This window comes from Sphaeramia orbicularis, chromosome 3, assembly GCF_902148855.1.
Source record: "Sphaeramia orbicularis chromosome 3, fSphaOr1.1, whole genome shotgun sequence".
Taxonomy (NCBI): domain Eukaryota; kingdom Metazoa; phylum Chordata; class Actinopteri; order Kurtiformes; family Apogonidae; genus Sphaeramia; species Sphaeramia orbicularis.
The window spans coordinates 33,623,138-33,695,226 of NC_043959.1; the positions used below are offsets into that span (position 1 = coordinate 33,623,138).

Genomic DNA, 72,089 nt, shown 5'->3' on the forward strand with positions numbered 1-72,089 from the left:
AAAACAAAAAAAAAAACACGCAAGGTTGCATAATTTCATCCTAAAGAAAAGAAGACAGAAATGAGCTGATAAATACTGCACATATCCAATGTCGAGAGATGTTTCTTCTTTAGCATCAAGTCAACGTGAGTTAAACAGGAAATTACAAAGAGTCATGTTAAAAATAAAAGGATTTGTTTTGGACATGCATTGCTGGATAAGAGAATGCAGTAGTAAGTATAATCACGCAAATATTTCATGTAGTATTAAGTATTTAGTATTAAAAGTATTTAGTAGTTTCCTATTTTAGTGTTAAAAAAACTAAGCTTTAATTCTAGTTTAGTTTCTAAAATATCACAAACTAGGCTTACTACTTAAAGCAAAAGGGAAAAAAGTTTGTTTGCAGAAAGAAAAGGGGGTTAAATTACAGTGAAGTAATGTAAAAATAAAAAAAAACCCCAAAAAACAAAACAAAACAAAACAAAAAAAACTCCCTCTTTTACCTCTTATATTCTACAGATTGTCATTCAGTAGTTAAATAAGTTAACTTGGATCACATTGCAAATGGGAATTAACTACCAGCGCGCTTTTGCAATTATAATAGATGCCATGACTGAATTTAATGTGAAGAATAATCTGGAAAAATAGCCTACACGTGCATTTTTTTTGTTTAGAAATGTAAAATGAATTAAAAAAAAAAAAAAGAGATTAATTTAAGAAAATAAGACATTAAGAGCGTCTAATGTTAAAAAAAAAAGTGTCTAAAAGTAATTAATACACCTAAAACACTGGCACATAGACGTGTTAATTTTTTTTGGTTTATTATTTATTGTTGTGCGCGTGCCTACCTCTGTGCGCGTGTGGAACGTCGGGCTTTAACTCTGAAGGTCCGGATGCGCAGACTGGACTGGTTGGTGTCTGCGCAGCTTGGCGGGCTTGACGTCTGGTGCAGATATGAAGAGGAGGAAGTCTGTCCTGGCCGTAGACACCGCAGATGTTCTGACTTGTTCCCGTTGTCTTCATCGCACCTGAATCCATCAGACATGAGGTGAAAAGAGGAGCCGCTCTTCGGAGGTTCATAGCAGCGAAGAAGGTAAACATTTGGAGTTATTATCATGTTTTGTTGTCGATGGGGAGAAAGTTTAGTGTTGGATGGTGGGGCCGGTTCAGGTGAGTCATGTTTGTGGGTAAACACCATTTCCCCTGGTGGACAGGTGAGAAAGAGGTTACTGTTGATATCTCGTGGGACTACGTTTATTTTCTACACCTGCATGCAAGGAGAGTCATTACAAATTTTTACCCGTTAATTAAAAAAAAAAAAAAAAAAAAAGCGTGAAGTTTCGTAGCCTACCTGTTGAGACATAAAGCAGCGTTCACGTTCACCGTTTCTGACAGAAACCAATGAAGTGAGTTTTCCGAAGTGAAGTCAGTGTCATTTTGCAAACTAACATACTCCTAGATCACCTTCCTAGCATATAGTAAGTTTTAGAAACACGATATTGTATGATTTTTGCGATGAAATGCGGATTTAGGTATTTACATTTTTTTTTAGTTTGACTTGAACGCAACGCAATGTTTTGTGATTGCTTTCATGCTTTTTTTTTTTTAACAGGAAAAAACTTAGAAATCATACTTGAAATGTACACTTTTCCATGAGATCATGCAAGCACAAATATTTATCTTTGTCCTCAAATTTATCCTATTCATACAGATAGAATAAACTTTAAAAAGTGGAGTGTATTTGCTCTGTTGTCTAATTCTTTTGCGGTGTGTTGTTTAACTGTTGCTCTTGCCTCATATCAAAGTGCTACCGCAAACTGTGAGAGTTTCAGGAAACCACATCATGTCTTGTTCTGACACGAAAGGACTGTGTGGAGTTGCTGAACACTCCCACTGATTGAACTCAGTAAAAAAAAAAAAAACACCTTACAAGTTATTAGTTTTTAAAGTAGTGTAGTTGCCTAACACACTGATTATGAATTGTCAAGCAGGCCTATGTAGTAGAGGAGTGAGTGTTAATGCTTATCCAGAAAATGGACTGATGCTTTTATGGTCTATTTTTGTTTTCTTCTGGGCAAAGGGAGTCATTTTGTCATACCTTTCTCTAAAATTCATGAGTCTATAAAACGCTTTCACTTCTAACCACGGATTAACCCACTATCATGTTAAAATGCTGCCATCCCTTATTTGTATGAGAGCGTTTTGTTAAGACTGTAACTATGGTGACCTCATTTGGGAATGTAGGTACTAATACAGTACATGGTTTTCTTACCGTCTCAGGTACATGTGCCAGCCTGCTCCACTGCTGATGATAGAAGTGTCTTATGGGAAAAAAAGGCTGGCATTGTGCACACACTGTTATCCAGAAATACCTCATGCTTCAGAAAACATGGCACCTATTACCTTGTATTAAAACCAGTCCTGTCCCAACACATTTCTACAGCTAATATATATTTCATACTTAATGTTTATTTCATGCAGCCTCAAAACTCATGAGTGTATTTGACATTTTTATCCAAAATGTTGCATCCACATTGAACCTGCCCCCTATAGCTGTGTAATGAGTGACCCTTTTGTTACGATTTTTACCTGCAAATATCCAGTTATCTTCAATATAGGCATATCTTAATAGTAACCAGATATACCATATTATGATTCAGCAAAATGTGCTGCTGATTGTTTATTTAATCAGGTGTATTATGTTTCCCTAGGGTGTTCTGTGTGTTCATGCCGTAGTTTCTGGAGCTGAAGGCACTAACTACAAATCACACCTATTTTATCAGCGCAGAGCATTTACATACACGGTCATATTTGCATTATCCTCTGACCTTAGACCTCTGCACCTGTTGCTCATAAACCACTTTTTTTTTTTTTACTGTATCCGTACTAGATGTCTCTGTGTAAAAGAGTAAGACAGATGACTGAAATGTTGATGGTTCAGTGAGGTAGATTTCTGGACAAGGTTGTCTCCAGAGGCACAGATGGCCTCGGGGTGTTCTTGAACCGCGCTGGTTTTGTTACAGCCTTCACTTCTCCACTGATGTTTGACTACAAACAGCATAAGGGATGGCAAAAATCAATGTAACGTAGTGTAGAAGCTTAAGTGTTCAGCAGTGTGTTTGTGTTCAGGCCCAGCTAAGTCTGGTTGACCCCCTGGGCTTATATTAGAAGTTCACACGAATGTCATAACTCACTCAGCAGTAAAGCTGCCTGGTTGTTTATTTCACCTAGAAGATTTAAATGAGAGCTACAAGACGTCACTAAGATCTCTTCTCCTGATGTAGGTCATTTGATGATTTTTCTCCTTTTTGTTTAGAACCTTGTGCTATTTTTCACATAAGAGTATATATAGATAGATGGATAGATGGATACAGTACAGTAAAGTTATCTTGTTTGGTCTAAACTTCAACTATGCCATAAAAGTAGGTCCTACTATACGTCTAAGTCCTTACTATATTCCCAATCATAGTCCCTCTCCTATCTGAAATTACTTTCTTCTGTATATGGGCTGTTGACTGCTCCTCCTAATTGAAACCAATGCATAAATATGTTAAAATCTATTGTTGCTTATGGTCACTAGATTCTGGATCCAAAGAGGCCTGGATCCCATAGACTTCTGTTAAACCCCCTCCAAAAAATACCATTCATTTTTTCCACACATTTTGGATTTTCTACAAGAATCCTAGTGCATCCTGTCTTCTTCTTTACACCTGCAACAGTGCAACATTAGCTACTGTTAACCTAGAAAAGCAGTGACCACATGTCATTAACTTTGCAGCTTCTTGCACATCAAAGACCTGCACAGGTCTACCTCAGAGAACCTGAAACTGTTTCTGCAAATAGTTTTAGGTGAATAACTAGTTGCACATAACCTGAGGCACCAGTTATCTGCTGTAATGTTTCAGAACTGTGCTTTTATTGTTGCTGGGGCTATTCATAGTTAATCATTGATGTGGTGGGTCTTCATGTAGGATTCAGAGTGCAGTATAAAGAACGCACCAAAGGTCCAGCTAGACACTACAGAAATCACCTAAATCATCCTTCGTATCAGTAAAAAAATTATTGCATGATCTTTATGCAATTATTTAAACTAATCATTAGTATTTTGCATAATTGCAATAAGACAGTTGGTAAAACTAATAGAAATAACATTTCATCATTATTTCCATCTTTTGACAAATATGCTTTAATTCACACTATTTCATTGTGTCCCATTCTTCTACTTCTGTGGGTTCAATGGAGCACGAGTATAACATAACTAGTGCTAGTTAACTAGTACTATTTCATTGATGGGTTACATAAACAAGAAGCAAATAGAAATATAATTCTTTTTGGATGTTTCTGTTAATTTCTATGACAATAAATTTCACTTCATAATCAAACTATTATTAGACCCATAATAGTAGTGGTGCCATAAATATGATAAAAATAATTAGTAACACAATGGTCACAATGATTTGTATAACAACTTTCAACATGACAGCCCAGTGTAGAAGACAATGCAACACATGGCTTTACCTCAACATAATCTCCATTTAATCCACAGTATAAAGTAAAAACCTACCTTAAACTTGGATCTCATATTTTCACCTTTCTGTCTGTATTTTATCAGTTGTGGTTGCTTCTCTTCTCATCTTCCTTGAGTCATAAAATTCTGTAAAACTGTAAAGTTGTGACCTCTTGTCTGCTCTCCAGTATACATTAAGCTGTTGACCCTGTAATCGAAGTTCAGGGTTAAATGTTCACAATAACTACAAAAGACTGCATGGAGAATTGGATCCAGGAGGCTGTTGTTCTGCTTTCTTGTCCATTGTGTACCGCACAATACTCATAGTATTTAGAAGCTTTCTAGTTTCCTTTTTCAGGCTGGTTCTCTGTTCATAGCTCTTACATTTCAGTAATCTGATCACTTTCAAATAGAGCAAAATGATCATTAATGTAGGTTTGTTGGCTCTAGGTTTGATTAAAAAACAGCTAAATGCATATCTGTTTAAAAACATGCACACCCCAGGCCTGCTTTTTAGTATTGAATAGTATTATTAGTGACATTTTATATGTATGTTCTTATCAGTTTTAAATTTGTTTTTCGTACTGACTTTCTTTGTGTTTGTATATTTTTAGTGTGGATGTATGGATGCGATTTCCATTTTGTGTAACGTCTGGTGCTGCTGCTGCTGTCTTGGCCAGGACACTCTTAAAAAGAGATTTTTAATCTCAATGCGCCTTTTTTTCCGGTTAAATAAAGGTCATAAATAAATAAATTATCACAAGTTATTAGATATAACTTGCCTACTTTTTAGTATTGAATAGTATTATCACAAGTTATTGGCTATAACTTGTGATAAATGAACTAACTATGCAACTACCATCAAATTGCCACCAATTAATCTGAGGGGAGCTGGTGGCTATACCTGGGGCTTCATCTGATTGGCCAAATGGTGTGAATGCATGACCCAGTATCCAGGGCTCCATCTGTTTGGTAGTAATTGTTAGTCCTTACTATTAACCCCCCGAATATACAATGTGTGTAGATAAAAACATTTCTTCCCCCATATTCATTATGATACAGGCATCCTTCTGCAATTTGTTTATTACATATGTTCATTGTGAAAAAGTGATACAAGGGTCAATGCTGCTTTTGCATGCATTTGTTGTGTACTGTTGAGTTTGTTTATACGTTTTAATTTCTAGTTATTTTTATGCCATATTTCAGCCTTTGTATAGTACTGTGTGATTTTTCTGATAAGTTCAATACAATTTACTCACCTGTTTGATGCTAGGTTTGTTTCTTCATAGTATCTTGTGTCTTTCCGTGCTCGACTTACTGTGAAATCAGACTGATTTGTAGTGCTCTGTCTTTCAAGTGGCTGTCCTTCGTGTCCTGCCTGCAGTGTCTCTGTCTATGTCTCTCTTTCTATCCATTTCAGTGATCCACCATCTAATCCTTTTATCTAGGTCAGGCAGGAGTATTTCTAATCTAGGCTACAGATGTCCAACTCATTAATTCACTCATTTCCTTCCTGTAGAAATGAGTAAACTAACAGGTTAAGGAGTAGTAGCTTTAGTTACTCTCTTGCTACAAATAGCGATCTAAGAGAAACACAGTGCTGAATGTGCATGGATCATCTTCAAAAGAACAACATACAAACTGTTGGAGAATGTCAGCGTGAACCTGATTTACCTGCTACTGCTGTAGTAATGTGCATGTTTGTCTGAGAGGAGCTGTCTCTTTTTTTTAGTTTTAAGTGTTTATACTTGCATTTTCATCTTGGATTTGACCTGAATATCTGTCCTGATCATCTCAGATGATTTTACACTGATATTCTTACAATGCTTTTAGGTCCTCCCACCCCTCCTCCACTTCCCCTTACCAGCTGATAACATGGCAGGTCATCGGTTGCAGTTAATGACAATATAAAGTATGAAGCCAGTAAGAGGCTTATGGCTCTGGTTGCTTTTCAAAATCAGGTTTTGTCAGAATGCTGCTGTTTGTATTGCAAGGATCATTTAGTGACATGACAGCTTAAAGCTTAAAGGACATACTACAATATGCACTTGCTGCTTTGTTTCCCTGCATGTTTGTTCATTTCTTTGAAATGCAGATGTCGTTACACAGAATCAGGGCGACTTTGTAAAGGATAAACTCTGAATGAATAAGACATGACTCAGCTGTGAAATCACACAGTCATGTAATGCAATGCAGTGACACTTCCAAAAAAAGATTTGTCCTTAAGTCACACCATATTTTCACTGATGACCACACCTACAGACCATCCACGAGAGGTGAACAGTAAACCTGTACAGTATGATAGAAAACAGCTGATGAATTAGGCTACATCCTCTGTTAAGTTTCAGATAAATACAGCTTGTTGTGTCATATTTATTGTTTCATTAATTTTGATCTAATCTGTCAATGGGCAACTAACAGGGTTGAATGTGATGCAGCTGGAAAATATTGTCAGAAGGCCACCACAAGCACCAGTGAAAAATGACTTTTAAATAGAAAGAAAATGTGCACACTTTATATAAATCCATCAGTTTAGCTTATACTGCTGACATTCTGTGCATAAGGTTCAATCAACCAAATTTCATTCATATAGTATCAATTCATAACAAACGTTATCTCATGACACTTTACATTTAGAGCTGGTGTAGACCAATAGATTATAGTTAAGTCGATGCATTTTTCCTGTAGGGAAATTTGGTCTGCATTTTACCCAACTTAATACACACACAGTATCTAGCATTAGCACATAGTACAGATTAAAGGGAGTGAGCTGCCGTTGAAGGCACTCAGGGACCAACTCCAGATATTCATCAGCACCAACAAGAGAATTAACCTGTATGTACTGCTATTAATGTATTTAACTGAACTGTTTTTAATAATAATGTATAAGAACAATCTATTTAATTCAAGTGATTTCCATTTCCTAGTCACACTTCAGTAAAACACAGACAACAGCCACATAAATATATACATTAGTACAAGTAAATAACTACATACTAGCACTGTTATTAGCTACTGCATTCATGGTGCTCTTACAGATTTTAGCACAATTAATAGCACCAGATTTTATGAGTCTGAACTCTGCCTCACTAATGTTGTACTGCATGAAATGATCTTTGTGTGTCTTTGTGTTTCTTATTATAAAGAGATTAGATTCCACTTTTATGTGGCTTTAAACAAAAACTATTATGCTAGGTGTAATGGTTCAGTAGCAATAAATGCAAGAGTTCAGTTCTACCCCACAAGCCTCAGTCTTTGCTGAACTTTAGTTGAACTTGAATTGTTAAAATTAAGTATGAGGAAGAAATAAACCCCATCTCTGATCAAGAAATGACTCATTCATTTCAGTTAGTCTTGGTTGATATAAGTTCATTATTAACCCCAAGAGATTGTTTACATTGATGATTCCTTTTCTCTCACTTCTCCCTTGTTTTTTTTTTTTTTTTTTTTTTTCTAAATTTTTTTTCTATTCCATGAAGAAATCCATTGTGTTTGATCAGTCAGCACAGGTACACTGCTTTTATTAAAGTGAGAAGACTCAATTCTGAGGGAAAATTTCTTAATTATGAGAATACATCACATAATTATATGAAACATTAGTATTAACATTACTTTACAATCATTGTTGTATAACATAGGATCCATTTACATATATTTTTTTGTAATATACAGGGTGGGGAAGCAAAATTTACAATATTTTGAGGCAGGGATTGAAAGACAGTGTATGACCAATTAGTTTATTGAAAGTCATGAGAATTTATTTGCCACAAGAAAATTGACATAATAGAAAATGTTTTTATTCTATGTGTCCTCCTTCTTTCTCAATAACTGCCTTCACATGCTTCCTGAAACTTGCGCAAGTGTTCCTCAAATATTTGGGTGACAGCTTCTCCCATTCTTCTTTAGTAGTATCTTCCAGACTTTCTTGTAATAGTTTTGCTCATAGTCATTCTCTTCTTTATATTATAAACAGTCTTTATGGACACTCCAACTATTTTTGAAATCTCCTTTGGTGTGACAAGTGCATTCAGCAAATCACACACTCTTTGACGTTTGCTTTCCTGATTACTCATATGGGCAAAAGTTTCTGCAAAGGTATGGATAGTAGTGTTAGGTATGATCATGACATCAATATATGTTTGGTTTCAAAACAATTGACATAGTGCCTGCTGAGAAAAAACATTGTAAATTTTGCTTCCCCACCCTGTATATATAAAAAAATATTTATATACGACAGGAAGGAGTAACTAAAAGAGATGCAACTTCATTGTCCAGTGTAGTAAGAATACCTGCTTATAATTACACATTAGAAATACTGATTTTTTTTGGTCTAATATATAATTCATACCTTTCATTTATATAAGAACGAAGTTTGTTCAAATAATTTTCATGTTGTTTGACACTGAATCTGATTTTACTTCACTGGACAGGAGACATGTATGTTGTTGCTCTATTTTATATTGTTGAGAGAAAAAAAACATTTGCATCCAGTAGATTCCAAATTATGTGATGATTGATCATTTTTGCTAATATAATAAAATCAGATTAAATCTTATAATTCATGATAAGCTATCTAATATTTTGTCTTTACCAAATGCATGATAGGCATATTGTTCCAACTCTTTCCATATAAACATCTGCTTCTGAATGAACAATATCTTCTGTGAATGCACATCACGTACCCATTGTTGACATTAGGGGAAAGCTTATCATTGGATATTAGTGAAGGTGAATGTGGTAATGAGTATTAAAAGCACAGCGCAAATAATAAAACAATAAGGCAATTAAAAAAAAAAAAAACAGTCTGCCAGTCGGAAGTGGAGGTCTCCACGCTTCACAGTTCTGTCCAAATAGTGGCACCGTAATATTTCTGTTTTTATTACTAATACATAGTACAACTGCTTTGATGGCCTCATTGTTCAGCGTTCATCTGACCTGCCTGTCTGTTATTATAGCTGCCTGTGATGTCCAGACCTTAGACGTAAACTGAACTCTCTCCCATCATGGACTCCAAAAAGCCAGGCATGCTGAAGCACCTCCGCATGAAGGTGCAACCTCTGATACCTGGCCTCCGGCGGGGGAAGGCAAGCTCCACCAAACCCGTGGTGAGGCTAGAACATCCACTGGACCATCGGATCAGCTCCTCCGTTCCCGACATGAGGGACATGAGGCAGGAGTATGTTCGCGTGTCCTCCAACGCGCAGCTCCAACAGTGTGACATTTTGAGCTATAGCAGCCCTTCCACACCACTAAACAAACCAGGTGGAGCACAAGGAGGAGGTGGGAGTGGCCTGAAGATGGGAGCAGTCGCCACAGCAGCTGGGAGGAGTGAACACAGACTAAGTGTGCCTGCAGACAACACAGACTGGGCTTCCTCTCAGGAGTCACTCACCAGTTTCTGTGAAGACGAAAGGAGCTCAGTGGAGTTAACATACAGATCTACCAGAGGTATGGAGCCGGAGGAGCTGGCTCTGCCTGAGATGATGACCGTCTACAGTCCTGACACCTCTGCAGAGATGTCCAAGGACAACCCACAGGTACGGAAGTCACATAGGAAATGTTTCAGCTGTATAGAACAACATAATCCAATAATATGCTAAGGGTTTAGTAATCGCATGCATCAAGTATGTTTTTGTTTTTTGTATGTCTAGCTCATTCTGTATATTTTGATCCATGCACTTTATTTTAAGCTTCAGACCTCAAATCCTCAATTCTAATGTTTTTGATATATTCAAGCTTTGCCACAGTTGAGTATTTATGTTTTAATTTATCTGTGTCCATGCGAATGAGTTTTTTCTGTATGACAATCCATATTTCTGGTGTTACAAAATTTACATACTTACTTAATAAACAAAGCTCACTGTAGAAACTTTTTTTTTTTTTTTTTTTCATAAAATCAACTTGAGTGCATACTGTATAAACAACTTTTATATTTACCTGCAGTGCTTGAAAAAGAAATTATTGATCATCCAACTCAGTGGCAAACTCGGTTCAAAAGGATCTTGATAGAGTCCTAAAAATCTTTAAATTCAAGTGTGTGGCACCTGTTTTCAGGTGTCTGGTATCAGGTATTTGCACAGTATGTTCAAAGCTTAACTGTTCTTTACACTCAATGGAGCAGATTAAAATTGTAATTCAAAGTCCATCCAAAATAATTAGTTTCCAGTTTCCAGTGGGTAAACCCGGGCAGTGTTTTTGTGCTGCCCAAACATGATATTTAATGGAACATCAGTGCCACCTCTGTGTGTGACACCTTTAAGTGTGACAACAAGGATGTGGACTTAAGCATATGTCAGCATGGCACAGTCGAATGTTGCACTAGGATGTTATGCATCATTTGCAAAATACACAATTTAACAGAATATAAAATATAATATGAAATATTTTTATTAATTTGCCCAGAAATGCCCTGAGTAGCTGTTCTGCTCTGTGTTTGACATATTTTTGCTGTTTGTGAAACATTCTATTTCTAAAGCTACTACATTTTAAAACGGTGATTGTTTACTGTGTCATTTGTAGTGTCATCATGTTAGAAAGTCTTGTTTTGAAACAACATACCATGCATGTTTGAAACGTTTCATACATGAGATAATATATCTGAGTTCTCTAGGCACTGCTTTTCCACCTCTTGTACATTAGTTTGTCTGCTTTTGATTAATTATGAGTAGATGAATCCTAGACTAACTGTTTGCAGACATGCAGGCCACTTCAGACCACAAGTAAAACTATTGTGTCCTTGTTAGGAAAGCAACATCTTAAATGTGTTTTCATTTCTAAGAATAATCAAAGGTTGGTCTGACAGTCCTTCTGCAGCACCTGGAAGCCTGATATCCTGCATGTTATAGTTAACAAACCACACCCGGTGTCAAGTGTCAACACAGTAAATCTGCCGATCATCGTACTGTATTCCAGTTAAGTTCGATGTTATTCCACATGTGATGAATTCTATCTCAGAACATTGCCCACAACGGTATCATGATTCTGTGATACTTGATAGGTTTTGAGATGGTCATCTATGATGCGTCTTGATGTCTGTGTAACTGGAGTAAGGGGGGAAAAAAATCCATAAAAGGCAAAAAGCAGCAATTATGGATTTACTTAGACAATTTTGCACAATTTGGATGAACCGATGTACAAAACTGTGCAGGAACTCACATAGTGCCTCTTTTACACAAAGATTTTACTGTGACTTCCACATCCGAATGTACCATGGCTTCAGTAAGTGTCATTACTGCACTACTGATCTGTTTCAAGAGGAAGCAATAAATACTGTCCAACATCTAGTTTGTATGCATGTTATGTTACATAACCTGTAAACTTTATGCATTACAAAGACTACATATCACATATTGATGTAAACTCAGATGTTTGTCCCCTTTATGAATTTTTGTAACTAAAACTACATTATAATATAACACTCACACACTGTAGGTGGCAACTAAATTGCTCTGCACATGAAGTTTTTTATTTTACTAATTTTCAAGCTCTCTGTCCATCTGGGCCTTTTACATAGGAGGCTCTATATACTCATGACCAAAATGTAGAGATTTCTTGAATCATATCAAAATCCATTAGAATTGAGGAGTCAAGGCTTTGTTTTGCATAGCCTGAAGTCCTTTTTTTTCATTAGCTGTAGTTATGCTGTGGGTGGAGGTGGATTGACATGTTGTATTAGTTCTGCCCAGGTGAATTAGCAAACAGGACAAGAGTTGTTATTCCTGTCTTTTGTGACCAGCCCATACAGTGTGATGCGTGAGCTTTCAAAAACAGTTTTGTGTGTCCATTTTATAGTAGAGCATATTGACGAAAACAATAACACATAACTTTTCAAAACCAAGGTTAGCATTTCACTCCACAGCAATGATTTCCAGAGCAGTAGTTTACTGTAATCGATGATGTTTACATTAGATCGGGGAAGTAAAGTCTCAGTTTGTGAATTTACTGAGGCCAAATAACAGCAGAAAGAGAACAAATGCAATGCAAATTTCCCTTTTTGTCATTACTGTGTTCTCTGGGTCAATGCAAGTCAGTCCCCGGGATACAGGAATGTTTAATAAATGCTCAGAGGATTTGTCCTGGTCCTAGAAATACCAAACAGCTCAGTTCCTCAACCTCAAGCCAATCAGAAGACTGAATCAGTATCGTTCCTCATCTGGGACTTTTTAAATGTATTTATTTTTCTTTCTGCAGTATGATAGACAGGGATTCAACAGTCAGCTGATAAAAGACGGAGACAACCAAAATGTAAGTTGGATAATGAATGAACAAATGTGAATTTTTACATGACTGTTTTTGCACATATTTTATTTTTGTCACATTATTCAGTAGTCCCTTTTTATCATCTGAAAAAGTAGCCACTGTGCAGTTTGCTTCTGTGTACTGTACAATAAAAAAATATAACTTTTTTTTTTTTTCTTTTTTTTTTTGGTTGGCATTGTGCACTTTGGCAGACAAACTCTGATGTCAAAGTTTAATTCCAGATTATTATTATTATGCAGTGTTCAGGGCATGATGTTACAGTAGGCAGTTTGTGATTCCCTGTGACCTATTGTGGCTTTTTTGGCCAGTCAGGCTCAGGGCAGAGTGGGGTGAATCCAGGCAGCTGCGGTTTATTCACTGAAAGATGCTTATATTGTTTGGTGGAGAGGCTTAATAGTGATTCGATAATCCACTGTATGAGCAGGAAGTGAAGGGACTACTGCATAAAACCTTCCATACTGTCATATTAAAAACCAGATAGTAGAACTGAAATGTGCAAAACTGAAGAGTACCTGGAAAATTTTGAATACAGCAAAATAGAATAAAAAATAAGGGCAGTGTATGTGCAAGCAACTCTTATTCTTTCTTTTTAATCTTTTTTTGATAAATGTTGCATATTCTGCCTTTAAAATGGGTAGAATAAAGGGGTAGAATTAATTGCCAACTATTCAGAGTTTGGTGTTTTAAAATCAAAAAAAGGGGGGCGGGGGAGTATTTGTGCAAAATGAAGAGTTCCTGCAGCATTGATGTGCAAAGAGGTTCAAAATGTCAAAGTAGAACACAAGAACATCTTCCATAGACATCATTCTGTTGTACCTACAGGGAATGTATGCACCATCATTTAGACATTATTATAAGATAATATTAAGCTAAGATTTAACAATTAACAGTGATGGCAGGAGAATGTATTGGAAAGAAATGAAAAATATTTTTAAAATCTTCTACCACATCTACTATAGAATGTGAATTCGAAGAAACTAAGTGTTATTGTGATATTTTTCATTCTCGATAATATGTAAAATAACTAAGAATCTTTTATATGATTAATTAACCGCTTTAAATGTGTATTCTCTGGTTTTAGACCGCTTAAGTAAAAGTATTGTTGGCTATTTGTTCTCGAACAACAGGTTTGTGACAGGTGACAGGCTGATTGGTCTGTTTGACTTTTGCCCAGAGTATCGTCTTTCAGGCAGAAATGAATCACACTAAGAGTAGTGCATGAAGTGAGAAGAGTAGAAAGAAGCAGAGTTAGTTTAATTTTTTTGTTGTTTCGCCTGCTCCTGCTTTATGACGTTGTTAATGGCTGGAGGCACAAACTTGCAGCCTATGGTTGATGCTTGGAAAAATCCTGAACACATCATAATAATAATAATAATAATAATAATAATAATAATAATAATAAAAACAAAAACTGCAAATAGAGGTACAGGGGAGTTTCTCCCTGGTAAATACACCATTGTAATATTTTTAGAAATTGATAAGTGCTGCATATTCTGCCTAGAAATGGATGGAATGAATAATCCACTGTTTAAAGTATGGTGTTTGTATGTATTTCACTGAAAAAGTTAGATTTCTCATTGGTATTACAATATCTGTGTATGCATTAAGTTTTAGGAGGTAAATGGTACTCCTTTAAGTGAATGTCAGCTGTGTGTGGGCTGAAGGAAAACATGTGTATAACCTGTTGGTTTGTTGTTCTAAAACTTACAAAAATGAGTAGAGATGTATTTTTGTTCCTTGAATCCATCAGTGCAATATGTGACAATATGTGTAATGTCAGTGTTTGTGTTTTCAGAGTGATATGGGCAGTGAGACTCTAAATGTGTCAGAGAACATCAGGGACCCTCCGAGATCCTTCCTACTCACTATCAACCTGAAGGAAGGCCGCAGCCTCGTCATCAGGGACCGGTGTGGTAAGAGCCTTATCTAACTGTTACCACTAAACATAAACTGCCCTCCAAATGTGAACACAGTGGCCGATGGTACTGCTATCAGTTACACTACCTGTGTTCCCTTTAGATGAAGGGGTGGTCTCTTGTTTCTCACTGCTGTGACATCTTTTTCTGTGCAGCAGGGAAGTGCAAAGGGATCCAGATCATTTTACATGTGAACAATAGAATATATTCAGCATTTATGCTTTATGTAGGTGTATACAGAAGCTTATGGCTACACTAGGAGTGAAACAATGATAAGTATCAACAGAGTGAAGGCTAGCATTGAGATTCAGCTCAATCATTTCATTTGATATTTCATGATATGATTTCTAGAATGTTATGCCAACATATTTGTCAATTAATTGTCTCAGAATATCAGAAGAATAATGAAGGACTGGTTTTGAGCATTGTGCCTTGAGCCAGTATGTTGTCTTCTAAAACTTTAAAGGGCAAGAGCCATGGGAAAGGCTTCTTATCTGACAGTTGTCCAAAAACCAGTTATTGACATACTCAACACATGTGAAAGTTGGCAAAATCAAAAGTGCCATGTCAAAGTGTCTCTATGGAACATAGACTGGAAGAACAAGGTTTGCAAGAAATAGATGCCAGTCAGTCCAAGGGAAGACTATAGAATACATGATTCCTGCTGTGTTTTTTGGCAGAGTTAGTTTATTTGTATAGCACAACTCATACACAGGGTGAAATTCAAAGTTAAAAACAGTAAAAGAAGTTTAAATAGGATATTAAAATAGTTAAAGTAAACAAAGAAGAGTGCAAAAAACCCAAAACATTTTAGTTTGCATGAGCAGAACTAAAATGAAATGTTTTCAGCTTAAATTGTCAGAGTTGGGGCTTGTCTAATATCATCAGAGACTATTCCAAATTTTAGCTGATAAAACTGAAATCGTGCTTCTTTACTGTTTAGTCCTGTTTCTGGGCACAAACACTAGGCCTTTCCCTGAGTTGACAATGCCATTATTCCTCACCAAACGTCCACTAATATGTGTGCTTTTTTTCCCCTCATGCGTCTTCATGACGGTTCATTCTAATTACTTTAAGACAATTCATAGAACTTGGGTTGTCAATTTGTCACCTGTGTCATAATATGTCACATTACCACTGGTCATATCTTCCTCAGTGAGTAAGTGCTACCTGCCACCTCATATATCTGTCTTTTCTCATGAGACTAATGCTTGAATTAGTCATTTCTTTTATATGAACATGTTTTTTTCTCATTGTGTCCTTTTTTCACTTTTTAAAATAGAATTTATGTTTTTTATTTTAAAAGAACATCAAGAAAATGCAAAACCCAAGAGGTACAACACATCTCATGTACCACTACCATAAATAAAAGGGAGATGAGATAGGAAATCTCCCTTTAGTAAGCATAGCACATGTTAGTAGAGGGTTACTGCATGCCGAGTCCTACAGGCTTCACACCTGATTAGATATGGTGATAGTAATATGTACCTATTAAAACATTTAACAGACCTTAAAGGAAAACTCATACAAACATTAACATAACATTAATTTAATAATATAAATTGATTGTATTGATTGATTTTAATTTAGATTTAAGAGATTATTCATAGCTTGTGCACACTGACTTGCTCCATCTGAGATGCTGTCACTATGGTAACGTCTCACAAAAGTATATTTCCTGTCTCGTTTTGCATCTTTGCTACCTCTAGCCTTGTAGTTAAATTATTTTTAAAGAATAGTTTGTTTTAAAAGTAGAAAAGTATGTATAAATAGTGAAAAGAAAAGGAACAATGTACACAATAAGGTGCTTTTTCTTAGACACATCAGATTGGTCATGCATTGTATTGCCCAACACTGTGTAACTGAACAGTTATGTGTACATTTCACTGTTACACTTGTTTTCACCATCAACACAAAGATCAGTGCTGTTTCATCTTGCCCTATCTTAGTGTGGGTTGTCTATCTTAAAAAAAACATTTTTGTAACTCTAAGATTAATCAGACTTTTACCACAGAAAATATCTGTTATCTGTTTTATCTGTTTTCCTGTGCACAGCGGCCTCGGTTTGTGTGTCTAGCCTTGGCATGTTAATGACTGTCTCTTTGGATGTCTGTTTGATTACATTCTAGTTTGTTATTGACTCCAGGGACACCGTCAGCCTACTGAGTGTCAGGTTCGCTGTTCAGCTCCATTAGCAGCCAGAGCTGGATTCCACACAGCGAATGTCAAGCTGTCTGAGCCACGCCTAGCATTCATTACACTGACCCATTCACTCTGGGCATGTATTTGGATCACATTGTCTCTCTCTTGCATTACTTTGTATTTACACAACTGCTCTCTGTGTAATCATAATGCTGGAAATGAAAGAGAGGTCAGAAAAGCTGGGGGATTTAGTTTCACTCTGTGGCTGTTAAAACCATGCGTTCTCTTAAAAGCATTGCATAAACAATCCTTTATTTTTCTTTTTGGGCAGATTATTTATACTGCATATGCTGACATCTGTTTGCTGATAGAAATCACTAATGATGCATAACACATGGATGCTGAGAGGTGTAATAGGATGGCCCAGAATCAGAGTTTAGTAGCCTGCTGCCCTCAGCTGGTTGACTGGCAGAGTTACTAAATGAGGGTTGACTTCATTTGTGCCAGAGTGGAAATAATCTGTCAGAGCTACCACATAAAGAACAGATTTGCCCTGGACTTAAGGTTATTTATGTGATGCAGTCGTTGAAATATATAAAAAACACTACACGTAAAACTCACAAATACAGTCGTGACTTTTTACTGTGGAAGTCAAAATCTGATTGGCTATTGCTTCAGGAAGTTGTGGTCTACCAGTTGGGGAGGGAAACCACATCCTGACACCGAGCAGCCCAGTCCTGCCTCTGACTAGAAACTACAAGCATATTGTAAATGTCCCTAGAAGTTAAGTGTCTGTACAGAGACCTATATTATATTTTCTGCAGTGATATCGTCTGTTATAATAAATAATATACAAACCTGTACCCTATGTCTAAAAATATTTGATCAAATTATCCAAATATATTGTTTACATGTTTTTTATGTGTATTTTTTCAGGTACAAGCGACCCTTATGTCAAATTCAAATTGGATGGAAAAACTTTCTACAAAAGCAAAGTAGTCTATAAAAATCTCAATCCTACATGGAATGAGACCTTCTCTCTGCCTGTGAAGGACCTGAACCAGAAAATGTACATTAAGGTAACCTTATTATTTTGCAGAGGTTTGTTTATATTTTGTCAGTCACTCTGCTGACTGTTGTTTTTGAGGTATAACTGAAACTGCATTTGTGCCGCCAGTATCACACATAAGAGAAGTGTAATTTACAGACATAAAACAAGCATGAACCAGCATAAATTTATTTAAATAAAAAACCACCCACTCTAGGACTTTGTGTTTGTAGTCTGCACATAAATTAAATGTTTTGTTCAGGTTTCTTTGAAAGAAAGTGTTTGTTTCACAAACAGTTGTATCATTTCTCTGAAAGTTTCCTTGTTTTTGAGGTTAGAAGCAACTGATTCAACTGAAAGATAAATAGAAACTGTTTTTACTTGTTAATTTTGGTTTCCAGCTAATACTGAAGGCTTCTCCGTCATATGCATTTTTTTACTTTCAGGTGAATTTGCGTGCTATTAAACTTGCCGATAAAAAATATATTATTTCTAGAAACACAGTCATAGTCAGTCATGTCACGCAGTTTACAGTAACAATCCCTTACTCTTATTTCTGTTGACATGACTCAGGTATATGACCGTGACCTAACCACAGATGACTTCATGGGCTCCGCCAGCGTCCTCCTCAGTGATCTGGAAATGGACAAGTGAGTGACATCTACATAAAGCTCAGTGATATACTTTTTATGAGTTAGTGTTGTTAATTCTCCTGAGTAGCCACCTCTTGTCTTTTTGTTGGTTTGTCTATTGGCAGCAGTACATGGAAGCTAGAAGGTTTTAATTTTCCCTTTTTTTTACATTGTGTGAGAGAGGGTTATTGATGTGTAATATGTGAATGGTGAAAGACTTTACTTTAGAATTGCATTTTGGAAAGGATTGTCACTAATGATGTTTTCATTTTTTATTTTCATACTCATATGTCGTGATTCCCTCAGGATTAACCTGGGTTAAGATTGGAAACTGTGCCAACTAAACTGGATCTGAAATAAAACACATAAAACAGTGTTTATCACAAAGGTTAGACTGTTTATGAACCAGACGCATTTCCAACTCAGCCAGAAACCCACATCCACATTATTGCATAGACACCAGTGTGTCTATGTAAACCCACAAAGGGTTTTGTTTGGCATGAATCTATAAAGCAATGACCACCTCTAATTTAGATCTGCTCAATATTGAGGTGATGGCCTCATTTTCAATATACCCAAAAAACACAAAAATAATAAATAGACAGTAGAATCAAAAGACAGTGATTCTGTAAAATGGCAAAACCTTAAGAATGATTACAGACACTGAAATACAAAACAAACAAGTGGTGCCAGGCAAACCCTGCTCCTCGCCCATATTTTGCCAATTATAAGTAAATGGGAAGATTATAAAAAATCATTAAAAAAGGTTAACTTTTCCTACCTTTTCCAAAATGTAATTACATCTATTCTGGGTCACTGGCAGTCTATAAACCCAATTTGGTATGAATTGAACCAGTATTTTTGTTGCTAAAGTGTTAACAAACAAAGAAACAAATAAACTGACCCAAAAACAATACCCCTCGCATCCCCTTCGGGGAGGTGGGGTAATAATCAGCTTAAACCAAAACATTTAGAAGAAAGATACAATGCAAGTTAAATAATAAATAGATAAAAAGGCAGTAAGGCAAAAAATGAAGAGTCTGCAGTGACTAAATGTTGATTTTCAGCTTTTGATAAATAAAACACTACATATGTATATTAATGGCCCACATTAAAACAATAATAAGAAAGTGATACAACAGTACAAAAAACAGTAAAGACTTTATTAATAAATAAAACCCAATTTCTATCACATCTAATGGGTAACACATCCATGGCATATTTCTCACTATATCCGTAACTATCACCAGAGATAAATCATGTATTTAACCTCAGTAGAAGGTGAAATTCTTATTTTTCCCCAGGGTCAATGAGCTATCTTTGCAGTTGGATGACCCCAACAGCCTGGAGGACGACATGGGCGTGGTTCTGGTGGATATGACTGTGTCACGGAGAAATGGAGACAGCAAAAAAGGCCCTGTATGGCAAGCTCCCATATACTGCATGGTTTTTAGCAGTAGAGACATTTGTTGTGCATCATTTTTATTAATGCATGTGTTTTTTTTTCTCCTATTGTTTGCATGTACAGCCTACTAACCACTGTCATTTTGTTTTGTACCTAACACGCATGCTCCGGTTGGCAGCGGTGGCCCCGAAAACGCAGTGTTAGGGTAAGGCATGATGGTTTGGAGACGTTAAATATGATTTACCTAAAATACCTGATGAATACGGAATACAAACATTTACTGTGAGAATTAGCAAAAAGAGAAGTTCAGGGGTGGTCACTGAAATACCGAATGCAATGTCCTGTCATGCTCAGTTTGTGGCCTCTTTCTGACTTAGTTCACAGATTTTATAAACTGATACCAAATCGTGAAACCTATCTGATGCCAGCATATTTGCCAACATTTTAGGAAGACATTTTGTGTAGTGCTTTCTTTGAGTTTGGTAGTTTCCAGTATTTGGTCTTGGCACCAGAGGGCAGCATTTCACCACAACAATGCACTATTGGCTATTTAGAGATTCTCACAGTGCATCTGTCACAGCAAACAGATTAAAAGATTCAACAGTGAATTATTTTCACTACTTGTTACTTTCATAATGATTTAAATTCTGTGTAGAGTTGTAGATTTTAAAACATTTACTCAGTGGTGACATAAAACATGGCATGTTCTGTGTCCAGAGATAACCTGCTGCAGCTACTGAAATGTTTTCTTAACCACATATTCTTGTCGTCTGTCCTTCTACTGATGAAATGACCACAGAGCAGAGTTGAATGCATGCTTTTGCTTATGCTGAATAATTTAACCACCAAAGTGCATGAAAAATCTGATGAGACCTTAATTTTCAAAGTGACTAAGTCAATGTAATACTAATAGTAGTGCGTAGGTTGCACGTTACTAATCTTGCAGTTAAAAATACAATAACCAATGTAGTAATTTTAATTACTTCACCAGCATATTTTATTTCTATCTATTATGTCTGTTTCTCTATCTGTATTTTTTAAATAATCTACAATTTTCCAACAAGAGCTTAAAGTGCTCAGTTAAAATGTGATATCTTATAAACATCTGTTTACATCAGGAAGTGTAACCCTGCTCCTGTCAAACTATTATTAACAGTTCTTCAATATAACTTAAGATTATAATTATTTGTTCTCAAGGCACAACCACCACAGCAAATGTACAGTAAAGGAAATTTAGATTCTACAAATGTACCCCGTTGTTAATGGCATTTTAATTAATTGTATATTTTTCCTTAGTAACTAATTGGTTACAGTTACTTCTATCTTGTTATTTGGTCTTGTCATCTGTAACTATTTACTTGGCCCCCATAAGTATCTACATTTGTCTCAGTTATTGTTTCCAGTCACCTGTATGGGAAAAACAAATTGTCATATTTCATCACTATTTCCACATTATTTTCTATTTCTTGAGTCACTGTGATCTCAACTCATGTCCCCTCATTCATCTCAAGGTGTTAACTTCCATTGGTGCCTGTCATTATCAGTCATTTCTTTACACATAAGCAATATTATACTTATGCTATACTATGCTATTGGCATGAAATTCAGAAAAATACTACTTAATGAGTCAGTATTAATTATTAATATGAGAATCAATCATCAACTCAACTTCCTACCACTTCTCTTCTATGCTCATTCTAAGAATTAGACAAAGTCAGTCTAATCTTATATCCATGTGTGCATATTCCATACATCCTCTTTACACCAACAGTGTTCTATGTTTGTATTTTTCTCTGCCATTCTGAACAGGTTTACATAATAAAATGGCCTCTCGGTAGCTGTTCCCCTGCTGCTTCAGATGCTGATTGTCCTCTGTCATATGCATTCATCGCCAAATGTTAATTGAAACATAATTTTCTGCCGACGCATAGGGGCAGAACAGAGTCAAAGTACAGCAGTGTCAGCTTGATCTGCTTTAATTGAATCAGGGTGAAGTTTTTCTCCCTACAGCAGTGTGTCTGCATATAAGCTCTTCTAATTATTTCAGTATATGGATCCTATTATATATAGAGGAAAGATGCTTTCTCTGCACTATAGCTACTGGAGGCTTTACTTAATCTCTCAGTGAAATGAAGGATCAGTTTCATTCTTTTTTAACTGGAAGAGAGAGATAATGCTGTTTCATTCAGCTGTCAGTTTGAGTGCCTGGGACTGATAAGTGGCCTCTTCCCAGGGTGCTGATTATAACGTCCAAAGCACTGATTTGGACCACGTAACCGACTCATTTAAGCTTCATATAATGTATAGATCACTGAATCCTTTTTGCCTTGTTGATGTTTGATTACTTTATTTCCTGTCTCTGCTTAATGCATGTGTGTAGCTTTATAAAAAAAAAAGAGATTATTAGGAAATACATTTACAAAAATTAATATTCTGGGTTTTTTTTCTAATGTAACATTGCACACAAGAGGTTAAAACCCAAATATGGCTTGTGAAGATGCCTCCTCTATGTACGTGCCTACATATACTGTATATAGCTATATATGGAAAGGGAGTTTCAAGACAAGATAGTATTGCAAAATTGGTAGAAATGTGTAATTTTTGTAGAAGACGTGTCACAGTGAAATCCACATCTTATATATTTTAGCATGAGTTAGATGTACATATTTATACATGAATACACAAGTATATATTCACATTAAAAGTTAATAGAGACCTTTTTTTCTCAAGATCATTAGATGAATTGTACCTATTAGCAAATACACTGCCTGGCCAAAAAAATAACACACATACACAATATTTTATTTTACCACCTATAGCTTTTCTCCAGGACACATTCACTGTGACACAACCATTCCTTAAGCATTCCTTAAGCAGGGTTACTGTAAATGTTCTGTTTCCATCCAGAATTGTTTTAATTTTTCAACAAGGTCTTGTGTTGATGGTGGGAGAGTCTGAATCTTTTGCACATCACAAAGATTCTCAATGGGGTTCAGGTCTGGACACGTGTGAAAATGTCTCAAACTCCTTGAACCACTCTTTCACTGTTTGAGACTGATGAATCCCGTCATTGTCCAATCTTTATGCTCTAGCAAACTGATGGTTATTTAAATGAGAAGCTACTTACTGCATCAGTTAGTGCCAAATAACTTTTTGCAGCTAAAACATATTAATTTTAGCAGTAATAATCCAGCAGAAGGCTCTTACCCCTTTGCTTAGATAAATCCTGGGGCTGTTTTTGGTCAGGCTGTGTATATGCTTTGTATTAAGTCTTTTTTAATTTTAAAAAAAAAAAAAAAAAAATCTGTTTCTTTGACCTTTTTTCTCTGCAGTTGGGAAATTCACCTCCGAGCTTTCGTCTGTCTGATACATTGAGGAAGAGTCAGTTGTGGACTTCTGTTGTGTCAGTGACTTTGGTTGAAGGTCGAGAGCTGGCACTAGACACTCAAGGAGGTCAGCTCTTTGTTCGCTTCAGATTTGGAGAGCAGAGTTACAAAAGCAAGGTACGAAGGCTCTTCAACTCCCACGCTCACCACTCTTTGGCTTTCTGTTTTCCCCCTTATTAGTCTTTGATGTAACATGCATGCACCAGTTTCTTTTAAGCATTCACTGTTATGTATTCATCGCATCTTATTTCATTTTTTATATAAATATATTTTAACATTTAACCCATAAAGACCCAGTGTTACTTTTGTGGCACTTCTAAAATATTTATTCCTGTATATTCTTAAGTGATTTATCACAATTCATGACATGATCCTGTGTATTTTGTGTTTTTTTTTTTTCAGTGAACATCATGTATTTTCCTATATTTAATTTACTGATCACAGATGTTCGTAAAATCTGAGATTAAAGATGAGGGTTATTATATCAAAAACAGAGAAAACTGGTGATATATTTTGCAGAAAAAGTCACTTTTTCTGCAAAATGTATCATTAACTGAACATTAACCATGTATTTCCATCCTCTGTCATTTATCAAACTCCATGGGTTTTACTGGTGAATCAGTGTTGCAGAAGATGACGGTGTTTCCACATTCACTACGGAGCCTCTGAACATCCAAATGGGTCATATCTGATGATCATGAAAATATGACAAACTGCATTTCACACCAATTATTTACATGTATTGATAGGATTAGTGGATCAGAAGTTGTTAAACATTTTAAATCAGTAAATGGTTTTGGTCGTCGGTGGCTGTTTGGTTCTTTATGGGTTAAAGCAGGTTTTATACAGCTTTTATTCATCTTTTAATGCATCTTGACAACTGCCTCACATCCCCTTACTTTCACTTGTCCCTTTAAAGAAAAGCATGACATTAATGTGAGATAATTTTATTCATTTTTCTCTTTTTCCAAATCAGAATCACTGCAAAGTGGCCAATCCTCAGTGGAGGGAGAGGTTCACCTTTAACCAGTTCATGGACAGTCCAGATATAATGGAGGTGGAGCTCTGGTCCAAAGAAGGACGAAGAAATGAGGAGTGTTTGGGAATGTGAGTCTCCATCCAGCCCTTTAAACCTTTTAATGCATGTGTCTATACTTGGAAAATCACACTGTATTTCTTAAGCTTAATTTACAGTGAATCACACGTTGATAATTTATTCAGTCGAGCAGTTACTGTAAGTGTTGCCTCAAGGTAAAGACGAATGAATCAAGTATGTGTGGCATGCTGTAGGTGTACGTTCATGACTGCAGCTGTGGTGTGTGTTTGTGTGACCAGGTGTGAAGTGGACCTGTCCAGGATCCCTGTCAATCAAAGGCAGCTGTTCACACACACTCTGGACCAGTGCCGAGGATGCCTGATCTTCCTGGTCGCGTTGAATCCCTGCAGTAGCGTCTCTATCGCTGACCTTTGTGCTGCCCCGCTTGACGAACCTCGCGAACGACAGAACCAGCTGGACAACTACGTCAGTATCTGTATCTATAACATGTCACTAAACCTACAATCAAATTAAAAGATCAAAGTGCTTCTCAAAACATTAGAGTAATGTGAAATTTACTGCAGCTTATGTGTTCTAGATTACTTTTTTGCATATTTTCTAGCCGCAAATATGTAAGTGACCTTGTATCTAAATATTATACAAGGAGTATTAATTTTTGATTCATTAAGTTGTGCAACTGTTGGTGCTACAATAGTTGAATTACACATTCACATACCTTCATAAAAATCCCCTTGTGTAGTAAGACATTTTTCATTTTTTCTATCACATTTGTTAGTAACTAATGCGGTCCTTTGCTGAAATGCCAACAGGTGGCACTATGTATCTGGAAATGTTCTGATACCTGTAAAAAGAATTTCTGCTTTATCATTTGTGAGCTTAGGATTGTTTTTACATTCAATGGTTTTCCATATTAGTGCCCATTCATCAAACACAATTCATACTTCACTCTTTTCTAAAGCATAATATGTGTTTCAATGTTATATCCTGTTAGATTTTTTGTGCAGTTCTTAGTCTGAGTACAGGTCAGACCTGTATGTAGATAAAGAAACTTGAAACCTCCTTGACATGAGCAATGAGCATTTCCACACAACTAAATCCAATAAAGGCTCATTAACCTCCCTTGGAGAGTCAACTTTAACTCCTTAGAAAGTTTTTCTTTTTCTGAGGCGAGAAGAATTTGAGGAATGTGAACATGGGCTTATTGTCTGAATTGATCTTTAACAGTTTGTGAACATTTATTTGTGTGATATTTTGAGAAGTTATTATTGAACATTTTTCAAGTTTCTGCACTTAAATTTGAAAGTCACGAATGTCAAAAGAAACTTCAGATGAGTGTAAAGTAACAATTATTAAAGAGTTTGTAGACGTGATGGATGTATTTTCCCTAACCCTGTTCTCGTCTTCTTCCTTTTGCTATAGAGTTTAAAAAGGTCCATGAAAAACCTCCGTGATGTTGGTTTCCTTCAAGTCAAAGTTATCAAGGCTGCAGATCTGATTGCAGCTGATTTAAATGGTAATATATGCATTAGAATTCATTTTTCTTTTGTTAGAATGAGAAGGAATTCAAGAGCAAAACTGGAAGTGCTTCTTTTTGTCATGTCTCGTAGGAAAGAGTGATCCCTTCTGTGTGTTGGAACTGGAAAATGACAGACTTCAGACCCATACAGTATACAAGACCCTTCATCCTGAGTGGAATAAAGTCTTCACCTTGTCAGTTTGAGTCACACTCTTGTCTTTAGATGCAAACATAATCATTAGCATTACTTCATGTATGTATTCTGTAAGGTAAAGCTCTTTTACCCTAAATACACGGTTCCCTCGGGGTCTTAAAAAGTCTTGAATTTACAAATCTGCATTTAATACCTTAAAAAAGTCTTTAAAAGTCTTTATATTGCTATAATCTTGTTTGCTGTTTTGCGTTTAAATGTATCTGGGAAATATCTGAGCAGCAAAGAAAGTAATGTTGGTCTACTCAGTTCCACCTGTTCCAATCTGATAATTTATATTGAAAGTAGGAACCAATTATCACCAACTTTACAGAAATGATCACAGAACATTCAGTTCAACACACGTGCGGCTATATTTTGCATGTCACCTGAGAAAGCTGAGATTGGGAACTTTAAGGGATGGCTCACAAATGAAAACTAAACATGAGGAAGTGCACATTTAATATTAATAATGCCTGTTCGGTGAAAAGATCGTTCTCCACCTGGTTGACACGAGTGGAGGGAAACGTGTTGCTTGCTGCACCTTGTACAAAAATTAAATTCAACTTGGAACAATGGGAATCAAGGTGTTGGGGTCAACCAATGCATTTTCCTAAATTCTGGGAGTCATGAATTTTTGGCCATGAAATAGGCTGTGAAATGGGCATTAAATTCTGTTGTAAGTAGTTTTAAACAGTCTTAAATTTTACTTGGAGAAACCTGTAGGAACCCTGTAAATCGTGGGACATAATGCTGTTGTGTGCGTTGTTTCAGTGTGGACTCCGTCTTCCTTGTGTGTCTCCACAGTCCTGTCAAAGACATTCATGACGTGCTGACGGTGACCATCTTTGATGAGGATGGAGACAAGGCGCCAGACTTTCTGGGAAAAGTTGCCATTCCCCTTCTTTCGGTACACTCTACCTCACTAGCTCATCTTTCGGACAATAGACTAATCTAGTTACACTTTCTGTCTAAATTAAAGCGAAGAGGGTGATGACATTCCAGCAGGTTGAGGACTCGCTAAGATGTAATCCAGCATGACTGATGGTCAGGTTCATGGCTCAGTTCAGCACCTGATGCCCTTTCTGTCCTGCAGATCCGCGGGGGACAACAGATCACCTTCCCCCTGAAAAAAGAGGATCTGGGTGGCCTGTCGAAGGGGAGCATCACTCTAGAGCTGGAGGTTATTTTTAACCCTGTAAGGAAAGGTTCAGGCCACGATGACAACACGAGAACATGATGGATATGAAAGATGGGCCTAATTCTGACCGTTTCACTCCCTTCATTTATTTTTTTTAGGTCAGAGCAAGTATAAGAACCTTTCAGCCCAAACAAAGACGTTTCATGGAGGATAACCCTAAATTTTCCAAAAAGGTTTGCAGCTTTGTTTTTCATCTAGTCAAAGAAATCAATTAAACTGATCTTCAAACACGCTGAAGCTTTAATTTGAGCTGTTTTGTTGGTTCATTCTCATCTAGGGCAGCAAACACATGTCAGTTATGGAATACCTTCAAACTGCACATTATTACATGTAACAAGCAGTGACCACTCAAGGGTGAGAGGTCACTGCACGCCAACAAACTTTACGTGATGCTGGAAATTTCCAAGAAAACCAGGAAAGTACCAAAAGATAGAGGAGGGGCAACTAGTACAAATGTTACTGTTTGTATTATCAAATAGTTTTACTTTCAGCTTTACTTTTTGTCCAAGAGCAACAACTATCAAAGCAAAGACTCTCTTTTGCCTGAATTAGTTGATTTGAGCTTTAATTGACCCCAACTGTGACAGAGTTCCTGCCCACTGTTCTGCTACATTAGTTTGATATACAGTGTGCAAGACAGGGTGCGAGACAGGGTGCCTGACTGTCTGTCCTGGCCACAAAGACTCATTGTTTTCAGACAATACGTTGCTTGCTAGCGCCAAAATTGGCTTACGCACCGAGGACCAAGGCAGGTTTTCCCTCTGATTTAATTGTGAAAGTCTTGGTTGACAAAATCAGGTCAGATTACTGATTCTTTTTTTTTTTGCCCCCTGACCACAATAGCTTATGCATGCCAAAATATTCCAGCTGCTCTTGCTATGTCTGCTGGACATTCAGAGCAGAACAGCAGTACAAGACATGGTTGATTACCTGCTGGCTGCTAATTTGTTATATCTTGACTGACTTTCCTGTTTTGCAGGAGTAGAAATTCATTTAATTAAAACATCAAAAATCATAATTTTATCAGCACTTTCAAGCAAAATTTCTGGTTATTTAATTGTTTGCATGTTAATCTGTATCTTTCAGGCTTTAGCCAGGAACGTGCTGCGTGTTCAGGCGCTGTACAGAGCTATCATGTCGACTCTGCAGTACATCAAAAGCTGCTTCCAGTGGGAGAGCATTCAGAGGAGCCTGCTAGCCTTCCTGGTAAAGTGGTCTAAATGCTTATCAACACACTATCTGCATTTCCCTCTGTTTTCCCTCCAAGCTGCGGAAGACAACTGCAGTCTGGCCAACCCCCACTTGAACTCACCCTGCGAGAATCTTAATCAATGCGGCGTTGGGCTCAGCACAAATGCAGGTTTGGCCTCGGATACATGTGTTGGAATGGAAGGTTTCAGCGCTGCGTGCCTTGTGGATGCAGAGTTAAGCCTCAGCTGGAGAGACTAGTGTCCCGGTGGAGTCGAGATAGAGTCTATTTTTGTTCTACTTCCCTGACAACTCATTAACCCTCTGTCCAGTCTGTGCCTGGTTTTGATTTAGACCCCATTATACCGACAGAAGTCCAATTAAAAGGCTCTTCGGAGATAAGGCTGATTTTCCATACTGCCATTGTTGGAATACAAGTGTTAAGCAACTGTGAAGACAGACACACAATAGTAGCCTTTTGACCCATGTCTTTAAACTGCAAAGTGAAGTGGGCACTGGTCTTCGTGACATTACTCTTCTCCACATCCAGCTTTGATAAAGATGGTACACACAGCAAGTTGAGCATTAACTATGCAGGCAATCAAGGTCATAGAAAGTTCCTTTTGCTTTTACAGCTGAAATCCTCTAGATGGCACTAAAGTTTTTTTCTCAGCATCATAGCAACTTCTAATGATACTGGTAAGGAGATACTGTACTTCAGCCAATAGTACAGTTTGTTCAGCGTACTGTGTAAAATGGGAGCTGTAACACTAAGATGTCATCTGAAAGATAGTCACTTTCTACATTGTAGCTTTTAAAATACATTTATTGTAAGGAAAGAATACAGATTACTTGGAAGCCGAGAATCTGTGCATTGAGGATGGGGTCAGGGGTCATCGCACTGACCTCACACACTAAGCCAACAGACTGAAAAATGGATCTTCTTATCTTTGCGTCACATTAATGAAAAAGAGTGGTTGCTGTATATATTGTGATAATATTGTTTTGCCTGACAGCTCACACAGACACTCATATACAAACCGTGCAAGTATGAACAAGCACACAGAGCATGCACACACACACACTGACACACACACACACATATATATATATCCTCCCACTGCATCTCAGCATTTGAAAGACAGTACCATCTGTACTACTGTTTTCACACTACTGCCTCCTGCCTTTTCAAGCCTCACTGAGAAGAAATAAATGCCCACTTCATACAGCTATAGTGGTGAATAATGAGTTATGAACAAGACAAAACATGGTGATGGACCAACTCCAATGTGCTGATTGTCACCTTGGTGCACCTTAGTGTTCATCGGTACAGTAGGCTTCACATGCTGTTGCCTTTCCATTTTTTTGTCATTACAATGTGTCAAGATTTGTTTTTAACTCTCTGAAACCCTCGAGAAACAGGGAGATCTCTATTTGCACATCAAATTATTAACTTTTTATAAACAGACTCCTTATCCAGCAGGTTTTAATACAGCACCTGTGTGTTTTTGTGCAGCACATAATTAGCAGAAAAAAACCCAACAAAGAGCTGAAAGAGATTCCTCTACGTCTGGAGAAAAATTAGCCAGAACAGACAGTGTTTTATGGAAATAAACTTTATAAAATGAATATTAAATCTATTATTACTGAAACTGCGATTGCATAGTGACTCCATCAATGAGCAGATTTGTTTTTTTCTTTGCTGTGTTCTAAATATTGTAATTATATTGGTCCAACAAAAATGGAAATAGCAAAAATTGAGGGTCTTAGCTCTCCTTAATCCTAGACACTTTAACTCTGGCCAGTATTTTCATTAGAGAAATACCTTGTCCAGTGTTAAAATAATCAATGGTGTAAATGACCCGAGTTGTTTCAGTGCGGTTGGGTTACCATTGTACGATGCAACCCTTTCCCTCAGCTTGGAAATCCTGCTGCTATCTGAAAATGTGGTGCCCTTTGGTACGGTAGCTCTCCCGACATTAGGTAGCCTTTCATTTTCCTTAAATTTTCTCTGATCTTGATTGTATTTCCAGAGCCTTTTCTCTGTCCAACACTGTGTAACGCCTCTCAAGCTCAAATGAGCTGCAATTATCACAATCTTTATAGGCTGAGTATACATTTCCACCAAAGCGTGACTTGGCTTTCCCTTCTTTCCAGCGCTCCCAGTCATTACAAAGTCCTCACTAATAAAACATAACCCTTTCAGTGAGGAACTGGTTTCATCTCCTCTCCCAGGCCCTGTTTTGGCTTGCGATAACACAGACAAGAGCGTGCTTGGCTTTTTGCACATTAAAGCTGATGGTGGTAGTGTTGGTGGAGGGTTGGTGGGGGATTGCCATCTTTTATGTCAGTTGGTGCCTCAAAGGAGAGTGATGTCTTTACCAGATGTTCACTTCTATTTTTATTAGCATATAAAAACATGCAAACTCACCCCACGCTTTTTGGCTTCGTGCCATTTTGGCCAGTGCTGCCTCTGTGACAGGATTATTTTATAGTTCCATTTAGTCGCGCAATTCAGACATCACAGGCCATGTTTCTTTATCCTCTTATCTATTTTACCTGATCCGCACAGGTGGGATGTGCATCATAAGTGCCATTATGGATGTTAATGGCATTCGCACACAGACTCCCTATGGCCGCACTGAATGGCACGGTCAGCTTTAATGTACACAAGATGAGAGACACGGAGCAATTAGGCTAACGATGTTAATGTCAATGCATATGCAGGGGGTGGAGGGACAGTCAGTCCAACTGAGCAGACCGCCCTGCACAAGAATTACTATATGTAAGAAACGAGGCTTTGATAGTGGTGGGGTAGCCTTCGTTAGCTTGACCATTGCTTTTGTAATCGATACCAAATCGGATCAACCTTTTGCTAGCAGGGAATCAGAAGTATTGAATGTGACTTAATGATGAACAGTTTGTTTTATCCTTTACTCACCCCTGTTGTGTTTGACCTCATTGATATCTGACCTCTGTGGCCTTCTACCCACAGGTGTTTGTCGTGACAGTGTGGAATTTGGAGTTTTACATGCTGCCCCTCTTCCTGGTCCTGCTCATCTCATGGAAATACATCCAGATCCACAATAGTCCCAACACTCAAGACCTGGTGAGTATTTTTTTTTGTCCAAAAAGGCTATCACGTCTATGGATTTCTTCTCATAATTAAAAGTTGCTTTGTTTCCATAGCAACCAGCCACAACCAGCCACATAATACACAATAAAATACCACATAATGCAAGAATACTCACTGAATAGACAGAAGCAACGTATCATTATAGTCTAAGCTAATTCGTGGTGCTTTGGCCGTGCTAACACCACTTTATTTTTTTCATCCCTCTTCTGGTTATTGTCCTGAACCATCGACTTCACTGTAATTGGTCTGTAGTTGTTACTACATTAATCTGAAATAGACCAAGCCTTTTTTTTCCCAGTTTAACCACTCTCTTTGAAAAAATAAATGAATAAATAAATCAAAGACGGTGTGTTAAACCTTAAACTAGCATGAGAAAGCACAAGAGTGGCCAGCTGGTTGAAACAATAGACTTTGTTATAATGTACAACTGTATTCTGAAATGAAACAAATAAAAAAGAGCATTTGGAATAACAATATGATCAAATCAAATTCAATGTTATATTTCATTTATTATGTTATACATAAGGACTTCAACTAACTGCTATTGTATTTATTACTGCTTAATCTGCATCTTATTTTCATAGTTAGTCAACTAATCATTTATCGAAAAGGCAGAAAAACCCAAATACGGTAAATAAGTTTATGAGTTTGATCTATATTACATGTTAAAGGCTCACATAATAACAATGAACTGAACTTGTAGTGAAAATACACAAATAAATAAATAATTAATCTGGATCACTCATTAAATTCAAAATATTTACAGTTCTTGATAGTTTTTTGGGCATCACTGAGCAAAAACCCCATAATTACTGTTCAGCATGTTATAATGAAAATACTCTGAGAGTAAACAAGAATTCTGCCCACTCCTGTTGAAAATGGCTGTAGTAATTTTACCCAGTGATGCAGACTTTGTCTTGGGTGTTTTCATACAGGTGAGGGGATAAATATGTGATTGATAGCTGTTCACTGTTTAGATTTGCTCAAGCTTGACTCTGTAGAGCTGCTCATTCTCTGCTCATGTATATTTATGTTTAATCTTTTAATTTGGACAGAGAGCAGAGAGCTTCAAGAGGAAGGTGTGTATTTTCAGATTTTGCATTTTTTTCCCCCTTATTTCTGCTCCTGCAGCTTTAATCAATAAATCTGGGACTGAAAATTAAGCCAGCTAGGTGGGATGGATTCAAATATTTTGATTTCTTATTTCCCTCATTGTTACGTCATTCATGCAGATTATGGGTCAATGTCTGAAATGCACTGTCCACTATGACCAAAAACTCATTGCATAATTGTTTTGTTCTTGAGCTTGAAAAATCAATAAGATCACTTAATTGATTTTCTTCTGGTCAACAAACTTACTTGATGTTTCCTGCAAACATGCTGCAGTAAAGCTTCATACAGCGATCTCAGTTTTCTTCACCTCTAGTTGCCTTTGTGTGTTGTGGGAAGACTCAACGTGGCCTGTCACTCATCTGACGGTGCAGAGTGTGACAGTTTCTTGCGGCCGACCTCAGGGTCACCACTGAACCCTGCATGTTTGACTTAATACAGAGTCCTGAGCTCAAAAGGACACTGTTTTTTTTCCATTGCTGGAAATATAGCAGCCACCCTTACCTCTGCGTCACTGTGTGTTTTTTAGGACAATATTGACGTTGCAGATGAAGATGAGGATGATGAGAAGGTATGTACATGTGCTGACTACTTATTTTCACAGTTCTTTGTTGACCTGTGTAAATCTTTAAACATAAGTCTCCAAATGCTGAAGGAAAGATGAAACAGGAGGTTTACTGTGTAATGCTGACAAACATGTTTGTAACTCAATGATGTTAAACTCTTTATTCACAACTAAATCTTCTGATTATGGCTCCTGACAACCACTAGCTGTATTTTTTTTGTAGACTTGTTGGTTGCCAGAGACATTTGAGCTTAATGAAGACCTCATCAACCTGTTTCCACATGTCACAACGCATTCATATGCTAATACAGGGGTGGGGAAAAAGGTTCTGCTGCATTTGGGAAAGTCCCTGAGCTTAACACACCATATAATACCATCAATATGGAACTAATGACAGCACTTAGACATGCTTCTTTAAAGCTCGTTTTGAAAGTTGGTGTTGAAAGTGTTACCATGCTTTTAGGCAATGAAATATTTCTTCAGAATGATGGCAGTTGATTGTAAATGTTCTGAATAATCAGTGCGGTCTGGTTCAAAGTGGTTCTCATACTGGTCCCAGTGGGAAGATGACCCCGAGGTCGTTCACCGCAGTAGGTTATTTTGATTTATACTTGATTAAGATAAAACTAAGTTTCTATACATCTGAGGTTTACAGACTGAATAGGATTTCACAACGGTGCAGCTGGAATATCACAGGTTTGTTCCCACTGCAGCCCTGTATGTTGTCTCACAGTCCAGTCTGTCCTTTGCTGCCTTTTCCAGGCTTTTCCTCTAAGTTTTGGAGGATAAGAGGTAGAGATAAGTCTGTGCTTTTGAACAGATTCAAACATCGTATATCACTGAGATCACACAGTGACAAAGACCATGGTTTTGGCCAATAAACAATCCCCCAGAACCCACTGTGGCTTCCCCTCCATCCCCGCAGACCCCGGCTCCTCTCTTCAGTCCTATAACCCTCCTCCAGTCTGTCTGTGTTTGATGTGGACGCAGGGCCGAAGCCCAGCCTGATTCTGGCTCTCAGTCCAGGGATCTTCAGAGTGTCTGGTCTCTGTTGTTTATTTTAAAGCCCTCTTTTCCTCCTGGGATCTGGACTAGCCTGAGAACGGCACTTCATCTCTTTCATAATGTGAAGTCCAGTCCCATTCTGAAGAGCCTTCACTTCAAAAAGGCTTTTTCAAAGTTGCTCTTAAGATATCTGCCTTCACATTCACATTTTTCTACCATCTTCTCCAGAGCCACTATGAATCGGTCTGTTTCAGCGTTTGGTTTCTTATTCAGAGACACTTGTATATGCATTACTATTACAACAAAAAGATTATGAACACTCATTTTTCCTGAAATTCAACATGTTCTTAGATTCACCTTTTTTTAAGGCTTTAGAGCACTCTAAAAATAAAAACTAAATAAAATCAAGAAAAACTGGACTTTATCTCAGTAGTAAATAATACTTTTTATTCACAAAGGATTTCTGTTTGTTTATATTTAACCACATCTAGAAATACCTTCTACTCTTCTAATAGTGATAAATAATGGCAAATCTAATTCAAAAGAGAACACAAAAAATATGTTACATTTATAATTAATATGCACTCATACAAAAGTATGAATCCAATGGTTTGTGTGTGACTTATTAGATGTGTTAATGATGCATGTAATCTGTATTATTTCATAGAGACAGATTGGACATTTGTCATTTTGTGAGACAAGAAAACATCATAATTTCCTCCGTAAAATTAAAACAAAAGAGGAAAAAAAATAGCAAAAATATGGCTTTGAATTTGGTTCATTCAACAGATGTGACAGTACACATCATGTCAAACTTGCACCTGCAGTTTTTTGGTAAATTGAGTTTTGCAGGCAGCTGTTTTTGTTTGTGTTGTTGCTGGTGTAGGAGTCGGAGAGAAAAGGGCTGATAGAGAAAATCCACATGGTCCAAGACACCATTGTTACCCTACAAAACCTCCTGGATGATATCGCCAGCTTTGGAGAGAGGATTAAAAAGTAAGAATTGAAAATGCTTTCACAGTTACAGTTCATTATATTTTAAATATGTTTTTAGAATTTACTGACGGTTTCTTGTTATAATTATAGTATAGAATTTAATGTTTGTACAGCATGCTAAATACTTTAAATTGTTATTTAAATTAGTCTTATAATTGTTTAGTGTAAATGAGAAAAGCCTGAATTATTTGATATATTCATTAATAGCACAATATTTTATTTGCATGCGGTCACTCAGTAAAGTTAGAAGTTACTTTAAAGTGGAGCAGATATCCTGGTTTTGACACTTATGGTTTTAAATTGTCAGTACATTCAACTGGTCCGTGCCGTTCCTGTCCTGCTTGGCTTTCTTCATCTTCATCATCGCAACAATCCTCACATACTACATCCCGCTACGCTACATAGTTTTAATATGGGGTGAGTCTCAAACACTGCCATCTGCTTGTCTTCAATCGTTCATCTCATAAAATATCTTACTCTCCTCTTCTTTCCTCCACATCATACACTCTCCTTAATTTTTTATTTTTTTTTCTATCTTCAGTCCTTTTATAATTCATGAGGTGTCTACAGAATATTTTCTTCTTTTTCCTCTTTGTTTCTGTGCCATTAATCCCTGTTCCAATGTGTAAATTGAAGTATATTCCATTGTTAAAAGTCTTTCAGGATAGTGGGTTTTAGTGAAGTGTAAAGTAAGTTTGTAATTGTGACTCTTTCAACATGGAAAAAGTGAAAGTAAAAAAGCCAAACAGCACTTGAAGCAATTTTTTTTTTTTTCAACAGCATGCAGATATTTGTTTGTGTGGAAACAAAGAGCGCAGCCACGAGGGACTACGGTTAATGATATGTTGGTGTGAATTTCTGTTTTAGGTATCAATAAATTCACCAAGAAATTACGGAACCCATACTGCATTGACAACAATGAAGTGCTTGATTTCCTGACGAGGGTGCCTTCAGATGTGCAGAAGGTAAGCCCCGCCGGATCAGCCGGCCAGGAAGCCCAAAATCCCAGAGCCCTCTAGCTTTGCATCTTACTACAACAACTCCCAGGCATTCTTCGCTGTTTTCTGTATAATTAGCTTCGTCTGTATAATTATGTAGCCCTGTATAATTTCTGTTGTGTTTTGGTCATGATACATCCCTGGTGGAGGTCTGCTGCTTAGCAGCTTTGCAGCGCTGGCTGTTCCCAGGCTGCAACAGGACACGCTGCTGTTGGTGCTAGTGTCTCCTGAGTCAACTCATCAACCTGATGAAGAGCAAAATATCTGTCACTTTACCGCAACCTGTATCCAAACAGAAAGAGAACGAGCATTTTAAGCTTTTGTTTAATTATAAAATTTGCCACAATATTAATCTTGTCGCACACATGCTCCGTTCTTTTTCTTTTTCCTTCTCTGTTCTGGTCTTCTTCGCCTGTGTCACTCCCTCCTTTATGTTCATTCTCTTTTCTTACCCTCTGTCTCCTCTCATCTTTTCCCCTTCTGTGTCCGTCCTCTCTCTCTAAGCTATTTGACCCCGTTTGTCTCCCTCCTTGTCTTCTTCGAGACCCTTGGGCCACAGTTTTTAGTGAGCGTGACTCTGTAGTTTCTCTGCCGGCTGTTGTTATTCTGTCTACAACAACTATAATCATCCTCAGAAGGAGCAGGAATTCATCTCTCACGACTCTAGAGATGACATTATTTGTTTTGTAATGCCTGTCGACCAAAGGCACTGTGAGGTGAACTAAAAGAAATGTCATAAAGATTTACATTATATTTTTGGTACTGTGCGAGTAAAAATTTTTTGTCTTTTTCTGCAGGTCCAGTACAGTGAGATGAGAGGCAACAGGAAGAAGAAGATCTCGTAGAGCGAGGTGTTTTGTAAACACACCCGATGCTGCTTCTTCCAGAGGATGTGAAAACTGCTGGAGGTCTGCCGAGTCTCACTTTTTGCTGGTTTCTGGGTTGTGTGGCAGGTTTAAATCTTAACTGTGGTAACGCTTCACTCCACGCTGCACATATCAACCAGCACTTTTACAATATTTCAACCAAAGAGAAAGACCCTGACATCCCTGATAGACAGAGGTTACTTTATCATCTTTTATAACAGATTTTTTCAATGTATCTATCTGTGCATTATTTGCAAAGACTGTAGATTTGTCTTCTGTGTACAGTTTATTCTTTCAGAATTTAAATCAAAAGCTGCTTTATTTAATACCCATAAGCCCTCGTTCTCTCCAAAGTATTTTTCTGAATGTATATGAGAAGAATGTAAGATTTCTATGTATATTTTCATAATTTTACAATAGCAGATATGAAGATTTATATACCAAAATGTATTACTCACCATTTAAAACAGTAATACGATTGTTGGGTTAACAGTAAATGTTCATCTTTTTACATATGTTTTCAAGTAGAAAGGCTTTTTGGTTTTAAACATAACTGATGACATTCAGACTCTAGTTACTTTTCCAGAATACACATTGCCATATGTAGATGTGCATATAATGTTGACAGACTAATTTTACTTGGCTGTTACAATATGGGCTTCATACAAAACTGCTTTTAGTTTGTTTTTGGTTGCTCCCACATATGCACACATTGAACTCTACATGGTGTTTTACCCTTTGCTTGTGAGCGGGAATGGGTCAGACCTATACACACTTTATTTATTAATGATAATCTCTGAAAACTTTTTTTGTCTCTAATATCTTACAGCAATAAATGAACACAATCACACAGTGCAAAGTCTTTAATGTGTGTTTGTGTCTCTGTCTCAGCTCTGCGTCTTTTCCTTTTAATTCCCCTGTACAGTTGTATTCATCCCCTCTGTGCTGCCGTGCTGCAGGATTGTGGGCGTCTAACAGCACAGTTTCTGAGCTCCTCTCTTCATTAGGCTTTCATGAAGTGAGGCGAGGTTGTGCGAGACCTCACCGGCACCCGGGCTCCCCGCTGTGTTGATGGCCCTTGGGCGTCGCCACAAGCAGGAGGACCTCCGCGACCTCCTCTCAGTTGCTGTGACGAGATGCCTGCAGCCAGCATCCTATCAAGCACAACAGCCAGACAAACCTCCGGTACTGGGCTGCAGAGTGCAGGAGGAAGATTTTAAAACCAGCCACAAGCAACAACACCCGCACCAATTTAGGGATTGCAGAGCTGGAATAGTTAAGATGTTGGCGTTCAGAGTAATACCCTGGGATTTATGGCTTTTTAGGCAGAGCGCGTGGGCTCTCAGTTAGCAGCTTCTTAAAGAGAAATGAGTTAAATTATAGTAAATCTGCTCTCAAATACACTAAGAATCTCCTAATTTTTGTATTAAAAGCTAAACAATAGTATGCCTTATATCACAAGTGACTTGATTAAATAGTCAAGATGTCACTATTAGCCTTTAACTCATGTCTGTTAACTCTTTTAACATTCAATGTTTGGCAAATACATTTTAAGACACTTCATGCAAGGAATTAACTGTAAATCCTAGAACTGCTTTACGTTACATTTACACAGTGGTGTACTTTATAAAATAATTTGATTTGTCCAATTGTCTTGAGGACAAAGGGGGTGGAGAATGTGGCAGACGATGACCTGTATATCTCTTCATCTAGTTATAATGTTGACTTAGGTATTCAATATTAATAACCCGCTGTCAAGGACACTGGAAGGACATCTCAATTTGACACTTATAGGCTCAGCATGAATATGTATAAGCGGTGAGACCTTCAAAATTACAAAGTAAAATCACGGTTCACACGTGGGGACTAATGTGATGTGGCACATGCATTCTGATGAGCCACAAATACAGCGACTGATCGGTCTCAAAAGACTTGTTAAAACTCAATATTGGACCTGAGAACATTCAGCTGTGTTTGAGTGTGTGTGTGCAGAGAGAGAGGTGCTGACTATGAAGCTCTGTAGAGGAGGTGAATGTCCATTATTATCCATTAACAGTCTTTATTGAGTCATTAATAACTATTTCAAGCCCTTTTCTGGGTATGTGTACAGAATGATGGGAACTAATGGGCATCATAGTGTTTAACTGGATCCCAGTATAACTGTACCAGTGAGCAGCATTAAGCTTCTTTTTTGCATACTGGCTGATGACAGCTAATTTTTTTTTTTTTTTACATTTATGGCTGTAATTAAAAATATCAGTATGCATGTATACTCATTTTACTGGTAGATTTGTTAAAGAACCTCATCCTGATTGATTCCCAACATAACTTTCAGGTCAAGCTGAGGTGATTTTCCAAAATAAAATGGTCATGGCTGAAAAGATGCATCTCTGTATGTCAACATTATAGAATTGAAATAAGTATTTTCTCTAGAATTAGTTACTATTTCACTACAAACAAAGCAGAAACTCAGAATAGTCAAATGCATTTGTCATTTTAAGATCCTTTTGTCAGTCCTCTGGTTTCGCCAAACCACAGTCACAAACAGTGAAAGATGTGGGAAACAGACAACCCACCCCTCCAAAACTAACCAACTTAACATGTCAGAGGTTTTATAAGGGACTGTTTTAGAAATCAAGTTTAGAAAGCAGACTTGTCTCTCACTGCTTCCAGTGTTTATGCTAAGCTACCTCTCTGCTGGCCAGGGCTTCATATTTTTCAGACAAGTGTGGCATCTACAAAGGATTGTACTGGGAAGTTAAAAAATGTTCTTAAAAACAGCAGTGTAGTTAAGATAAGATAGACTTGATTGATCCCTCAAGGGGGCAATTCAAATGTACAGCAGCACAAGACACCAAACATTTAATACAAAAGAAAAATAAAGAGAAGATAAAGTTCTCAACTTTGTCACTCCAGTAATGTACAAAATATTACGTGCAACAAAATGGCATGTGTGGTATGAGACAACTCGCATCAGCAAATGGTTTGGTCCAAAAAAGTGTAAGTATGTAGCAGTGTGCAACTAAGCAGGACCATATGCAGTAATTGAACTGTATAACAGATTAAAATAGTAAACTAGTTGTACTAAAAGTATGCTTAGCTGTGTGTAATATAACTCAATGGTAACATTTACCTGAGCAGAAACATGAAGTGCATGTGTGTGTTCTTATTAAGTCACGTCAGGATGGTGTCATCCAAGGAATAACATGGTGATCTGCATCGACTGTTGACATACTTCATCATGATTTTTGAAAAACGATTGATCACAGTTGTTTCATTCATATTCAAAAGTCATTAGTTGTTTGTAGTCTCAGTAATGAGCTTGATTTTGGCCATGTGGAGACCCTGTGTGACCCCCCCACCCCCTACAGTGTTAACAACCCCTCAGGGAGTCTGTGTCCAGGTAAATCACAGACACAGTCTGTACTGGCTTTGCTGAAGCCCAGAGGCTGTGGGGCGACTCTGCCGTCCCGAAGCAGAGCGACATCAAAGCTGCTGATCTACAAGAGCCTGAGGCTGCGAACAGCTGACAGCTCTGATTGACAGATCAGATCAAAAGTGGGTTTGTGAGAGAGACCAAGATTCTGACATTAAGTTGGCCCTCTGTGGGTGTTTTGCTTACCAATGTGTTCTCAGGAAACAGGAAATTCTGACTTTACTCATTTTATAAAACCTAAATATCAGAAAGTTAATCAAAATTTCACACTGAGGACTAAATATTTAAGAAGTTGTGATTCACATGAGATGTTCATCTTGTGAAGATCCATGCAGAATAACATCTCACAAAGAAACTAGATGATTTATAGTAATATTTTGTCTGTTATACTTATTTTATGCTTCTAGCTTTTCCATGAGGCAAGGTCCATTGATCCTCATAGGTAATCAAAAGACAATTGTATTTCTTACAGAAACTCATTACCATTTAATGGAAGATTATTTTACTATGTCTCTAAGAAGATATAGCAATAAGATGTATATCTTTTCTTTAATAATCCATGTAAAAATACCAAAAAACTCTTGCTAATGACCTCTGTAACAGTTGTCCTAGTGAAGTCTATTCCTTTAAAAAGAGGTAAATAAATATGTTACATTTGTTACTAAAATTGCTCTACGGCATAATGTTGTGAAACACTAAATTATCTATGGTGCATGTTTTCTTAGTAATAAGTCCATGTAACATGGTACAACAGTATGGACCACTGGTATTTTTGGAACAAAACAAAGGTACACATTTGAATTTGTGCTGTTATTTTACAGTATTCGGCAAACAATAGTTTTAGCATAGCATCCCCTCAATGAAAACCAGACAAGATCATTTCATGCATTTGATTATTTTGTTACAATTCATGAATGGAAACAAAAGAGTAACAAATAAAGATTGATCTGTGCTGCTTTAATTTTTTTTTTTTTTTTTTTTTTGTGGCTAATAGTAAAATAGTCCTGGACAGATTAATTCTTATAATTTAACATTCTGTTGTCTGCTTAGGAAATTGCATTAGTCATTAAGCTACCTTGTTTTCTTAAATTCTAATTTAAGTCAGGAGGTTTCAGATGTATTGAATTTGGCAGCTGTAGAGTAGTTTGATCCTTGTGATGTTCCACAGGGATAAACCCTTTCTCTGGCCGATCTGGACGTTGGGTCGAGGATGGGAGTAATGGAGACCTTGCCGTGCCCGATTCATAGTGCATGACAGAGTTGAAGAGTGTGTCCAGGTTATTGGCTTCCTGTTTGTGGAAGTTGAAGGCCATCCCTGAGTAGATGTTTCCCAGTTGATCTTGTTGTATTTGATGCAGTCACTCCTGATTGAGGTTGATCTCATGTTGGACGATGCCGGGGTAGAGGCAGCCCAGCCTGTTGAGAGAGGACATGTCCACTTCCTGTTTTACCCAGAATAGAGGCATCCAGGTTTGCTCTCGATGCTGATGTAGACCTAATCATTCTGATAGGGGCCAAAGTGCTGCAGGTTTGGCTCTTGAAGGCCTGCATGACATATCTAATCTTCTGCTCTTCATAGTCGCTGAAGTCACTACTTAATACTGTGAGGGATCCTTATCTTGCTGTTAGTTCTGGTTGTTTGACCCAGCAGGCCTTCTTCCAGCAGGATCTGTCTGGAGGCGTTGCTGGAGGTCAGAATCCTGGTAGGGATATCAACAGTATCATCCTCATCTGGGACCAGCAGGAGCAGACTGGCAGAGGAAGTCATCCTCAGGCTCCGTTGGTCTAGTGGTAGTGGAGACTCCTGGAAGCCGAATGTCGGACTCACCTCAGACCAGGGTCTTTATACTCTCCACTACAGGTGTGTCTGCAGGGGTTTTATGGGCAGGGGTCCACACTATCAGGACTAAATAAACCTTTGAATGACGGACTTGCGGACAAACCTACTTCTAAAACAAAGGATCAAACCCCACCAAGTTTTTCTTCCATTTATTGTCTTCATGTGTCACATTGCTCCTTAGCTACACTCAACTCAACTGGTTTTCAGTTGGATTTTCTATGACCTTTATCAAAGTATCTATGTTAAAATTAAATTTGTGTGACCTAAATACTGTTTCTTCACTCTCTGATGACCTGCGTAATTGAAATCCCCTGTGCGCCTTTTATGACAAGCTGTTAAAATTGAAGCAAAAGCTGTGTGTCCCTTTGTGAGGATGATAGACGGCCCATTGAAACTCTTGCATATGTAGAGGATGGTAATAGGTTCCTATGGGACATGTTGCTGTGGCCATGCCCAAGACAGCTCTCTAGTCAAAAAATGAATACTAAATTGTCTGAAACAGAACAAGCCATTGTGCAAACGACTCATGGCAGGGACTCGGAGCCTAATAGCATGAGTCCACTGACTCATGTTTGCTAGTTCTTTATGTATTTTCGTTAAATTCTGTTTCTGTTAGTTATACCATATTACAGTTTTTAATTTCACTGTGTGCATTTTGTCTGTTTAAAATTATTTACCTTGGAAGCAAAAAGGTTTTCATCTCAGATGAGCCTTGTAAGCCCTCGAAAGCACCCTCATATTTTTTTAATAATATGTTTTTAAAACACAATAAGATGTACTTGTTCATTGCCATTTAACTAGGTACCTAGGACGTAATATGCCATCTTGTCTGGAGAAATATGGACTCTTATTTGTTCAATTTAATTATCACATGTAAACCTACTACACCTCCCTTGAATCCTGGCCTCATATAAAGTGTAAAGATGAATTGTGAAAAGAATGTGTGTTTTCTCTCAAACACCCCCCCTCTCAATCTCATCAGCCACCGTGATTAAGGTTTGGCATTGGGGATTGTGCTGTCTTTTTGGAGAGATATTTCAGCTGCATTTCTGACACTCTGAAAGGAGAGGAAGATAAAGGAGGCGTCGGGGAAAAAACTCCTTCCCGTTGTGTGAGCCCTAGAGAGGGCCTTGAACCCTGCCATTCACGCCTTTCTCTCCATCAGCTGAGTCTAATTGCCAGAGAGGACAGGAGACCCCAGGCCCGATCGTTCCTTATCCTCTTTAGTGCTTTCAGGCGAGTGAAAGGCGAGCTTCTGCTTTTGATCTTTTCTCTGATTCGCTTTTTCTTCTCTGTCATCCCTACCATCCTCTCCTCAGGAGTGACACCAGCTCCTTTCACTGCCTGCCCCCGTCTCCATCTGCCCAAAATAATGACCAAGGCCCAGGCATTATTAAACAGAGGTGGAGAAGGGAGGTCAGCATTGGGAGAGTTAGAGGGAGAGGGAGGTCTGGATGGGGACTCCAAACTTGTCTAAGAAGGGGTGCCCCTTTTCCAAATCTACTCCGTAGCCTCTCTGTGTTCCCCTAGATTTATCCCTTACAGTTTTCGTGGCCTTAGCTTGGAGAAAGCCCATTCTTCAACAGACCACGGACGTGCAGGCTCGTCCTTTCCCAGAGGCGCTGCTACAATAAGACCCCAGGCTGGTTGAGACAATGGGGCCTGTGTGATCTCTCAGCCAGACTCGGGATGAGACGATGCCTTGCTTGCCAGTCCCATGGGAGGGTAGGCCCAGTGGTCATTGTTGACAGCTAATGGACAGCATCTTTCCACTGGCAGGCCCCCCTGCAGACTGTGTCATTTTAGCTTGCTTAATAACAACACTCAGGCTGGTCCGATGAAGGAATTCTATCAAGAACAGCAGTTTGTTTGCAGATGAAAATCATTCCCCTCACAAATCTTAAAAGCTAACACTGGGGGGTGATTGGATGAATGCAGCCAGCAACCAAAGGCATCATTCAGCCAGGGAAATTCAATATAACTTATGAAAAGAGAAACCAGTCATATGCCTGAAAAGACTAGACTTAAAATCACTTCATTGAGTAAGAACAATAACATTACTTTTACTAATTTCTTAAGCCACAGAGGGACTGAGGGACTGACCACCAATAGTCGTTCTATCCACGCAGACAAACAAGCAGCAGGACAATGCAAGATGGGAAGAGGACAAGACATTCAGTTAATATATCCATGCATGAGTCAGATATTGACGTAGATAGTGGTCTGTCATTACTGTGGTGGCTTTAAATGAAAAAACCTTCAACTCTTGCATCTGTGATATAACAACTTAAACAGATAAAGATTATATCTATATTCTTTAGCTTAAATGTTTGAACATTTTGTATCGCCCTCATACTTTCACGGTACAAGCTCTGTTTTGATGATGTTAAAGTAACTGTGAGAGACGCAGGCGCACACTGATGTACACTGAATTGTTGTCCTTGGTGTTCTTTTTAGACGGCTCGTCATAAACACTGTGCAGTAAAAGACACATAACAAGTCTGAAGGAAAAATACAGGGTTTCATTCATCTCTCCATCCAAAACATCTCCATGCTTGGATGTTGCCATTAATAGTATTAAACATCAGCTCTAATGTTAAAAGACCAATAAAATCCAATAATTACCATGATTATAGAGATCAACAAAGCCACGTAAAGGATTCCATCCCTGCTTGAAATCACATCACACTTCCTTTCATTTTCTATCTACCACTTTGAGCAGAAAATTTGACCCGTTATTAACTTTACTTCAATAAGAAATCTCTTTTCTCAGTCCCATTTATCTTTGTCACAAACACTTTTTTATCTTTCCTTCAATACTGATAGAGACATTAAGTATTCTATAAGACAGAAAAGGAATATCATGGCAGCATATTGCAGTAAGTAATACCTTAGCCAACTAAACTACAGGGATGCCCTGGAAATACCTCCTGGAAATGTCTCAGTGAAAGACTTAGAGACTTAGAACAGTCTTATCTAAATTACTGTCTAAGACTGGCGGCAGTAATGTGTTTATTTCATCTGCTGGAGAGGCAAAATTTAGTTGTATTTTTTTTTTCTCTGTTTTTGTTTTCCCCTTTTATTTTTTCATGAGTTGTAGTGAGCTCCTCAAAGCAGAGTGTGATGGATCCTGGAGTGCAGGAGGAGGAGAGGAGAGGAGGGAGGAAAAGGGCAGAGTGTTAGGTCAGCCTGATAGAGATGTCAGCACTGCTTCAGTAATCTTGTGACGCCTAAGAGAGCGGCAAGAAAAAGGGAGGGAGGGAAGGAGCAGGACGACTGAAAGACCAGCGGCTTGGTGACAGCAGAAGCAGAGACCACCCCAACAACAGCAGCAGGGGAAGCAGGGGATGCTGGGAGGGGTGGGAGGAGGGTGTGGGAGCGGGGGAGTGTGAGGAGTGGAGCCGGAGGAGAGGGGGAGGGTGGTGGGCTGATATTCACTTACACATTATAGCTGATAGTTAACCCTCCTCCTCTCAGCAGTGTGTTAGAAAGAGAGAGTGAGTTGAGAGCCGGTTATCAACGCAGTGGAGGATTTAAGCCTTGTCTACCTCATTTAACATCTAAAACATGCTGGAGCCAGTTCATTTAGAACTGAATGCAATGCACCTAATGAACAGCACTGGCATAAACTGGCATCCACAGCAGGCTCTTGACCGGTTCTAATAGATATCATATTGAACATAGCATATCTATCATTTTAATTTTCTTAAAGGGACAATTTGTAAGATTAACATCCAAAAATTAACTGCAGCTATGAACAGAGGGGGGCAGTATTTTACCAGAGAGTTTTGGTTTTGGCGTTTATACTGTTCAAATTATAAAACATATCAACGCTATTTGGAATGTTTTTCTTTTGTAAATTTTGTGTTGTCAACTCTAAAAAGATCTGCTTTGGTTAGTCCAAAAAAATTCAATGTCTGGTTTATTTGCGACATAAAATTGCCTACGTTAAACTATTAGCTGCCGTTATAAGCCATCTCTAAATTGCCAATTTACTAGTCTAGAAGAAATATTACAAATTCAACATTTTACTTAATTCTTTCATTCATCAACAGATTTAAACATTATGAAATTTTCCATAATTTTCCTTTTAAGTTATTCTTTCAGTTTATTTTTGGTTATAGTTAGTTTTACAGTTACAAGCTAGTAGATATTTTATTTTTATTCTGACAATTTGACTATTTTTAATGTAATTTTTATGGCGTTGTGGTGTTTATTTTATTATTTAAAATATAATGAGCCTTGTTTTATAGACGCTGTATACCATGAGAGAAAGAACGTATGATTTTAAGTATGATTTACAAAACTATTGTTGATTAAATAACCCATATTGTTAACCTCATAGCATAATTGCCTAAGTCATATTTTTGGCCAAACTGTGACATCAGTGTAACTTTACTACTAACACTGCTGCTTTGTTTTACACAGATATTACAATTCAGCCCAAAATATGAGTCAGGCAATTATGCTATGAGGCTAACGATATCAAGTCATTTTTTTCTAGATTACTAACATTGCTGGAAATAAAAACAAAACAGATTTTTCATTATATCTCTGTTTTTGTGTGCTACATTTCTTATTGTAGTTTTAATAACTTAATTTTAATGTTTTATGTTGTGTTTCCTTACTGTAACACTGCTTGCCAAGAGCTGTTTACTAACACTAATGCTATCTCTTCTTTTATCTCTATTTCTGTTACTTCTTTTCTTTGCCGCAGAGCGTGGTTTCTTGCCGGGAGCAGCTGGGGGTGATAATGGCCGCTTGCCAAGAGCTTCAGCCCTCATTTTTACTGTTGACTGTTATGTTTACTGTTCCACTCCGAGACTACCTGTCCTTCCACATGACTGAGAAGAGGTATGAATATTCCCCCTGGGCAGCGCTACCATGTTGGACTAGACTTGTGGTATTTCAGGACCGGACAGGCTAGAGCTCACTGGTTAGCATGATAACATCATTAGACACCCAAGGAGGATGATACAATGACTTGTTAGATATCCAACCTGTTATACCTTCACAGCCTGTTGAATTTTAGAAAATGTTATTATTTTTTATGCTAAAAATATTACAACTTGCCCTTTTAAACCATAAAGACCCAGTACTATGTTTGTGGCAGTTCCAAAATGTTTTTTTTTTCTCTATATATTTAGCCTTTTTTAAAAATTAATTTATCGGCATTTATTATGACATTATCCTCTGTATTTTACATTTTTTCAGTGAACATCAGGTAGTTTCCTATATTTGCTTTACTGATCATGTGGATGTTCCTTACAGCTTAGATTAAAGTTGATGGTTATTGTATCAAAAACAGAGAAAACTGAAGAAAAAGTGACTTTTTCAGCAAAATACATCATTAACTAAACAGAAAACAAGTGTCCCCATCCACTGTTATTGATCCAACTCCATGGGTTTTACTGGTGAATCAATGTTGTAGAATGTGACAATGTTTCCACGGCAACTACGAAGCCTCTGAACATCCAAATGGGTCATATCTGATCACCATGAAAAGATCACAAACTGCATTTTACACTAATTATTTTTACATGTATTGATAGTATTAATTGATCAGCGGGTATTAACCCTTTCATGCATAATGGTCACTACAGTGGTCAGCTATTCTACAGCTGTTCTCTTGTATATTCATGGGTTTTGTTGTTGTAGTTCCGTATCAGCCGACACAGTGGACACTTATGCACCATCTCATACACTGCAATTCATGCAATTACTGTAACTTTGCTGTCGTTGATAAACCTGATCTGCACTAACATGTTTGTGTAAATCAATTGTTAGTTGTTATTAGACTGTAATTAACACTTTTCATATGCATTTTTTTTTTGCATATTATCTACATGAAGTGAGTGATAACTAATATTCAAGTATGCTAAAATGTGAGAAAACATCAGATTAGCTGCATTAAAAATGTTTTTATTTCATAGTTTTTATACAGTATATCACTTTCATGCATACATGTTTCTCTGCCTCAATAATTAAATGCATGCTTGTCCAGCTGAGCGGATATTTTTGTAACTCCATAAAAAATAGGTTCATTTTAAAAAATTCAATCACATTGTTTTTTTCATGCCTAAAGAGGAATAAAAACACTGAGGAAAAAAAAAAATATTGACAAAGGTTCTCATAATTCATGCATGAAAGGGTTAAACATTTTAGATTTTAAACATTTTAGATCAGTAGATCTTTTATTTACCTATAAAACTGTTTGAGTTTTTATAGGTTAAAGTATTTTATTCATTTTAGAATTTTATGTTTATATTATATGTTATATTTATCCCTACACACTTATACAAGACAAATGTATTACATTGTGTTGCCTAAATCCTGTGCACTTTCAAAAACATTAAATCTGAAACAATGTCATGTTGTGTGACTGGTTGTTAAACTGGAGTCTTCCGTAGGCTGTTTAATGAGCGGCTCAGTAATGAAATGTGATTCAGGTGGTAGATGGATATCTGCAGTGAAATCTCTCTCCCCACTCACTGGCTGCAGCCCAGACGTCGCCTTCTGCTCACTCCTGCTGTAAAGTGTGATTTGCGGTGTTTGGCCTTTTGTCTGAGATAATTATGTTCACCATTAACAAGCTTTCTTCTGTTATTGTTCATATCAATTAGAGGTGGATGGTAATATGAGCTGATGGTGGAGACGGTGTGGGGAGGTGCAGCGGTGGGGTTGTGGGTGTAGGGAGGGGGATTAATGTCATGAAGAAGTTCAGCTTTTGTCCAGGCTTATTTCTTTTCTTTTTTGTTGTGGCATATGTGAAGGGAAGGAGCTTTAGTTTGTATATTCATGTTCAGGCTGACAGCGTTACGTCAAAAAAAACAGCCACAAAGTCATGCAATATAATCAATACTGATGATAAATTCCTTCATGGAAATTCTTTTATTTGCAGCTTTTAACACACAATACATCTGTCATAAAATGTAATAATATAGTACAAGTAATTAATGTGTACAGCTAAGTAGTTAGTAATCTTTTTTATTACTTTTAATTACTTTTCTACTGACAATATAAATGAGAGGTCTTAAAAACAGATTAAATCAATGTTATACACTCAGTCACCTTGGTGTTGTCAGCTGTTAAATAAATATAAGTGTCTTATTGGAAAAAATGTAAATGTAGCCCTCTTTTAATTACAGATTTTTAAAAATATTTTTCAACACTGAGGATGACACTGCTTCAAATGCCATAGTTCTTCTACATAACCTGTTCTTGTTTATTTAACCTTGCAGTTGCAGAATTACAGGATAAAAAGTTGATGTTTGATATCGCTGAGTGTCATGTTTGTCATATTTTGGATGAACTTGTGCTTCTTAAAACAAACATTAGAAAAATGTGAGTGGGATGCGGCGCCCCATCCCTCTTGTTCTGGATTGCATTTTATCTTCAGATTGAAGCGGGCAGGAAATCACCCACACCAGCACAGGTCATTTTTTTTAACCCCGTTCATCGGTATGTCATAAATGGTGTTCCTGCGTCTGTGTGGCATGAATAACTACTCATACATTGGCAACATTCCATTCACCGCATCCTTTTTGTCTGAGCTGCAGGGCTGCAGGATGCCCATCAGTGCCACGGTTCACATAATGACTCACTGATGGTGAAGGATGCTAGGTGCACCGTGAATATTAGCACGATGCCAGATGGTCGCAGTCGGACGATATCAACATTGAGATGTATTTATAATGTGATTAATTGTGGATGACTTGCATACAGAAGTCACATTGCTGTCACCTCATCTTTGTGTCTTAATTTTAACAATAATGTTTTATCTGTTTGGGTAAGAAATAATGAAACCTGTAATATTTGTCTGCAAAATATTGTTAAAGCTACAATATGTAAAATTTTGACATTATAATATCTAAAAATTGCAAGGTCTGTTTTATGTATTTTGTAGACCTGTACATTAGCATTACGTCCAATGTTTCCAAAAGTGTTCAAATTTAGAAAAATCTGTAATTTTGGGATAAAAGATTTTTTTAGAAAGTGTTTCACTAGGTTGGGGGGAAAAGGATAAAAATGGAATACATGAAAAACAAAAAATAGGCAAAAACAGCTGTTGCAAAAAGTCACTTGTCAATGTTCAGGAAGTAAGTAGTGCAACAATACAATAGCAGGAAACAAGTCCAGCACATTGATTTAATCTGATATAAGTCTTTTATTACCTTGAGGGACGCCATCTCCAATGTGTTTGGACTTCACAGAGCCTTCACCAGGGCCTAATACAAAACACATGTACTCAGTTGTAAAACCTCAGTGCATCATGGGATCTTAATCATCCAGAAGAACATCTCGTTGTATGTTTGTACGACTTACTTTGTGAACATTGATGACTAATTTTTTTTTTTTTTTTTTTACAAGACCCATTTTTGCCCTTTTATTTATTTATTTATTTATTTATTTATTTTTTTATAAATGGGTACTTCTCTGAAACTGGGTACATTATGGTACCTGGCACTTTACCAGCTTTTTTAGACTCAATTATAAAAGAGAAATTTAGACATATTTCCCTCAAGGATGTACCTAATGATGACCTCAGATAAATGCAAAAAACATTGTACTCTTACTCTGAGCCATCTCAAAATTAATGAGTTTGTAATTAAATATTGAGGCCAAAAATAGGACCAAAATTGGGACATGAAAATTTACCTAGGTGTCAGTGCATTTTATCTGGAACACATGTCTTGAAATGGTCTTATATTCCACTATAAATAAAGACACTGAGTTAAATTTGATGATCCTAGTGTTTTTCTAATCCAGACGTGGGTTTTTCATGAATCTCAGTCTCATTCCAGGTTTTGTATGTAACCCATCGTGTCCACTTATATTACATGCAGAACCTGCCCAATTAAACGCATATAAATTGTGAATGATTTCGCAACAGTGGTCATTTTTGTGAAACATCCTGCCTTGCATGTTTACTTAGATTTCCAAAATGTACCTGTGAGAGAATAAAGAGATATTAAAAAATATATAGTAGCGCGTAATTTTCGTGTCCGTTTGACCGTGTTACATGCGGATTTTGTATTAAAAATAATGTTAAAATAATATAAAAATATGTTCTTTCTGAAAAATAGTTTCTCTTTTATCTTAGTAAATATTTATTTTTACAATAGACCTAAGGTGCTTCCAAACTTGCTTCATAACGTTAGTCTACATCTGGTTTGAATTTTTAGCTCCCCAGGTTCATAGAAGCACCCACATCTGGAATTTTATTAATCTTGTTTTATTTGTTCATTTACAAATTTTAACTAATGTTTAATGTTTCTTACAGTGATTTAATTAGAATGAAACAACATTATATGAATATACTTTAATGTATCAGCTCGCATGAAGATATAATTTATGGCTGTCAGATAGATTTTCATCAGCAGTGGTGGTGAAAACACAAACTGACAATGTGATAAACACTTTAATTTTCCATTTCTGTTCATTTTATACCACTAGCTTAGGGAGTAGTTTAAACCGACCAATACATTTAAGTATACAAATAATAAGTCTAGTGATGAAGGCCAGCCATGCATCAATACTGAATATGTGAATACTGAAAAATCTTCCTTTTTCATGAATGAATATTATACAGGACAGATGTATAATAATTAAATAATTAATTAAATAATTAATTAAATAAAAATAATTTAAGTAAATACACGAAGCCTATTATTGAATTATACAAACAATAGAAGTTTAAATGGCTAAAGGTGGAGGGATAAGAAAGGATAATATGTTTTAGAGAGTTCCAAATTAAATTATGGAGAATTATGTTAATTTCATCAATCCGTGCTGATACAGGTCAGTGGAGACTATTTATAAAAATGATTTCAGTTGGTTTAAATTGTGACAAGGCGATTATGTAATGTAATTTTAAGGGGCCTAATATATCACAAATTGACTTGTATAGAGGTATTTTTTTGGCAAATAAAAGTCTTTGAAACACATAGAATGGTTCCAATTGCATTACAAAAAAAAATTAAAAAAAATAGAAACATAAAATTGTATAATTGGCAAAACTTTCGCCTACGACTATACTTAATGAAAGAAACATTAAAAAACTAATCAAAAGCATCACATTAAAGCTCATATTAGACAGTTTTTGTTCAAATTTGATAGCCAACCAAACCTCCTTCTGAACAAACAGAAAATACTACGACATGTTCCGAACTGCAGCAGAAGTATCAGCTCAGATGGGACACGACAGATCCGCTTCATATTCAGGATTTTTTTATTTGGAGGGAATTACATTTCTTTGCTGTTCATTCTTCCTGAGTGATGAAAGCAACAAAGCGAACATGGACTCACTAGCATAGAAATGGAGAGTTCCCACATGTTACCCAGTTGACATCCTTTTACAATGAGATGAGGAACGTTTCAAAGTGGGTCAATGAAATAATTCTGGTGTGCCAAGGGAGCTTGGGTGTGAGGACAGTGGGGGGTGACTGCTAGATTCCCAGCATGTCCACATATGACAGTCCTTCGCCCAGGGCTGGCCAATGCAGAGACATTGTGCGGCTGTCATAGCTGCCCTTCAACAGCAGATGAAGCTGTCAGCAGGACGATGACTTTATTCTGACAGCCGCTCCACCCTCTCTCTTCAGAGCGTTGCAAATAAATATGTTGGGTTTCAAAGCTGCCAAGGCAGACGTTGGACAGTGGGTCAGGGGGCCAAATGCAGAGCAAAAGCATTCCCTTCCCCTCGTAACCTGCTCTCAATGAGCCTGGTCACCTCGCCAGGGCACCCATTCAGTGTGAGCCATCCAAAGGGCCCCCGGGCCCCAGATCTCACACACTGCCTGCCGGGGGAGTTCTGTGAGCCTCTCTCTCCCACTGACAGCCATCAGTCTCTCTCTCTCTCTCTCTCTCTCTCTCTCTCTCTCTCTCTCTCTGTCTGTCTCACTCTCTCACTCTCTTTCTCTGTCTTGGCTCACATCATTTTGGAGCCAAAAATATCCTCAGCAGAAAGACACTAAATGGTTCAAGCCATTTCTGACAGAATGTGACTCAATCTAATGAAGATGAAATAACTTCTCCCAAGTGACAGTGTGAAAACGATTATTTATTCATACAATTCTCTTTGTAGATGAAGTCAGATTTTCATCCCCAGCAGGTACCAGGGAAGCAGTGGTTTGATTTAGCTGTTTGAATAAAGCTGACAGACCATCTGCAGTGTGATTTCCGGGATTGTAGGTCTCTCCTTTTTCTCCTCTCACTTTTTTTTTTCTTCCTTGCACAAAATCACAACTATTTTCTCACTTCACTTGGTTAAAAACAAAATTTCCATGTGGATTTACAGTAGAATCATATCTAAAATTTAACTTATATCCTCAGCTTTTACATGAAGCTTTTAACTGCTTCTGTGTGGCACCAGACTAATTACACACCAGGAGAATACTTCAGCAAAAATACACAGATCTTACAGATGTTAACAGAACGTAAATGATCCTGGCTATTAGATATTAACATAAATCTTGTTGTCCACCAATTTAGGAGCAGTGTATTTCACTCACAGCATCATTACATAACAGATTACTGCCTCCTATTACATAACCTACCCAAAGAGACAGACCCCCTTTTCATGCAACCAAATGCAAAATTAATGCTCATTTCTGGATTTACACCCTATCCTTCTTGGCATTATGCAGTTAATTATGGGATTATTTGAAATATATATAATTGCATTGACACTGTTAACCCTCAAAAACAGCCACAGTGACCAAAAGCATCCAGTGATCCTATCAATACAACAACATAATCCTGATAAAATGCATTTTCTCAGCTTTTCATCACCATCAAATGCATCTTTTTTGGACATTCAGAGGCTCCGTTAATAACGTGGAAACACTGTCATCAGCAACATTGATTCCCAAAAAAAAATGATGCAGTGGTTGTAGATGCTTATTTTTATGTTCAGTTAGTGATATATGTTACTGAAAAGTCATTTTCCCCCTTTGTTTTCTGTTTTGATATTACCATTTTGTTTACTCTGAGCTTTGATGAACATCTATAGTCGTGGAAAAAATTATTAGACCATCAAAAATCGTCAAAAACAATGGTTATGCAATCAAGTACTAACTCCTGTGTGTATCATGTGACTAAAACAGACAGAAAAGAAAACATGGAATGCCTAAAAGCACTGTTTTTGGCAGTACAACGCCATAGCTATTGATGTAAGAACTTGAGTGATTTTGGTTATTATCAAGAAAACATGGAAAATGGTTAGATATCAGCTTTGAAATTAAACTCTTATGAGCTATTTTTGTGGTTATCATTATATTTGTCCAAAAAAATGTACCTTTAGTTGTACCAGGCATTAAAATGAACAAGAAATTGTTCAAGGGGTGGTCTAATATTTTTTTCCGCAACTGTATATAGTCAGTAATGTACAGAAAAATACCTACTTTTCACTACAGAATGCAAAAGGCAATAATAAATGGTGATAAATTACTTAGTAAAGGTTACATGAGGAGAAAACTTCCTTTGCAAGTCACTGCAAAAATAGTTCTAGGTCTTTAAGGGTTAAATTGTCTTTTAAAACATTGCATTGCTACTTTAATATAGTCACAACAACGCAACAGTTTGTCAGTTTTGAACTCTGCTTCCTGTTTTGACATCAAACATAAAGCCCCTTATTGAGTATGTGTTTTGCTACATTTCTCACACACTTTTTAATGTTGTGTTTGCAAAGGATTTCTAAATTATATCCATATATCTAATGGAATGTATATAAATGAATATCAGTGCTATGTGAGTAAGTGGCTCAGGTTGGTTCACAGATGCAGTCTCAAGCTTCATATTCCTGGTTCCAACGAAAACATAATTTTGCCCTCAAGGCAACCCTGAACCAGAAATTAATGTAAAAAAAAAAATTTGTACCATTTACCCAAATGCCTAAATAAATGTAAGCTATAGAAATAAATAATTCAGACTGCAAAGCTGCCTACATCACAAATATATATATTATCTAGTGAAATGAATGGCAGTTTTTGATGCATTATAATGTTGATAAAATAGGAATTATGACTAAATCAACTAAAAGCTTCATGCTCTCTGTGATGGATTATAATGACCAAGATTCAGACTCTACAATAATGAAAAGCTGCAAATGGATTCCTATGAGTAAATGCATACGTCAAGACAACAAAGGTCCAAATAAAAACTCTAAAGCACTTCAATATTCATTTTTTATTTGTTTATTTGATATTTTATAGAACATATACAATCCTTTAATCCATGGAAATATATCTATGAGTCTTAATCACACAATCAAATCTCACTCAATTCATAATTTCAATCAAAACAACTCAAAACTTAACAAAAGTCTGAAGGTGTTGTTGTTTTTTTTGCTGTATATTTCTTTTACAATTGTGCTGTTTTAGTTAAATAAAAACTCAAGCTTTCACTAGCACAAAGTACCCAGATCCCCAACCCCCACTCTGACCCCTCCACCATGTGTCTACGCAAAAGTGTCCACAAATTCTCAGACAAAGAATGAAAAAAGCACAACTTCATTTCGAAGGATTTCAGCGATACACTTAACCACTGTTTTCCAGTTTCCAAGATCAGCAAGATTATGAACAACTACAAGTCCTGAGATCAACAGGTCAAAGTTCACAGAGCTCAGACAATATTCCAGTGACCCATGAATGATCATTGGTGATTAAGAAGCACTGAGAAGAAAATCAGAGTCATTCCCTTTTTATCAGGAACAATGCTTCTCTATGGGCTACAACAAACATGGGACACAAATGTATGTTACAATTTTACCATGATTCAGTGCACAAAACACAGCATTTTCAGATAAGATAAGATGGAGATAAAAAACACATAGCAAAAACATAATAAAACCATAATAATAAGTTGGAAAAATGTGTAATAATGATATGTTTTTACAATAGTTACATGTAATGTTCAAAGTTAAATTAAGACCTTAGGTTTTAAGACAAATCTTTCAATCAAATAAAACAAAACATTCAGATTAAAAGAAAACAGAATTCATGCCTTTTTTTGTGCAATGCTTGCACATTAAACTGATCTGGTATCACTTTAACCTTATATTCAATCTACAGTTGCAGAAAAAATAATTAGACCATCAAAAGTCATCAAAAACAATGGTTATGCAATCAAGTACTAACTCCTGTGTGTATCATGTGACTAAAACAGACAGAAAAGAAAACATGGAATGCCTAAAAGCACTGTTTTTGTCAGTACAATGCCATAGCTATTGATGTAAGAACTTGAGTGATTTTGGTTATTATCAAGAAAACCATGAAAAATAGCAAGATATCAGCTCTGAAATTAAACTCTTATGAACTATTTTTGTCGTTATCATTATATTTGTCCAAACAAATGTACCTTTAGTTGTACCAGGCATTAAAATGAACAACAAATTGAAGAAAACAAGGGGTGGTCTAATAATTCTTTCCAAAACTGTTTGATTGCCCCAAGTCTTACATGATCTGCACATTTTTGTATATGTCTGTCTTTACATCAAAAATTTATATATAAAACAAAAAGACAGGAAGCGTTTTAAGGTGCGTTTATTAAATAGTTCTAATATATGTGTATAAAGCAATTACCAGTGAAAGTCTTGGTATCTTTGCAATGGATGATGGGTAAAAAATTCCTAGCTATGTCTCAGAAAACCACCACAGCTTATACTGAAGAAGGGATTTATTTATTTATTTATTTATTGATGATTTACATTTAATGCCTTTATTCAGTGTCATTACATAGAAAGACAGTTGATTATGGAGCTGATATGAAGAAATACAGAAGGAGAGAGAAAGCAAAGTGACAGATGTTAAGTAAGTGACTGTACCTGGAAACAAAATATACCCATAAACATGCAACTACACCAGACCTGGGCCACATGCAGCCCAATGGCAGACAATGACTGGCCCGCATGAGGTCATTGGCAAAATAAAAGTCAATGCAAATACATATCATCATAATACAGTTGCAGAAAAAATTATTAGATCATCAAAAGTCATCAAAAACAATGGTCATGCAATCAAATACTAACTCCTGTGTGTATCATGTGACTAAAACAGACAGAAAAGAAAACATGGAATTCCTAAAAGCACTGTTTTGTCAGTACTATGCCATAGCTATTGATGTAAGAACTGAAGTGTTTTTGTTTATTATCAAGAAAACATGGAAAATGGCTAGATATCAGCTCTGAAATTAAACTGTTACGAGCTATTTTTGTTGTTATCATTATATTTGTCCAAACAAATGTACCTTCAGTTGTACCAGGCATTAAAATGAACAAGAAATTAAAGAAAACAAGGGGTGGTCTAATAATTTTTCCTGTAGATGCAACCAATACAACAGCACAGCCTTTATTTTGAAGGATCAACTAAATTAAAGTTTTTTTGCATATATTTTCCGTACTTAGCATAAGGCTAATGCACTGATTGGTTTGTTGGTCAGTTTTAGCCCATGAAGATGTCAGCTAACGCCAAAAAAAGAAAGACTGATTCAGAATACAGAGTTTTTAACAAGACATGGACTTCTAAGTATTTCTTCACAGTAGCCAGAGGTAAAGAAAAAGAAAAGGAACTGAGATGCAAACAAACAAAGCTGGATGCATTTATTGTTTTTCATGTAAAGTTAAAAGTGGAGCTGGTTTTGCACATTTTTGAACATGTTTTTGGAAATATTCATTAAATAGTTGTATTACATTGCGCCACATTTTCCTTGTATCATTGTACTGTTTCATTTATTGTTTTTATAGAGATATATATTGAACAGAGTCGCAAGTGTATTGATCAGGTCAGTGTTTTTCAACCTTGGGGTCGGGACCCCACGTGGGGTCACCTGGAATTCAAATGGGGTCACCTGAAATTTCTAGTAATTGATAAAAAAAACAAAACAAAATTTACCAATAAAAAAATATATGGTAAATTGACAGAGACAATCCCAATCCATAAAAGACATGACAAACTGTGATGCTGAAACTGAAGCACTGTGGTACTGTTTATCTGTCAAATGTTCATTGTGGTCGGTTTCAGATGCTGCAGCTCTTTCATAATTCATACTTTGAGTTCTTGTTTGTTCAGTATTAATTGTCAGCCTTGTAAATCCAAGCTGGACTGACTGTACATATCCTGACCAAGAAAAAATAAAATTCTCTCTTTGTGCTGTAATCTACACCTGGTTTTTCTGCCTCCGTCCGTAATAATATACATTATATAGACTAAATGTCATCTAAAATTAATGTTTAATTGCAACATAGTATAACAAACTATTGCATGATCAGAAACAAATTAATTTTACCCCCAAAAAAAACAAAAAAAAAAAACATCTCTGTTTTGAATGTCTGGGGTCGCCAGAAATTTGCAATGTTAAAATGGGGTCACAAGCCAGATAAAGTTGGAAACCACTGGATCAGGCCCTTAACAACTGTTTTCTCATGTGGCCCCATAAGAAAATTAATTGCTCACCCCTGAACTACAAACCTGACAGTTTCTATACGCAACAGCAGTTACATTTTCTTGTTCCACCTCTATTGCCAGAACTCTACCTCGGATATCCACAAAGTTGGACCGTTTATCTACAGTTTATGTCTTTGCTAGATCTGCAGACTCTACTGAGGCCAACGTTTGTGTCTGAACTTGGCTACAATGTATGATTTGTATACATTGCTTTGGCATGTTTTTCTTCATCCCAGTATGATTTTTCCTTTTTGCCCACAGTTGTCTTTTCAGTAGCAAAAAAAAAACAACTTTCTAAAAAGGCAGATTTGCATCTTAATGGATCTTAGCAACAGCAGAGGCCCTGTGAACACTGTGCTTTTCAGAGATACAACAGTGCATGATAAAAAAAAAAAACAACAACAACAAAAACAAACAAAAAAATACAATTTCACGTGGGCCCGAAAAATATATTGTGCCCTCCGTCAGATTAATACCCATTCCAGGAGGCTTGTTTGGATTGTGTTGTAAAAACAGATCACTGATAGCAATGTATTAGTGGGGGATTAACATGACTTTCGCCCTGCTTTCTGTGCACAATAAAGCTTTAATCTAGGCTCTGAGCAGGAGGCCGGGCTGCAGGGCCAGGCCAATGAGGTGCCTCTGTGTCTGTAAAATATCGGTTTAGCGCCGCCCATGGGTGTCTCCCATGGTGGTGCCGTGGCCGGGCCTGGCAGCAGACGCGGTGACAGACGCGCCCATGGGATTCCACCTGTCAGCCACAAACGCACTAATCGACAGGCCTCGCATAAGCTGAACTCTCTGTCACCTTTCTGTCAAATCTTCATCTTCTCATTCGTCTGACAGATTCCCTCTGCCCACCCCCACCACCACCACCAACACCACCACCCCCAACACGCTGCCGCCACCTCCCTCCTCATCCATCCCACGGAGCGTCACAAACTCCACCCATCCATCCAACAGCCTTCCTAAAACAACATCAACCCTTCATGCATGCAACACCCAAACCAGATTTATTCTCTCAAACCAAAAAAAAAAAAAAGAAAAAGAAAAAATGGTTTGCTTTCAGGAATAATCCAAAATCTTTTGTGGATCTTCATGCCACTCCCCCGTTACCCCTCCACATTCTGCCTTTCAGCTTTAATGTGACAGAGGTGGGCTTTAATGTTCCCTCGTAATTGGGTAGGAGAGGGAGAGACTGTTTGGGAGGAGGAGGAGGAGGAGGAGGAGGAGGAGGAAGGGTCATGGTCAGGTTTCTCATGGAGGTTATTCTACATCTGTCTCTTAGCAACGATAGGCCGGTCTTTGTACAGTCCTTGAGTTGATTGGTGCATTTTTTTTCCCTCCTTGGTGGCTGAAATGTTTTGCGAGGGGGCTCCATAGCAGACAGGCTTTCTCCCATATTCGGTAGCTTTTAAGAATTTGTTTCCTTGAGCATCACTTGGGCGTGCTGAGGTGTGGCACTCGCTGATTCTTAGCGTTTTTCAAGTGAGCAAAGATCAGGAACCAAAAACTGACAGAACAAATGTATTTGGAAGTTGAATTTACAGCAAAAAATAAATCCTGTCAGGGAACATTTGAGGATCCTTTTAAGATGTTTCCTCTGTGATTAATAATTTATCACACTGACCTTTTCAGTCATCACAGTTCTGAAGAGAACAGCTTCATGGCATTAGAAGAAATGACTGTACTAGACTCAACTTGGGTGATACAGTTCAGCAACTCACACCAAACTCACCACAATTGTGTCACTTATTCTCTTTATCCAGCGTCAGGGAAATGGCAGCCTGGGGTCAAAGGTCATTGGAAGGAGCCAGGGGAACCTCTTGATTCACACCGTCAGCTTGGAGACATCAGAGCAGGGAGCCAGAGTGGCGTGGTGTCAGTCAGACACATAAAACAGGATTAGGAGGGCAATCTGGGGACAAGGAACAGAAATAAAGGAAGAGGGAAAGAAGTCCCCTCCTCACACCATTAGATAGATAGATAGATAGATAGATAGATAGATAGATAGATAGATAGATAGATAGATAGATAGATAGATAGATAGATAGATAGATAGATAGATAGATAGATAGATAGATAGGAGAATATCTGATTTCCATGTTTTTGCTTTATAACAGGTTTCTATCATAATATGAAACTGTTCTCAAATGTTTGTCTGTAGGTTAACAGAAAAAAGGATTTTTTTTTTTTTTTTAATTGAGCAATGAAACTACTTTTATTCTACTGGACAAAATAACAATAATAAATAAATACATGCCTAAAGTTGTTTAGGAATCCAAACAAGTGTCTATTTCAGCTTTTCTCTAATGTAAGGCTTAATGCACACAACATAACATCAGATTCTAAGCAGAAAAAAACAACAACAACTTTGTAGAATGTTTTTTTTTTTTTTTTTTTTAAGAAAAGAGGATTCAGGATTCTGTTTTAGCTTCAGTCTGATTAAAAGTATTAAGTTAAGCCTTCCTACAGTATATTTCCATTGTGGAACAATTTCCTGAATGGGTCAAAGTTCAGAACTGCTGCGCTTCACATTTCACCTTATTCAACATGTAATAATAAAACGTAAACACAAGCAGATCACATATAAACACATAAAGAACAATCTAATATTATTCAATCAGTTATTTAGGAAAGGAACTCTAATAAGTAGTCCTATTTTTTGTCATGCTTTTTCATGTTTTTTCCTCCAACTCGTTTTCTTTTCTTTTCTTTTCTTTTTTTTTTTTGGTCTTTTGACGTTTCAGATTTACTCTAAAAAACAAGAAATGTGTTTTTTTCACAAATGCAATTCACAGGGGGACTAATATGTTTGTACATTTAATTTATAAACGGATTAAAATTCGTAAAATAGCTAAATAAAAAGCTGCCACTGGAATAGACTTACGCACTAGGCTGCTCATCTGTGATGCACTTTGTCGCAACTTCTTTCTCTCTCTCTCTCTCTCTTTTTTTTTTTTTTTTTTAATTTTTCTGTCTCATCCTTCTTTTATTCCTGACTTCTTCTTTTTTTTTTTTTTTTTTAATTTGTATTTGTATTTTTTATTTATTTACTTTTGTTTGCTTTCTAAGTTGATGGTGCTTTTAAAAGCTGGTGAAAATGTAGGGATTGTCGCTCAGAAAAAAGAAAAGAAAAAAAGGAGGAAAAATAGGCTACATGTGTTTTTTTCCCCCAGCATTTGTTGAAAACTTTAACTGGACACAAGGAGTTTTATTCCATTATCAGATATTGACAGATATGAGTCCCACAATAAGCCATTTTCCATTTAAGAATTAAAAAAATTAGTGACGGGCTACTTTTACGCAAGAACTGACGATTGCGTTTCACAGCAGTATATAATAAAATAAATAGCCGATTTTCAGTTTTCTTCGGTGTTCTCACGACAGTAAAATTTGGAGAAATGTTAAATACTTTCGGGTAAAAATAAATAAGTAAAAATGGATCAACAGTGAAACTTGCCCATTTCACTTCAATCCAAAAATGAATCAAGTCGGAAATATTTTATCCACGTGAATCTGAATGTTCCACCACTGTAAATAAAATCTAAAAATGTAAAAGCTAATAATTAATGACTTAGATATTAGATTTTTGAGAGCGTTGTGAAGCAGTTCATGATCCGTTTAAGGCTGTAAGTGAGTTTCTGTCATCAAAAATGCGCAGTAAAACAGCGCAGCGCAAAAATAACGCACTACTAAAATCTAATTTTATATGTCATCATTCGACTGAGATGAAATAGTTGCTATAAATGCTGTAAAATAAAATGGCACCAGAAAAGCCAAGAGACGCATTTGCACAGAGCAGCGGGAAAGGAGGAAAAAAAGTTCAACTGTTATAAATAGATTACATTATCATACGTTATTATAAGATGGAAGTGCCATGTGATTTAGAGTTTAGTCCCGAAGTAAGTGTTATTTGAAATTATTCTAGCGACGTATTTTTATTTATTTATTTTCTGGCTTTCTTAAATTGATTTAAAAAAAAAACAAATAATAAAAGAACTTTATTTAAAACAGCTGATTTTTCTACTCTCCACTTTAAATAATATACTAAATAAGAAAAAAATAATCATAACAACTCAGCCCACAAAGAACATTTTTATCTTTAATGGAATTTTCGTGCTTAATTTTATTTTTATGTTCTTTTTTTTCTGCAGTGAAAATCTGCTTTATTTCGTGTGGTTAAAGGGCTTCTATGGGCTGATCTGTCCTCACTAGGTAAATATTAGCCCGCACTGTACGTAAACAATAACTGTAAGGCTAATGCGTGCGCTCTGATTGGCTTAACCATTTCACTCCTGAGTGCTGATTGGCTGAATCCAAACCATTCTGCGCAATCCCTCCTCAGTTCTCACAAACAGCAGAGAAGCGCCGCCGTCTTATCTATAACCAATCTTAAAATAAAAAAATTAAAAAAAAAAATACATGCAAAGAAAAAAATGGAAAATAACAGTATTTCTCCTACAGGGATCTCAGGTGGTTTTTTTTTTTTTTTTTTTTTTTTTTTTCCACCACACCAGAACAGCCATACTCCTTGGTATTTTCTTCTTTTTCTGGGTTTGTACGTGTGTGGGAAAATGCTCTATTGTTTTATGTTGGCCCTTTGGCACAGAGCACCCAGGGGCCGTCCAGCGCCCTGCTTCATCCTCCTCAAGGTAAACTGTAGTGACAGAGCACTCAGGGGCCCCTCATTAGCTCTCTGTCCACTAAGAAGCAAAGAAGCTGCCTTAATCCTCTCTGTCTTTCTCAATCTGGCAACACAGGACAGAACAGCCAAGCATTTTTATTCTGCTCCCTTCTCCCCCTACTATTATCAGCTGAAAGTGTTAATGTTTGTTAAGCAGGATCTATATTTCCACTTAAGTTACAACAGTACATTCTGCTTGAGCGACATATGTTGTTATTTATTTTGACAATCTAGTTCATACATGACCATTTGTGCATGTTTTATCTATCTTCTATTCCATCTCAATACATTTTAGTGTGGTTTTATTTTTTTTTTTTTCTCCAGCGATTTACTATGATAATTTTAGTCCAGAAGTTGTAAATAAAGTACAATATCAATTAAATCCCCAAACTTTCAACCATAACGTCAACATCAAATTGATCATTTCTGAGCAAAAACAAGAAAAAAAGTCTTGTATCTCTGGATAGAAGTTAAAGGTTTTATCACAGGGGGTCTTTGAAATAACGCTGACGATGAAAATTAAAATAAATCTTGACACACACAAGCAATTAGTTTGATTAAAATGCCTGATTAGTGAGTATATGCAGTCAAAAGCGGCTCCAGAAAACCAGACAACTCTGTTTGGCTTGCTCCTTTGTGCTCAGTCACACACAAACACACACTTCTTATTTGGCAGTCATAAACAACAGAGAATTGAAATGTCAAAATAAACGAAATACACTTTATTTATAAATCTTGAGTTATAATTTAATACGGTACCAACATGTTAACCAATATGCTTTCACAGTACATCAGAGTGGTTGTCAAAAAGAAGTAAACACAAATACACACTCACACTCACACACACACACACACACACACAGACGCATGCTCACACTCACATACACATACTTTAAGTTCAGCAATACCCTGCAGTGGTCTATTGTGCCATAAAGTGGCCTGGGCTCATAAATGCATGAATTAGAACAACATTTTGTACTTGATCATGGAGGCTGTGTGCAGTCTGTACAGTTAATTCATCTCCTTTAGAAACTGTACGTATATAAGAGGCCCAGTGCTTCTAAAATCTCTCTGAAACAGTCGATGTAAACAACTTGGATATATAAATGAAATGTTCAGCAATGCATTAATCATTAATTCAGTAATGTCATTACTTTTGTCGTAACAGTTCTGAGTGTTAATCTGATATTAGCTATGCGACATTCACTCCTCTTATTTGTTATCATTCTTGTTAAATGAGAAATAGTAGGAAAGAAAAAAAAAGAGTTTCGCAGCATGAAAACAAACGAATTTGATGAGAAAAAAAAACACGCAGGCTTAAATTTGTATAAAATGTTGACATCAGGTAAACAGGAAAACAGGAAGAAAGATAGAAATGCACATCAATACTGTGTGGGTTTCTTTTGATCCAAGTAAATACATGTATTATTAAATATAGATTAAATGACTTGACAAAATCAGCATAAATGGAAAATTAATAGAATTAACCTTTGCTGCCATATTAAACAAAAATAGTTGAGGAAATATTCGTGAATTCATATCAAAAGTAATAATATTACTTAACAAGTAATGCATTACTGGTGTCTAATTTGAGAAGTGCAGTTTTCAAATACTTTTCGCTCTATTTATATTTGTATGCCGATAATACAAATAACAATAAGTAACAAAACTTACTAAAACAGAGCGTTAATCTCATCCATTTTGTTTCCACTAGGTTTAAGTCAGATAAACCTGTTATCGATCAGTAGATGCTGGGTTTCAATACTGTGTTAAATATTTCTGAAATGTTCCTTAAGTCCAAAGTGCCATGTCTGGAAGGTATAAAATAATAACAGATCGACACAAGACAATCCCTGCAGTTTTCTCACTACCCGGGGCAAAAAATACATAAAATATGGAAAAGGAGCCAAAACATAATTTACAAGCACGATAAATATACACACAGGGTCCAATAAATATTGTTTGTTATCCCAAAAGCCATAGACTGAGTAGTCACCACACTGCCAGAGTGTCCATCAGAACCAGTTATTTCATCCCCTGTTCTCCCACAAAATATTATCTCACCTCTAACAAGGGAAAAATTCTGCCGATGGGGTCAGATCGTTTAACATTTCCAAAATGGTTCATTTATTTCCTGTCTGGACGCAGAGGGGCGCAGTGCACACCAACGCACATCGCTGCTCCAGCATCCAGAAAATGGCGGTTGATAGAAGGGAAAATGATAAATTAAGTATATTCTTGCAAATTGGAGTGTAATTTTCTTACTCCACTTGCAGTTTTTTCCCCTGTTTAAGACAACTGGGAGCTTCGGATGCAGTTAAAATGACTGGATTTGAGGTATGGGACCTGTTCTGACCTTAAAAGCACTGATGTAGTTTCTTATTGAATAGGCATGTAAGGCCAGTTGAAGCTGCTCCCGGACAGCAGCATGTCCCTTATGAGAGTTTCTATGGGGGTCTTTCCCACCAGGCGGACGAAGAAAAGCTGCTCTATGACAGAAGAAGAGACGGTGCGGAGGGAAGGCAAGCGGAGCAAGAGCTTCCCAAACCTGTTCGGCTGGTTCGGATACTGGCTCCTCACATACTCCTCTAAAGCACACTGGGATTTCTCCTGCAGACCCTCCACGTGGGCCACGTCCGACAGGCCGCAAGCATCTGCACACAGAAAAAAACCATAGATGAGGGAAGATTTGTTAGCATATAGAGTCAAACACATGCAGGAATAAAGAAATACAGAACAGACCAGTGGTAAAGATGTAAAATGAAATAAAAATGACAGAAACAAAAATCAGAACTGCAGTGGCTGCATTCAAATTTCACCTCTTAGCTTAGCCTATTTCCTTTAAATCGCAGTCAGTCTGATAAATAAGTGTTGAAATGGTGCAGTAAAGCACTTGTAGCTAACAGGTTTCTATAATTTAACAGCAAAAACACTGCATCAGAGACAGTCAGGTCATAATGTGCAATAACAGTGCAAGAAAGTGTCAAAATATTATAAATGACATAGATATGGTGAGTTCAAATCTCTGGATTTGCACTTAATGTTTCAGTGTATAAATATAGCATATAATGTTTTATTGTCATTTTGAGTTACTAACACTGTGCCATTAGTGTTTAAGATGGCAGCAGCACCTCCATAGAACTAAAAAAAGGAGCACGAAACCCCGGCATCCCCTGCCCTCGTGTATACCTTTCCATACAGTAGGCCTATGTGTGGCTCAGTATACACACTGCAGCCCCCTGTTTACACTGTAGTGCTGCAGGCCGGATGGTAGTCGGGGTTAAAGAACGGTTACTCTGTCCCAGTTTAAAGCCACGTGTTCAGATGTGCTCACGGGGACTAAAATAGAACTACATTGGAGACCTGTTTTATTTTTTACTTTAAAGCACTCATCCCTCTGAATCCGGCTCACTATCCAGCCGTCAAACATCATTATGACTGATATTATGGAACTCTAAAATAACTAGTGCACACACAGTAATATGCTTTGCACAGGATGGTCATAAGGTCTTTCTAGGTTCAACAATATAACTATAAGCAACAGGGAAAGAAGAAGAAAAAGAAGAAATGTTTTTTTTTACATTAACATTATTGACATTTTGTTTTTTTTTCCCCAAAAAATTATATAACAGCAAGAAAATAAAGAAACAATTTCACATTATTTTAGTTTTCACTATTTTACGATGTAAGCAAATAATCCAAAATAAACATAAAGAGTCTGAATTTAGATCTTAAATTTGAAGTATAAACTAGATTCAGTTGAATTCTTTGCGGCAGAGTACTTTTCTTATACATCTGATAATAAGGAAGCGTCATCTAAAATATTAGAAACAGGTAAATATGTAAACCGTCTTGTAAAGACATATCTTATGTTTTATATCGAATGATCTAGTTTGGATTTTAGAGCAGGTTCCAACTCAAACCCACTTTAGTAACATTTATTTTACTGTATCATATTCTACATTTAATACTAAGGAATTACATAATATTAATAATGATCATTAATAATGACATTAGTGTCCCTGGATGACCTGTTCAACAGTTATAGATATAGAAAACGCTTTGTAAAAGTTACCAACATAAAATTTTATATATATATATATATATATATATATATATATATATATATATAGGTTTGTTTTTTTTTTTCCCTCTCCCCATAATTGTTGTTAACTGGAGGTCAGAGTTCAGATTAACCACATATTAAATAAAAAAATGTTTTAAAGTTTTGTAGCCAAATATCCATTATGTTGTTTATTTGAAAGAAATGTAATCAGGGAAAAAGTACAAATCTTAATTTAACAATGTGGTCCCACTTTACAATAAAATTAATTAATTAAATAATTAAACAAGTAAATAAATATTTAAGGTAGGTATTTTTGAAACATTCTGTTTTTACTTTTTTTATGAGTGGTCTACAATTACTTCTACCTGTTTATAGTTAAAAAATGACCTACATAGCCAAATTTTCATAGTTTAATTGTTTTATTTTTTATGTACAGCCTGCAGGGTTTTCTCTATTCTTAACCTATTTATGTATTGATAATATAATTTTTTGTTTATGCTGATGCACCAGCCTATATATTTATTTGTTTATTTATTTGTTTGTGTATTTCTTCTCGTGCAGTTGCCTACTATGTGCCTGTTTGTGCTTCCTTCTCCTCATAAACTCTGTAAAGGTGCATGTGTGGCCTGTATCTGTGGGCTTCATCTTTACCTGTGGTGAACAGTACGATGGCCTTAATGCAGCTGTACTCCGCTGAATCCACATGCAGCACTTTGAGCTTCTCCACCTGCTCCTGGAAGACCCGGATGTGGTCCATGAAGGCCACCACCCGGTCCGCGGACATAGGGGACGCGTGCAGCCCGGCGGCGGCCAGCAGCGGCGCGACGTGCACGGGCATGGAGCACTGAGCGGCGTTCAGGACGAACAGTTCGCTCCAGGTGAGGCGCAGCAGAGCCACCTGGTCCGGTACCTGCAGGTCCGGGAAGAAAGGGATGTTGCGGGCCCACTCCACGGCGCTGAAGAGCATCCTGGCCGCCAGCTCGCAGATGTTCTCTATGCCCATGATGTTGTTGCTCTGCAGACACTGAGAGCCGAACCTGGAGGTGGGGTAGGGTTCGGCCCGCAGGAGGAGGGAGATGTAACCCGACAGATAGGAGTGACACTGCAGAGGGTCTCCGTTTGTCAGGGCAAACTGGCCATGATAGGACTGCGTGGGGAGCCTGCCTCTCTGAACAGCTGTAAAAAAAAAAAAAAATAAAAAAAAAATGACAGAAATGTCAAATGAACCTGGAAGGCGGTTGAATAAGCACATGTATGACATTTAGATGAATATACCATTAAAACACAAGACGCACGAGTAAAATAGCAGTCACACCCATTCGTGTATTAGCTACAGTGATATATCTTGTGAAAAAATACACACACTCACACACAAAAATTCAGGCCAGTTAATGGTAGACTGACTTATTAGAAATGGACAGGGATAAGTGCTTCAGACAGCTCCTGGAAACACACCAGCCACATTCAGCTCAAAAGGCCACGACCTGCCTTCATGTTTGGATTTTTTCTTCTTTTTTATTACCAATAAATTATCTAAAATCCACACTGTGTACATCTGTATGGACGCGCTTAAAGATTTAAAATAAAATCAGATCCACCATGTTGGCGAGTTGCTAACTTTGTTTACTGGCAGTGAGTAGGCCTGGTTTTTAATTAATTATTTATTTATTTTTAAATTATTGTTGGTAAAAAAAAAATCTATGCCAAACTAGCTATACTAAAAATATAAAATAAACCAGCTATGTAAATAAATAAAATGGCTGCGAGTGTTAAATAAAATGCCTTGCAGTTGCTGTGGACGCACGCGCCTGCGGTAGGCCTACAGTAGGGTAAACTGGGCCTGCGCATGAATAATAAACAACTACACGGTCACCGGGTCCACTTAGGTTCAGATCATGTAAAGAGGCTACGTCGTCCGCTTGAAGGAAACAGTTTAAACGACAAAAACTATAAAAATCAAACGACGTAAACGACGCGTAATTCGGACATGTGACATTCCCAGCTGATAGTGGATGTTTCGGCTGCACAATGGCCGTGGTAGGACTGTCCAAAGCGGCCGATTCACGACAACAATACACTTTTCTGCCCTGCAACCTACTTATGTCTGTGGTAACACGAATATGACGATATAAAGGTTAGGATTTAATAATAATAATAATGATAAAAAAAAAAGGTCGATACTAGAAGTGAGTTTCCATGAATAGGCGCAGAAATAGTGTCTGGTATCACGGCCATAGACAAAGACAACACAAGCGGCTGTGCGCAGAAAGAGATGCTGTAGCCTATATAATATACATGAGCTGCACATATTCATAACACAGTTCGTAACACATACATATGATTAAAAATATTTTCTATAAATGCACATGTTTTTAAAATAAGCCGCCGGTGGCTGATATGATCAGATAATAGCGATAGCAACAACAGGAGGATGCCAGTACCTTCCCTCCGCATGCCGACTTTGAGGCATTTCTTGAGGCGACAGTACTGGCACTGGTTGCGGTGATGCTGGTCTACGGGACAGTTCCTGTTGGCCCTGCAGGTGTAGCTCAGGTTCCTTCTGACGCTGCGTTTAAAGAAGCTTTTACATCCCTCACATGTGAACTGTCCGTAGTGTTTCCCGCTGGATTTATCCCCGCACACGATGCACTCGATCTGCTGGCTCTGTTGTTTGTCCATAGACGAGGAGGAGGAGGAAGAAGAGGAGGTGTTGTTGTTATTGTTGCTGCCGGACGTCGTGGTCGTGGTACTGGACGCGTTGGGCTGCGGTGCGCCCTGGGGTACCGCTGGTCCCGGGGGTATTTCCAGAGAAGGTGCCGGGTTCATGTGTCCCGTCAGCTCCCCAGGCAGAGACAGAGGGGCGACCTGGGACACCGGGGAGGAGAGGGTCCCCTGAGTGTCCCCCACGCCTTCTGTGTTTCTCCACGCCACCATAGCCATATCTACTGTCTCCAAAACTTTACGCGCCCAACTTTACTCTTTTTACGCGATAATTAAAGCACACGACGCGTCGGCATGAATTTACACTTTTAAAGAATGTGTGACAAAATCGGAGCAAATTAAACACAAATGATGTCTTAAAACAGACGCAGACCTCATAAGATACCGGCAATGGAATTATAACGCGCGACTTCACAACTAAAGAATGGGCAGTCACCCTGAAACTGCTTCGGCGCCGTGGAAATCCAAAAAGGAAGCTTCATTCAGAACGAGATAATGCACTATAACATCCACAGAGGGAAAAAATAAAGACAGACAAAACAGTGGGAACATCCACGGAGAGAAGAAACGTTATCCTCAAAAATACAGCCTACAATCTGATTCCTTCTGTCCCGTGTGTCCAGATTTAAGGGCTACCCATCGAGCAGATCCTTCATCAGATACAGAGCCGCCACACCAGGCTTTCCAGACGCTCCCTGCTCTCCCGATCAGTCAGAAGTTACATTAAAAAGCCAGCGGTGGGAGAGAGAGAAGGGTGATGGATGGATGATTTTGATGATGCTTTGCTCCGGGACGGAGGAAGAGAATGGTGCGTCCTAACGTCACGGGTTGTGACTCGGTTACGTTGGTGTTTGGGGCGGAGTCACGGCGCGCAGAAGCTGATCTGAGAGCAGCGACGTGGAGGAGATGCAGTTGATCTGTTTTTTTTTTTTTTTTTTTTTCTATCCTGCCATAGTATTTTTTTTTTGTCCACTCCCTTCCTCTATCCGTCAGTATGTCTATGTGGCAACTAGCCACTTTCATTCCAATACCTCTGTCATTCTGTTTATTATTTTATTATTGTATCTTATTGTAATATAGGCGACTGTGCAAATAAGTGGTGAATAGATAAACCAGAAAAGTGTGAAGAAAGTTAAAAAAAAAAAAAAAAAAGAAAAAAGTGGAGTAAAGACACAACATAGGCTATCATAACTACAGCAATTTGATGCCACCTAGTGTCATAATCAAATTATGGGAGGGTGAGCTGGTCTGCTTGACTGCATTATCCTTGATAGTTTAAAGTCTGTGCATTTGTGTACATTTGCCTGACTTAAATGTTATGAAAAGTCTGCAAATGATTCTTATTCAAGCCACAAATAATACAAAGTGGATGATAAGTTTGATGACTAATGTATTTTTGTCTTAAATTATAAGAATTATGTTAAAAGTCATTTCTATCCTACAAATAAGGGTAAAAGTTTTCCAATCAGTTTGACTTATATTTGACATTACTGCAGTATTACAGTAATATGCAGCTGCATATTATGTGCACTGGTGTTATGGTAATCCAATAATAAGGCAAAGTATGTGGAGTCCATTTGTTCCATGTCAAGACAATTCCTTGTTTCTTTTGTACTCAGAGCCGCAGCTATTCTGATGTCCGTAGAGCTCTTTGGTAGCAACTCATATGAAGCCATATGAAAATGTCTGCTCGGCCACTTCACCGTTGACTCATGCATCAGGAGTCCTTAGGCTGAATGTGCCGTCATGTTCTTCCAGACGGCCAGCTTCACAGCCGTCCAGCGGCTGCTTACAC

The 72,089-nt window shown here is 37.3% G+C and overlaps 2 protein-coding genes and 1 pseudogene across 6 annotated transcripts; 1 reads left to right on the forward strand and 2 right to left on the reverse strand.

The window, feature by feature from the left end:
* Positions 1 to 918: 918 nt before the first annotated feature.
* Positions 919 to 37,969, forward strand: mctp2b (multiple C2 domains, transmembrane 2b). 5 transcript variants are annotated; one of them, XM_030124801.1, is made up of 24 exons: positions 919 to 1,072; positions 9,442 to 10,023; positions 12,677 to 12,730; positions 14,541 to 14,658; positions 17,740 to 17,882; positions 18,425 to 18,501; positions 19,788 to 19,902; positions 20,067 to 20,093; positions 23,221 to 23,391; positions 24,251 to 24,381; positions 24,610 to 24,796; positions 25,751 to 25,844; positions 25,939 to 26,041; positions 26,845 to 26,947; positions 27,134 to 27,235; positions 27,337 to 27,411; positions 28,325 to 28,444; positions 31,422 to 31,535; positions 32,618 to 32,641; positions 33,202 to 33,243; positions 35,129 to 35,238; positions 35,546 to 35,655; positions 36,106 to 36,203; positions 37,034 to 37,969. In XM_030124801.1, the coding sequence occupies exons 2-24, from the start codon at positions 9,490 to 9,492 to the stop codon at positions 37,079 to 37,081; spliced, it is 2,700 nt and encodes an 899-aa protein (XP_029980661.1). In that variant the 5' UTR covers positions 919 to 1,072; positions 9,442 to 9,489; the 3' UTR covers positions 37,082 to 37,969. The 5 variants fall into 5 exon arrangements, with proteins under 5 accessions (XP_029980661.1, XP_029980670.1, XP_029980679.1 ...); XM_030124810.1 differs by lacking the exon at positions 32,618 to 32,641; XM_030124819.1 differs by lacking the exon at positions 20,067 to 20,093.
* A 3,566-nt stretch (positions 37,970 to 41,535) lies between these two features.
* Positions 41,536 to 42,306, reverse strand: LOC115417183 (high choriolytic enzyme 1-like; annotated as a pseudogene).
* A 21,902-nt stretch (positions 42,307 to 64,208) lies between these two features.
* On the reverse strand, positions 64,209 to 71,109 carry LOC115415732 (COUP transcription factor 2-like). Its single transcript, XM_030129377.1, has 3 exons — positions 70,015 to 71,109; positions 68,225 to 68,749; positions 64,209 to 66,161 (listed from the first exon to the last, which is right to left on the reverse strand). The coding sequence occupies exons 1-3, from the start codon at positions 70,511 to 70,513 to the stop codon at positions 65,887 to 65,889; spliced, it is 1,299 nt and encodes a 432-aa protein (XP_029985237.1). The 5' UTR covers positions 70,514 to 71,109; the 3' UTR covers positions 64,209 to 65,886.
* Between the last annotated feature and the right edge of the window lie 980 nt (positions 71,110 to 72,089).

Excerpts from the sequence above, each read along its gene's own strand:
- mctp2b (XM_030124801.1), top strand. The coding sequence starts at position 9,490 with ATGGACTCCAAAAAGCCAGGCATGCTGAAGCACCTCCGCATGAAGGTG. Across the intron at positions 24,797-25,750 it reads AGAACCAGCTGGACAACTAC|AGTTTAAAAAGGTCCATGAA; the intron begins GTCAGTATCTGT and ends CTTTTGCTATAG. Across the intron at positions 35,656-36,105 it reads CTACATAGTTTTAATATGGG|GTATCAATAAATTCACCAAG; the intron begins GTGAGTCTCAAA and ends TTTCTGTTTTAG.
- LOC115415732 (XM_030129377.1), bottom strand. The coding sequence starts at position 70,513 with ATGGCTATGGTGGCGTGGAGAAACACAGAAGGCGTGGGGGACACTCAG. Across the intron at positions 68,750-70,014 it reads AGTCGGCATGCGGAGGGAAG|CTGTTCAGAGAGGCAGGCTC; the intron begins GTACTGGCATCC and ends TTTTTTTTACAG. Across the intron at positions 66,162-68,224 it reads CATCGTACTGTTCACCACAG|ATGCTTGCGGCCTGTCGGAC; the intron begins GTAAAGATGAAG and ends TTCTGTGTGCAG.